Here is a 65,043-nt window from a genome sequence, read left to right as displayed (position 1 = left end):
TCCTCGCTCCGGTCTCTCCTGTACAGTGAGGCCTCATTATACTCCTGTATAAGGATCTAGTGACGCAGTGTAGACTGTTACTCAGCATTGCTGTTTCCTCAGATTGTCAGCTCTTGTGATCAGACCCCTTCTCCTCGCTCCGGTCTCTACTGTACAGTAAGGCCTCATTCTCCACTTGTATAAGGATCTAGTGACGCAGTGTAGACTGTTATTCAGCACTGCTGTTTCCTCAGATTGTCAGCTCTTGTGATCAGGCCACTGCTCCTCGCTCCGGTCTCTCCTGTACAGTGAAGCCTCATTATACCCCTGTATAAGGACCTAGTGACGCAGTGTAGACTGTTATTCAGCATTGCTGTTTCCTCAGATTGTCAGCTCTTGTGATCAGGCCCCGGCTCCTCGATCCGGTCTCTCCTGTACAGTGAGGCCTCATTATACCCCTGTATAAGGATCTAGTGACGCAGTGTAGACTGTTATTCAGCTTTGCTGTCTCCTCGGATTGTCAGCTCTTGTGATCAGGCCTCTGCTCCTCGCTCCGGTCTCTCCTGTACAGTGAGGCCTCATTATACTCCTATATAAGGATCTAGTGACGCAGTGTAGACTGTTATTCAGCATTGCTGTTTCCTCAGATTGTCAGCTCTTGTGATCAGGCCCCGGCTCCTCGCTCCGGTCTCTCCTGTACAATGAGGCCTCATTATACCCCTGTATAAGGATCTAGTGATGAAGTGTAGACTGTTATTCAGCATTGCTGTCTCCTCAGATTGTCAGCTCTTGTGATCAGGCCCCTGCTCCTCGCTCCGGTCTCTCCTGTACAGTGAGGCCTCATTATACCCCTGTATAAGGATCTAGTGACGCAGTGTAGACTGTTATTCAGCATTGCTGTTTCCTCAGATTGTCAGCTCTTGTGATCAGGCCCCCGGCTCCTCGCTCCGGTCTCTTCTGTACAGTGAGGCCTCATTATACTCCTGTATAAGGATCTAGTGGCGCAGTGTAGACTGTTATTCAGCATTGCTGTTTCCTCAGATTGTCAGCTCTTGTGATCAGGCCTCTGCTCCTCGCTCCGGTCTCTCCTGTACAGTGAGGCCTCATTATACCCCTGTATAAGGATCTAGTGACACAGTGTAGACTGTTATTCAACATTGCTGTTTCCTCAGATTGTCAGCTCTTGTGATCAGGCCCCCGGCTCCTCGCTCCGGTCTCTTCTGTACAGTGAGGCCTCATTATACTCCTGTATAAGGATCTAGTGGCGCAGTGTAGACTGTTATTCAGCATTGCTGTTTCCTCAGATTGTCAGCTCTTGTGATCAGGCCCCTGCTCCTCGCTCCGGTCTCTCCTGTACAGTGAGGCCTCATTATACCCCTGTATAAGGATCTAGTGACGCAGTGTAGACTGTTATTCAGCATTGCTGTTTCCTCAGATTGTCAGCTCTTGTGATCAGGCCCCCGGCTCCTCGCTCCGGTCTCTTCTGTACAGTGAGGCCTCATTATACTCCTGTATAAGGATCTAGTGGCGCAGTGTAGACTGTTATTCAGCATTGCTGTTTCCTCAGATTGTCAGCTCTTGTGATCAGGCCTCTGCTCCTCGCTCCGGTCTCTCCTGTACAGTGAGGCCTCATTATACCCCTGTATAAGGATCTAGTGACGCAGTGTAGACTGTTATTCAGCATTGCTGTTTCCTCAGATTGTCAGCTCTTGTGATCAGGCCCCCGGCTCCTCGCTCCGGTCTCTCCTGTACAGTGAGGCCTCATTATACCCCTGTATAAGGATCTAGTGACGCAGTGTAGACTGTTATTCAGCATTGCTGTTTCCTCAGATTGTCAGCTCTTGTGATCAGGCCCCGGCTCCTCGCTCCGGTCTCTCCTGTACAGTGTGGCCTCATTATATTCCTGTATAAGGATCTAGTGACGCAGTGTAGACTGTTATTCAGCATTGCTGTTTCCTCAGATTGTCAGCTCTTGTGATCAGGCCCCTGCTCCTCGCTCCGGTCTCTCCTGTACAGTGAGGCCTCATTATACCCCTGTATAAGGATCTAGTGACGCAGTGTAGACTGTTATTCAGCATTGCTGTCTCCTCAGATTGTCAACTCTTGTGATCAGGCCTCTGTTCCTCGCTCCGGTCTCTCCTGTACAGTGAGGCCTCATTATACACCTGTATAAGGATATAGTGACGCAGTGTAGACTGTTATTCAGCATTGCTGTTTCCTCAGATTGTCAGCTCTTGTGATCAGGCCCCGGCTCCTCGCTCCGGTCTCTCCTGTACAGTGAGGCCTCATTATACCCCTGTATAACGATCTAGTGACGCAGCGTAGACTATTATTCAGCATTGCTGTCTCCTCAGATTGTCAGCTCTTGTGTTCAGGCCCCTGCTCCTCGCTCCGGTCTCTCCTGTACAGTGAGGCCTCATTATACCCCTGTATAACGATCTAGTGACGCAGTGTAGACTGTTATTCAGCATTGCTGTTTCCTCAGATTGTCAGCTCTTGTGATCAGGCCCCTGCTCCTCGCTCCGGTCTCTCCTGTACAGTGAGGTCTCATTATACCCCTGTATAAGGATCTAGTGACGCAGTGTAGACTGTTATTCAGCATTGCTGTTTCCTCAGATTGTCAGCTCTTGTGATCAGGCCCCTGCTCCTCGCTCCGGTCTCTCCTGTACAGTGAGGTCTCATTATACCCCTGTATAAGGATCTAGTGACGCAGTGTAGACTGTTATTCAGCATTGCTGTTTCCTCAGATTGTCAGCTCTTGTGTTCAGGCCTCTGATCCTCGCTCCGGTCTCTCCTGTACAGTGAGGCCTCATTATACACCTGTATAAGGATCTAGTGACGCAGTGTAGACTGTTATTCAGCATTGCTGTTTTCTCAGATTGTCAGCTCTTGTGATCAGGCCTCTGCTCCTCGCTCCGGTCTCTCCTGTACAGTGAGGCCTCATTATACCCCTGTATAAGGATCTAGTGACGCAGTGTAGACTGTTATTCAGCATTGCTGTCTCCTCAGATTGTCAGCTCTTGTGATCAGGCCCCTGCTCCTCGCTCCGGTCTCTCCTGTACAGTGAGGCCTCATTATACCCCTGTATAAGGATCTAGTGATGCAGTGTAGACTGTTATTCAGCATTGCTATTTCCTCAGATTGTCAGCTCTTGTGATCAGGCCCCGGCTCCTCGCTCCACTCTCTCCTGTACAGTGAGGCCTCATACTCCACCTGTATAAGGATCTAGTGACGCAGTGTAGACTGTTATTCAGCATTGCTATTTCCTCAGATTGTCAGCTCTTGTGATCAGGCCCCGGCTCCTCGCTCCACTCTCTCCTGTACAGTGAGGCCTCATTATACCCCCGTATAAGGATCTAGTGACGCAGTGTAGACTGTTATTCAGCATTGCTGTTTCCTCAGATTGTCAGCTCTTGTGATCAGGCCCCGGCTCCTCGCTCCGGTCTCTCCTGTACAGTGAGGCCTCATTATACCCCTGTATAAGGATCTAGTGACGCAGTGTAGACTGTTATTCAGCATTGCTATTTCCTCAGATTGTCAGCTCTTGTGATCAGGCCCCGACTCCTCGCTCCGGTCTCTCCTGTACACAGTGAGGTCTCATTATACTAATGTATAAGGATCTAGTAACGCAGTGTAGACTGTTATTCAGCATTGCTGTTTCCTCAGATTGTCAGCTCTTGTGATCAGGCCCCCTGCTCCTCGCTCCGGTCTCTCCTGTACACAGTGAGGCCTCATTATACCCCTGTATAAGGATCTAGTGACGCAGTGTAGACTGTTATTCAGCATTGCTGTTTCCTCAGATTGTCAGCTCTTGTGATCAGGCCCCTGCTCCTTGCTCCGGTCTCTCCTGTACAGTGAGGCCTCATTATACCCCTGTATAAGGATCTAGTGACGCAGTGTAGACTGTTATTCAGCATTGCTGTTTCCTCAGATTGTCAGCTCTTGTGATCAGGCCCCTGCTCCTCGCTCCGGTCTCTCCTGTACAGTGAGGCCTCATTATACACCTGTATAAGGATCTAGTGACACAGTGTAGACTGTTATTCAGCATTGCTGTTTCCTCAGATTGTCAGCTCTTGTGATCAGGCTTCTGCTCCTCGCTCCGGTCTCTCCTGTACAGTGAGGCCTCATTATACCCCTGTATAAGGATCTAGTGACGCAGTGTAGACTGTTATTCAGCATTGCTGTTTCCTCAGATTGTCAGCTCTTGTGATCAGGCCCCTGCTCCTCGCTCCGGTCTCTCCTGTACAGTGAGGCCTCATTATACCCCTGTATAAGGATCTAGTGACTCAGTGTAGACTGTTATTCAGCATTGCTGTTTCCTCAGATTGTCAGCTCTTGTGATCAGGCCTCTGCTCATTGCTCCGGTCTCTCCTGTACAGTGAGGCCTCATTATGCCCCTGTATAAGGATCTAGTGACGCAGTGTAGACTGTTATTCAGCATTGCTGTTTCCTCAGATTGTCAGCTCTTGTGATCAGGCCCCGGCTCCTCGCTCCGCTCTCTCCTGTACAGTGAGGCATCATTATACCCCTGTATAAGGATCTAGTGACGCAGTGTAGACTGTTATTCAGCATTGCTGTTTCCTCAGATTGTCAGCTCTTGTGATCAGGCCTCTGCTCCTCGCTCTGGTCTCTCCTGTACAGTGAGGCCTCATTATACCCCTGTATAAGGATCTAGTGACACAGTGTAGACTGTTATTCAGCATTGCTGTTTCCTCAGATTGTCAGCTCTTGTGATCAGGCCCCGGCTCCTTGCTCCGCTCTCTCCTGTACAGTGAGGCCTCATTATACCCCTGTATAATGATTTAGTGACGCAGTGTAGACTGTTATTCAGCATTGCTGTTTCCTCAGATTGTCAGCTCTTGTGATCAGGCCCCTGCTCCTCGCTCCGGTCTCTCCTGTACAGTGAGGCCTCATTATACCCCTGTATAAGGATCTAGTGACGCAGTGTAGACTGTTATTCAGCATTGCTGTTTCCTCAGATTGTCAGCTCTTGTGATCAGGCCCCCGCTCCTCGCTCCGGTCTCTCCTGTACAGTGAGGCCTCATTATACCCCTGTATAAGGATCTAGTGACGCAGTGTAGACTGTTATTCAGCATTGCTGTTTCCTCAGATTGTCAGCTCTTGTGATCAGGCCCCTGCTCCTCGCTCCGGTCTCTCCTGTACAGTGAGGCCTCATTATACCCCTGTATAAGGATCTAGTGACGCAGTGTAGACTGTTATTCAGCATTGCTCTTTCCTCAGATTGTCAGCTCTTGTGATCTGGCCCCTGCTCCTTGCTCCGGTCTCTCCTGTACAGTGAGGCCTCATTCTCCACCTGTATAAGGATCTAGTGACGCAGTGTAGACTATTATTCAGCATTGCTATTTCCTCAGATTGTCAGCTCTTGTGATCAGGCCCCGGCTCCTCACTCCACTCTCTCCTGTACAGTGAGGCCTCATTATACCTCTGTATAAGGATCTAGTGACATAGTGTAGACTGTTATTCAGCATTGCTGTTTCCTCAGATTGTCAGCTCTTGTGATCAGGCCCCGGCTCCTTGCTCCGGTCTCTCCTGTACAGTGAGGCCTCATTCTCCACCTGTATAAGGATCTAGTGACGCAGTGTAAACTGTTATTCAGCATTGCTGTTTCCTCAGATTGTCTGCTCTTGTGATCAGGCCCCTGCTCCTCGCTCCGGTCTCTCCTGTACAGTGAGGCCTCAGTATACCCCTGTATAAGGATCTAGTGATGCAGTGTAGACTGTTATTCAGCATTGCTGTTTCCTCAGATTGTCAGCTCTTGTGATCAGGCCCCGGCTCCTCGCTCCGGTCTCTCCTGTACAGTGAGGCCTCATTATACCCCTGTATAAGGATCTAGTGACGCAGTGTAGACTGTTATTCAGCATTGCTGTTTCCTCAGATTGTCAGCTCTCGTGATCAGGCCCCTGCTCCTCGCTCCGGTCTCTCCTGTACAGTGAGGCCTCATTATACCCCTGTATAAGGATCTAGTGACGCAGTGTAGACTGTTATTCAGCATTGCTGTTTCCTCAGATTGTCAGCTCTTGTGATCAGGCCCCCTGCTCCTCGCTCCGGTCTCTCCTGTACAGTGAGGCCTCATTATACCTTTGTATAAGGATCTAGTGACGCAGTGTAGACTTTTATTCAGCATTGCTGTTTCCTCAGATTGTCAGCTCTTGTGATCAGGCCCCTGCTCCTCGCTCCGGTCTCTCCTGTACAGTGAGGCCTCATTATACCCCTGTATAAGGATCTAGTGACGCAGTGTAGACTGTTATTCAGCATTGCTGTTTCCTCAGATTGTCAGCTCTTGTGATCAGGCCCCCGCTCCTCGCTCCGGTCTCTCCTGTACAGTGAGGCCTCATTATACCCCTGTATAAGGATCTAGTGACGCAGTGTAGACTGTTATTCAGCATTGCTGTTTCCTCAGATTGTCAGCTCTTGTGATCAGGCCCCTGCTCCTCGCTCCGGTCTCTCCTGTACAGTGAGGCCTCATTATACCCCTGTATAAGGATCTAGTGACGCAGTGTAGACTGTTATTCAGCATTGCTCTTTCCTCAGATTGTCAGCTCTTGTGATCTGGCCCCTGCTCCTTGCTCCGGTCTCTCCTGTACAGTGAGGCCTCATTCTCCACCTGTATAAGGATCTAGTGACGCAGTGTAGACTATTATTCAGCATTGCTATTTCCTCAGATTGTCAGCTCTTGTGATCAGGCCCCGGCTCCTCACTCCACTCTCTCCTGTACAGTGAGGCCTCATTATACCTCTGTATAAGGATCTAGTGACATAGTGTAGACTGTTATTCAGCATTGCTGTTTCCTCAGATTGTCAGCTCTTGTGATCAGGCCCCGGCTCCTTGCTCCGGTCTCTCCTGTACAGTGAGGCCTCATTCTCCACCTGTATAAGGATCTAGTGACGCAGTGTAAACTGTTATTCAGCATTGCTGTTTCCTCAGATTGTCTGCTCTTGTGATCAGGCCCCTGCTCCTCGCTCCGGTCTCTCCTGTACAGTGAGGCCTCAGTATACCCCTGTATAAGGATCTAGTGATGCAGTGTAGACTGTTATTCAGCATTGCTGTTTCCTCAGATTGTCAGCTCTTGTGATCAGGCCCCGGCTCCTCGCTCCGGTCTCTCCTGTACAGTGAGGCCTCATTATACCCCTGTATAAGGATCTAGTGACGCAGTGTAGACTGTTATTCAGCATTGCTGTTTCCTCAGATTGTCAGCTCTCGTGATCAGGCCCCTGCTCCTCGCTCCGGTCTCTCCTGTACAGTGAGGCCTCATTATACCCCTGTATAAGGATCTAGTGACGCAGTGTAGACTGTTATTCAGCATTGCTGTTTCCTCAGATTGTCAGCTCTTGTGATCAGGCCCCCTGCTCCTCGCTCCGGTCTCTCCTGTACAGTGAGGCCTCATTATACCTTTGTATAAGGATCTAGTGACGCAGTGTAGACTTTTATTCAGCATTGCTGTTTCCTCAGATTGTCAGCTCTTGTGATCAGGCCCCTGCTCCTCGCTCCGGTCTCTCCTGTACAGTGAGGCCTCATTATACCCCTGTATAAGGATCTAGTGACGCAGTGTAGACTGTTATTCAGCATTGCTGTTTCCTCAGATTGTCAGCTCTTGTGATCAGGCCCCTGCTCCTCGCTCCGGTCTCTCCTGTACAGTGAGGCATCATTATACACCTGTATAAGGATCTAGTGACACAGTGTAGACTGTTATTCAGCATTGCTGTTTCCTCAGATTGTCAGCTCTTGTGATCAGGCTTCTGCTCCTCGCTCCAGTCTCTCCTGTACAGTGAGGCCTCATTATACCCCTGTATAAGGATCTAGTGACGCAGTGTAGACTGTTATTCAGCATTGCTGTTTCCTCAGATTGTCAGCTCTTGTGATCAGGCCCCGGCTCCTCGCTCCGCTCTCTCCTGTACAGTGAGGCATCATTATACCCCTGTATAAGGATCTAGTGACGCAGTGTAGACTGTTATTCAGCATTGCTGTTTCCTCAGATTGTCAGCTCTTGTGATCAGGCCCCTGCTCCTCGCTCCGATCTCTCCTGTACAGTGAGGCCTCATTATACCCCTGTATAAGGATCTAGTGACACAGTGTAGACTGTTATTCAGCATTGCTGTTTCCTCAGATTGTCAGCTCTTGTGATCAGGCCTCTGCTCCTTGCTCCGGTCTCTCCTGTACAGTGAGGCCTCATTATACCCCTGTATAAGGATCTAGTGACGCAGTGTAGACTGTTATTCAGCATTGCTGTTTCCTCAGACTGTCAGCTCTTGTGATCAGGCCCCGGCTCCTCGCTCCGCTCTCTCCTGTACAGTGAGGCATCATTATACCCCTGTATAAGGATCTAGTGACGCAGTGTAGACTGTTATTCAGCATTGCTGTTTCCTCAGATTGTCAGCTCTTGTGATCAGGCCCCTGCTCCTCGCTCCGGTCTCTCCTGTACAGTGAGGCCTCATTCTACCCCTGTATAAGGATCTAGTGACGCAGTGTAGACTGTTATTCAGCATTGCTGTTTCCTCAGATTGTCAGCTCTTGTGATCAGGCCCCTGCTCCTCGCTCCGGTCTCTCCTGTTCAGTGAGGCCTCATTATACCCCTGTATAAGGTTCTAGTGACACAGTGTAGACTGTTATTCAGCATTGCTATTTCCTCAGATTGTCAGCTCTTGTGATAAGGCCCCGGCTCCTCGCTCCGGTCTCTCCTGTACACAGTGTCGGGATCCCTCAGATATCTCTTTCATCTGAAGGACCGATGTTCTTAGGTGTGAGGCACCATATGTCTCTAATCTATTGCTCCGTCGAGAAGAATAACACAGACATAAGCTGTATGATACGACTCGGGATGCCTGCCAAGATGCCTCTGGCTTTTCAGTTAGGCTTCCGTCTTTTATAGTAAAGAATTTAAACATTTACAGACATGCGCAGTACAAATGATTTCACAACTTGTTTTCTACAAAGAAAGTCACTTAGGCGAAAAAGCAGAGGTATTTGACCTTGGTTCACAAGGGAGATGTCTGAGACATCTCCTCGAAGAACAGATAAGGTTTTAAACAAGAGAATGCAACATAGACAGAACTCAATTTAACTCCTTCAGTTCCTATCATTCCCCCCTTTGACATCTTCATTTTCCACAATCTGGAACACTGGATCCTGCAACAACAGCGAATAGTGGCTCGTTCACCAGGTACTATCCCAGGCCGACGGGTTGCCCAAGGGAGACAGGTCTTCTACCTTCTCCATCCCCCAGATACTGAAGCCACGTCCATCATTGCAAGAGTACGCTCCTTCATGCCAGAAATGAGATGTCAATCTAGGACTCAAAGGAATAATAGTTAAATTCTTGTTGTTTACAGTCAAACTTCCTTATCTATTTCTACATCTTTTCTTGCATACAGAGATACACCAAAAAACAAGTTTCAATAGCACATATATTACGAAGATACAAACAACAATACGTAATAGACTTAGTATAATCCCAGTTATCCAGCCTCCAATACCCTTAAACCAATTAGCTGGATTAAGAAAGGAGAATGTATCTGACCACCAACTATCCTTAGTATGATCATTGTCTTTATCGTACTGATCTCTAAGTTTTTGAACATCCTCTATTTTCAATTTTAACTTTATAATGCTGTTGGGATCTATATAATGACAGCAAGCTGGTCCGATGACTTGACACATACCTCCTTGCGCTGCAGTTAAATAATCTAATACTATGGTATGCTGATTAGTGGCTATGATGAGCTGATTTTGGACAGCAACGGTGGTGTTCAATATATCCAATATATCCCATATTTGGTCATCTAAGTAATCTGTAGCCCTGACTAATTTATCCCACATTTGAGTAATCATAGGATAAATAAAAATAGAACTGACAATTTTATTAGCCACACTCATCTGCACTATATGTGGTCTCCCAGAGAGGCGAGGTGTATTGTCAGCAGCTCTTTTGTACAACGTGTGTTTAGGTATGCTCAGAGTATTCAACTGGTCATTCGGAATAACAAAGGTAGCTGGAGTCAAACGACCCAGAGTACAAGCACCTTTTACCCCCTACTGGCAACCATTTATATGCATTGTCTCCACATATCCAGTACATGTCACTAGGTAGGTCCCATAGGGCTGAATGTTGTAATACCAGTCTATGGACTAAATCTATGAACGCAGATACATTCTGAAGCATACACCAATTTGGAAGTTGTCCTAAAGGGCTACAATACCCTACATCGGGATTTCCACAGGTGGGAGTTCCTTTCTCATATCCAGATGACTCGTTGCAAGGTATATTACCTGAAATATTAAAACAAGTTTCATTATTGCCCTGGGGAAATAAATTGGAATACTCCCAGGACGTGTTATGCAACCTTCTTTCTAGCAGTATTGGTTTGAAGGCATCAGTAGAGTGGGAAGTTACATTAAAACTAACTTGTAGGCCATACATTGGAATTTGCCCCAGGTAGGTTAATCGAGTTCTATTCCTGGGTACCCAAGCTTTATATGCCAGATATTGAAGGTATGTATTACTTCCTGAAAGATTACCCTGCCACCAAGGGTATCCTACCCATCCCACAATAGGTATTCCAACAGTTGTGTTCCATAACTTCACATTATTTGTGGCATTATTAGCAAGTGTATCAGAACAACTGGTCCTGGCAAATAATTCCTCGGGTGGCACAGGAATAACAAGGAACGGAATACTAGTGGCTGATACTGCTGAATGTGTGCAGATCCAGCAAATGATTTGACCAATCATTCAGTAATTTTTCATGATGTTGTATAAACTTATTATTCAAGGACATTGGAGAATTTAGATTGTCCCACGCAGCTACCATTATTACAGAAAATGCAACAAAACCAAACCAAAACATTATGCACTCTTATGCTTTGTTAATTCCTGTGGCTAGTTTGCAATGCGATGCGTGGATCCAGGTTGGTCGTCCTTCCAACTTAACAGAAGTAGGCGTTGTTAGGAGTACTTGGTAAGGTCCTTGATATCGGGGTTCAAGGGTCTTTCTGGAGTGTTTCTTGACATATATGTAATCACCAGGTTGTAGACAGTGAGTTCCTTCCACACTATCTGGATCTGGAATGGAAGAGAAAACTAGAGAATGCATTTGAGTTAAATGCTTTTGCAACTGGATTACATAACTTGTCAAATTATCCACATTGAGTGTTAAGACCTGTGGGTAGTACAACCCTGTGTTCGGTGGTCTTCCAAACAGTATCTCGAAGGGTGACAGTTTAGTTTTCCCCGTGGGTGTGTACCTTACTGAGAATAATGCTAATGGGAGACACTCTGGCCATGGTTTATGGGTTTGTTCCATGGTTTTCTGTATTTTCAATTTTAGTGTCCCGTTCATTCTCTCTACCTTCCCTGAACTCTGTGGGTGGTAGGGTGTATGAAATGCTTGTTCTACACCTATCATTTGCATTACATTTTGCATTACCTCAGCAGTAAAGTGTGTACCTCTGTCTGATTCAATTGTTTCAGGGACACCGAATCGTGGTACTAGTTCCATCACCAGTTTCTTTGCAGTGGCTCGAGCTGTAGCCGTTTTCACCGGGTAGGCCTCTGGCCATCCAGAGAAGAGATCTACACATACTAGGATATTTGCATACACTCCTACCTTGGTAGCTGTATGTCGTCAATCTGCCGTCTCTGAAACGGGTAGAGAGGCCTAGGTGTCGCTTTCTTAGGGACTTTTACTGTTTTACCTGGGTTGTGCTGTGCACAGATGAGGCATGATTGTACAAGTTTCGCGGCTGCGCAACTGAAGCCAGGAGCGATCCAGAAGGCATCTACCATGGCACACATGTGACTTTTTGAGGTGTGATTGGGGCCATGTGCTGCTTGCGCCATGATTGGGAACAGGGACTTTGGTGGGCACATTTTATCCTTATTCTCCCATACTCCATTTGAGTTCAGCTCAGCTCCCAGTCTCCCCCGGTGTACCTTCTCTGTTTGGGCAGCCTTTTGCTGGAGGGATTTCAGGACATCTAGACCCAATGTGGCTGGAATACGCTGACTCCCCGCCACCGTCCACTGCTCTCTCTAGGCCGCCTTGTGCTATTTTACTGCCCTTGAGAAAGCGTGCTTGTAGTCACGCGAAACGCGCGTCGGGCGTTTGTCCTACCTGGTCCTGGGCTCACTCAGCCTTCATGCATATCTGGTAAGATATCTCCTTAAACTGGCCACTTTAAATTTACCTATGCACACTAGGTGGTCACAATGGACTGATAATGTGGCGCAGTGACCCCCAATTCGGGGGATGGGGAACTAGCAGATATTTGTTATCTATATAGATGTGGTTACTCTCTATATACATTGTTATACTACTTGACATCCTGTGGCTGGGTGTTTTTCCCGGGGTACTCTGTTCTTTCATCTTGTGGTGTCATTTTAATCTTTGTATCTTTGTACTGGATGATATATATGTTAACCAATAAAGACGTATTTTTACTATATTCACCTAGTTACTCAATCTTTCTCTTTGCATGCATACTTGTGCTATTTTAGCAGCCTCGTTCGCCCTTCTATTGCCCTCTACCTCCACGGAGTCACCTTTGTGTGTGCTTTTACCTTGACAATGCCAACCTGGACTGGTAACATCAATGCCTCCATCAATTGTTTCACCAGCTCTGCATTTTTAATGGGCTTCGAATCTGTGAAAATATTAGCGACTTTACCTGCAGCGGCTCTACACGCCTCAGTGAGTGCCTTCAACTCTGCCTCCTGCGCCGACATGTGAGGAGAGAGTGGTTCCGCTCGGATTACCTCATGTGAGGATACTACTGCATATCCAGTGTAGAATCGTCCATCCTGGTGGTATCTGGGGCCATCTACAAAAAAGAAACTCAAAGTCTGCATTAGGAACAGGTTTTTCATGAATGTGTGCAAACCCAACTGTCTCCTGACTCATCAGTTCTATGCAGACATGTTCATGCGTCATGTCAAAGTATCCTTCCTCACTTGCCAATACGGTCACCAATTCCCCCTTTTCTGAATCCACAGGCAGGAGGGTGGCTGGATTCAGAACGTTACATCTTTTGAGGAGTGACATACTCAGGAATTAGTAGAGCACACTCAAGTCGGAGCTGTCTGGCCATAGACAGATGTTTTGGTTGAACTTGTAGGAGTATGGCATGGATGTCATGTGGGGAATAGATTGTCAAAAGAAACGTCAGTGTCATCTCACATGCCTTCCCTATTACGTCTCCATTTTTTTCCTTGTGCTCCAGCATACATAACAGGTCGTTTTATTGTCCTTGTTTGCTCAATTTCTTTAGCTACCTTAAGGAGGTCTTTCGGATCTACATGTCTCCATTCAGGTCTGGCTGTCTGTACTGCGTCTCGTAAGTCTTTGTTCATACCGTCAATGAATGCATTCACCAGTATTCTAACATCAAGTGGGTTTATGCAAATGTACCCCATGTCTGCCCATTTCAGCTGTAACCGTCCAAGGTATATCTCTACTCTCTCTCCTCTTTGCTGTGTCACATTAGTCAGGAGTACAGACTGCTCTGATTGTTCCACTGCAGCCCATTGTCTTAGTGACTCACAGTACGTCTCCCCAGATCGTGCAGATTTATCATCCATGCCCCAAGCCTGATTCTTTGTCACATCTGTGTGTCTTAATTATATGATCTAGTGCGTCACCTGCCTTTAAACTCACCAACCTCTCTAGGTCTGCCCAGGTACACTTATATGTCTGCTGTACTTCCTTTATGTGTCTGTAAAACGGGAATGGTTGGTCTTCAGGGGCAGGCAGCTGCTTCAGCAAAGCTAGCTGGTCATAGGGGCTCCAGGGATAATACACCTGTATCTTTCTTATTCTAGTCACCCTTCTAGGTCCTGATGGGGTTGGCCGTCTGATGTCTACTGTCAGCTTACTCCTCAAGGGCCAATGTCCCCACTACCCACTATCCACACTATTATGTCAGCTTCTTATGATCTTGTCTGGATAGGATTTAGTGCAATTCTCTTAGGTCAGTAGCACAGGTCACACAAGTAGCTATTCAGTCTGGATTTGTCTGAGTCTGACCACAGTGTTTACAAGTCCATCTGTTTTGTCTGGGTCTCTGGTTACACTTTGTCAATCAAACATTCATAATACACCTTCCACACTGCTGCACATTCTCAAGCATCATTTATTCACTTGCTATTTTCTTCCCTTGTCTGTGCCTTTTTGTACATCCAAACATTCACACTCTGGTATTTTTGCCTTTTTCAATATTTGTCCCACTTGTTTTACTGCTTCCTTCCTTCTCTGTCTCTTGTAATTTGACACAATTTGCTATACAAATCAATCACACAACTAGAAGCAGGTTCAAACACATTAATGACCAAGCAATCACTTACAATGACCAAACAATCACTTACAATTCCCTTCTAAATTAGGCACCATATCTTACTTTTAACTTCCAATCTTCAATTAAGTACTGTTGCTTTAAAATGCACAAATCTTTCAGCGCGTACCTTACGGATAGAATTACAGAGAATTTTGAGCACAGCTCACACTCAGCAGAGATAAGAGCGAAGGGAGAAGAAACTGCGCAGCTCCATCCTTCCCCCCTCCCATCAGAATGCAGCGTCGTCCTTCACAGAATTCTGTAGTTCTTTAGACTTATCAAAATCAATTTCTACAAAGAAACTCAAAATCACGGGATTTCACTGTAAGGGCAGATAACTGTATAATGAGATTAACCATGCCTTGCCCTTTTTCTGGCCAAATGCATTCAGGAAACTTTACAATGTAATGCCACATATAACACGAACTATATCATTACTCAATTCATTCAGTCTCAGATGTAGATTTGAAATATCTATAACGCATCTGTCCGGGATTCCACCACAACTAGAAAGGTCACAAATCTCTTGACACAAAAATGATGTGTGATGATTCATTCATACGTGCTCATTCACTGATTTTTTTTTTTTTTTTATACTCAATTACTCATCTCTCATCTTATTCAGAGGTTCTCATAGACATATATACAAGGATTCACACAGCCTGCCTATCTTGCACTTTGGATTTGATTAATACTTTTTCCAGGTTCTTTGCTGCACTACTTCCATATCTATCCTCAATTATATCACATAACCGATTTCCTTCTTCAGGTGTCTTTCCCTGACTGTTCCCCATTTTATCTTTTATTCTTATCCTGTTTCTCTTGTTGTCTTCCTGTTAGTCCCCTGCCTTAGGTGGTGTATTGGGTAAGCTCAAGACTAGGCTCTACTATACCTCGTTACCTTCTTCCTAAGGTGCTAACAGGCTAAATGGAGTGTCTGTTCCTCGGTGTACTACGTGTTTCGTGTACTTATATGCTATGTAGCATCCGAACAGAAATACTCCCACAACACACAGGATTGTAAACAAAGTGTCCATCTATCGGGGTTCTTCAGTCATATCCTGTCACAGGCTCATTTCACGGTCCTGTGCTCATTCGGTCACACTCTTATCTGTCACAAGGTTTATTCGTAAAGGGTGTTGATTTAAGCTTAGGCGGTGACCTCCCCGAAAGGACGCTGTCACATGACCCAGTTAGGCAATATCACCACTCTTTGAACGAATACCTACTGTGCAGCTTATTTGTCTACTTTCCACAATCCTTCAAATCAAGGCAGTCACTCAACAACCTCCTCTATTTCTAGTGCGGAATCGTCTATTGTGAAAAACTTGTCCGTCCGGGCTGCGCAGTATGAACTGTTCACCCAGCCTTATATTCCGTAATGTCAGACCTCTCCCATTTTGATTTGCATCAGCTCTTTTTCTAAAAATAGCTGTGCACAGACAGAACCTACAGTAACCTCTCATTCGAGCAGAAATTACATATGCGTGTCACACCCGATTTCCTCAGAGTTCTTATATGGACCTGATTTTACGGCCCCCTCCTCTACTAGATTCCCCTTTATACGGACCTTAGTTATAATGATAGATTATGAAGAGCAGAGAAGAGAAAAATTGATCTTTTACCTGGCCAGGTGTTTAGGTCTGCTGTTCACAATTTCATCAGTAACTGGAGTGGTCTGTAGATCGGGTAGTCTTGGAGAGGTGCCTATATCAGGTCCCTGTTTCGGGCGCCAGGAAACTGTCGGGATCCCTCAGATATCTCTTTCATCTGAAGGACCGATGTTCTTAGGTGTGAGGCACCATATGTCTCTAATCGATTGCTCCGTCGAGAAGAATAACACAGACATAAGCTGTATGATACGACTCGGGATGCCTGCCAAGACGCCTCTGGCTTATCAGTTAGGCTTCCGTCTTTTATAGTAAAGAATTTAAACATTTACAGACATGCGCAGTACAAATGATTTCACAACTTGTTTTCTACAAAGAAAGTCACTTAGGCGAAAAAGCAGAGGTATTTGACCTTGGTTCACAAGGGAGATGTCTGAGACATCTCCTCGAAGAACAGATAAGGTTTTAAACAAGAGAATGCAACATAGACAGAACTCAATTTAACTCCTTCAGTTCCTATCAACAGTGAGGCCTCATTATACTAATGTATAAGGATCTAGTGACGCAGTGTAGACTGTTATTCAGCATTGCTGTGTCCTCAGATTGTCAGCTCTTGTGATCAGGCCCCCAGCTCCTCGCTCTGGTCTCTACTGTACACAGTGAGGCCTCATTATACTCCTGTATAAGGATGTAGTGACGCAGTGTAGACTGTTATTCAGCATAGCTGCTTCCTCAGATTGTCAGCTCTTGTGATCAGGCCCCTGCTCCTCGCTCCGGTCTCTCCTGTACAGTGAGGCCTCATTATACCCCTGTATAAGGATCTAGTGACGCAGTGTAGACTGTTATTCAGCATTGCTGTTTCCTCAGATTGTCAGCTCTTGTGATCAGGCCCCCGCTCCTCGCTCCGGTCTCTCCTGTACAGTGAGGCCTCATTATACCCCTGTATAAGGATCTAGTGACGCAGTGTAGACTGTTATTCAGCATTGCTGTTTCCTCAGATTGTCAGCTCTTGTGATCAGGCCCCTGCTCCTCGCTCCGGTCTCTCCTGTACAGTGAGGCCTCATTATACCCCTGTATAAGGATCTAGTGACGCAGTGTAGACTGTTATTCAGCATTGCTGTTTCCTCAGATTGTCAGCTCTTGTGATCAGGCCCCTGCTCCTCGCTCCGGTCTCTCCTGTACAGTGAGGCCTCATTATACCCCTGTATAAGGATCTAGTGACGCAGTGTAGACTGTTATTCAGCATTGCTGTTTCCTCAGATTGTCAGCTCTTCTGATCAGGCCCCTGCTCCTCGCTCCGGTCTCTCCTGTATAGTGAGGCCTCATTATACCCCTGTATAAGGATCTAGTGACGCAGTGTAGACTGTTATTCAGCATTGCTCTTTCCTCAGATTGTCAGCTCTTGTGATCAGGCCCCTGCTCCTCTCTCTGGTCTCTCCTGTACAGTGAGGCCTCATTATACCCCTGTATAAGGATCTAGTGACGCAGTGTAGACTGTTATTCAGCATTGCTGTTTCCTCTGATTGTCAGCTCTTGTGATCAGGCCCCCGCTCCTCGCTCCGGTCTCTCCTGTATAGTGAGGCTTCATTATACCCCTGTATAAGGATCTAGTGACGCAGTGTAGACTGTTATTCAGCATTGTTGTTTCCTCAGATTGTCAGCTCCTGTGATCAGGCCCCTGCTCCTCGCTCCGGTCTCTCCGGTACAGTGAGGCCTCATTATACCCCTGTATAAGGATCTAGTGACACAGTGTAGACTGTTATTCAGCATTGCTATTTCCTCAGATTGTCAGCTCTTGTGATCAGGCCCCGGCTCCTCGCTCCGGTCTCTCCTGTACACAGTGAGGCCTCATTATACTCCTGTATAAGGATCTAGTAACGCAGTGTAGACTGTTATTCAGCATTGCTGTGTCCTCAGATTGTCAGCTCTTGTGATCAGGCCCCGGCTCCTTGCTCGGGTCTCTCCTGTACTGTGAGGCCTCATTATACTCCTGTATAAGGATCTAGTGACGCAGTGTAGACTGTTATTCAGCATTGCTGTTTCCTCAGATTGTCAGCTCTTGTGATCAGGCCCCTGCTCCTTGCTCCGGTCTCTCCTGTACAGTGAGGCCTCATTATACCCCTGTATAAGGATCTAGTGATGCAGTGTAGACTGTTATTCAGCATTGCTATTTCCTCAGATTGTCAGCTCTTGTGATCAGGCCTTGGCTCCTCGCTCCGGTCTCTCCTGTACAGTGAGGCCTCATTATACCCCTGTATAAGGATCTAGTGACGCAGTGTAGACTTTTATTCAGCATTGCTGTTTCCTCAGATTGTCAGCTCTTGTGATCAGGCCCCTGCTCCTCGCTCCGGTCTCTCCTGTACAGTGAGGCCTCATTATACCCCTGTATAAGGATCTAGTGATGCAGTGCAGACTGTTATTCAGCATTGCTGTTTCCTCAGATTGTCAGCTCTTGTGATCAGGCCCCGGCTCCTCGCTCCGCTCTCTCCTGTAGAGTGAGGCATCATTATACCCCTGTATAAGGATCTAGTGACGCAGTGAAGACTGGTATTCAGCATTGCTGTTTCCTCAGATTGTCAGCTCTTGTGATCAGGCCCCTGCTCCTCGCTCCGGTCTCTCCTGTACAGTGAGGCCTCATTATACCCCTGTATAAGGATCTAGTGACGCAGTGTAGACTGTTATTCAGCATTGCTGTTTCCTCAGATTGTCAGCTCTTGTGATCAGGCCCCCGCTCCTCGCTCCGGTCTCTCCTGTACAGTGAGGCCTCATTATACCCCTGTATAAGGATCTAGTGACGCAGTGTAGACTTTTATTCAGCATTGCTGTTTCCTCAGATTGTCAGCTCTTGTGATCAGGCCCCTGCTCCTCGCTCCGGTCTCTCCTGTACAGTGAGGCCTCAGTATACCCCTGTATAAGGATCTAGTGACGCAGTGTAGACTGTTATTCAGCATTGCTGTTTCCTCAGATTGTCAGGTCTTGTGATCAGGCCCCGGCTCCTCGCTCCGGTCTCTCCTGTACAGTGAGGCCTCATTATACCCCTGTATAAGGATCTAGTGACGCAGTGTAGACTGTTATTCAGCATTGCCGTGTCCTCAGATTGTCAGCTCTTGTGATCAGGCCTCTGCTCCTCGCTCCGGTCTCTCCTGTACAGTGAGGCCTCATTATACCCCTGTATAAGGATCTAGTGACACAGTGTAGACTGTTATTCAGCATTGCTATTTCCTCAGATTGTCAGCTCTTGTGATCAGGCCCTGACTCCTCGCTCCGGTCTCTCCTGTACACAGTGAGGCCTCATTATACTAATGTATAAGGATCTAGTAACGCAGTGTAGACTGTTATTCAGCATTGCTGTGTCCTCAGATTGTCAGCTCTTGTGATCAGGCCCCTGCTCCTCGCTCCGGTCTCTCCTGTACACAGTGAGGCCTCATTATACTCCTGTATAAGGATCTAGTGACGCAGTGTAGACTGTTATTCAGCATAGCTGCTTCCTCAGATTGTCAGCTCTTGTGATCAGGCCCCGGCTCCTCGCTCCAGTCTCTCCTGTACAGTGAGGCCTCATTATACTCCTGTATAAGGATCTAGTGACGCAGTGTAGACTGTTATTCAGCATTGCTGTTTCCTCAGATTGTTAGCTCTTGTGATCAGGCCCCCGCTCCTCGCTCCGGTCTCTCCTGTACAGTGAGGCCTCATTATACCCCTGTATAAGGATCTAGTGACGCAGTGTAGACTGTTATTCAGCATTGCTGTTTCCTCTGATTGTCAGCTCTTGTGATCAGGCCCCGGCTCCTCGCTCCACTCTCTCCTGTACAGTGAGGCCTCATTATACCCCTGTATAAGGATCTAGTGACGCAGTGTAGACTGTTATTCAGCATTGCTGTTTCCTCTGATTGTCAGCTCTTGTGATCAGGCCCCCGCTCCTCGCTCCGGTCTCTCCTGTACAGTGAGGCCTCATTATACCCCTGTATAAGGATCTAGTGACGCAGTGTAGACTGTTATTCAGCATTGATGTGTCCTCAGATTGTCAGCTCTTGTGATCAGGCCCCTGCTCCTCGCTCCGCTCTCTCCTGTACAGTGAGGCCTCATTATACCCCTGTATAAGGATCTAGTGACGAAGTGTAGACTGTTATTCAGCATTGCTGTTTCCTCAGATTGTCAGCTCTTGTGATCAGGCCCCTGCTCCTTGCTCCGGTCTCTCCTGTACAGTGAGGCCTCATTATACCCCTGTATAAGGATCTAGTGACGCAGTGTAGACTGTTATTCAGCATTGCTGTTTCCTCAGATTGTCAGCTCTTGTGATCAGGCCCCTGCTCCTCGCTCCGGTCTCTCCTGTACAGTGAGGCCTCATTATACCCCTGTATAAGGATCTAGTGACACAGTGTAGACTGTTATTCAGCATTGCTATTTCCTCAGATTGTCAGCTCTTGTGATCAGGCCCTGACTCCTCGCTCCGGTCTCTCCTGTACACAGTGAGGCCTCATTATACTAATGTATAAGGATCTAGTAACGCAGTGTAGACTGTTATTCAGCATTGCTGTGTCCTCAGATTGTCAGCTCTTGTGATCAGGCCCCTGCTCCTCGCTCCGGTCTCTCCTGTACACAGTGAGGCCTCATTATACTCCTGTATAAGGATCTAGTGACGCAGTGTAGACTGTTATTCAGCATTGCCGTGTCCTCAGATTGTCAGCTCTTGTGATCAGGCCTCTGCTCCTCGCTCCGGTCTCTCCTGTACAGTGAGGCCTCATTATACCCCTGTATAAGGATCTAGTGACACAGTGTAGACTGTTATTCAGCATTGCTATTTCCTCAGATTGTCAGCTCTTGTGATCAGGCCCTGACTCCTCGCTCCGGTCTCTCCTGTACACAGTGAGGCCTCATTATACTAATGTATAAGGATCTAGTAACGCAGTGTAGACTGTTATTCAGCATTGCTGTGTCCTCAGATTGTCAGCTCTTGTGATCAGGCCCCTGCTCCTCGCTCCGGTCTCTCCTGTACACAGTGAGGCCTCATTATACTCCTGTATAAGGATCTAGTGACGCAGTGTAGACTGTTATTCAGCATAGCTGCTTCCTCAGATTGTCAGCTCTTGTGATCAGGCCCCGGCTCCTCGCTCCAGTCTCTCCTGTACAGTGAGGCCTCATTATACTCCTGTATAAGGATCTAGTGACGCAGTGTAGACTGTTATTCAGCATTGCTGTTTCCTCAGATTGTCAGCTCTTGTGATCAGGCCCCTGCTCCTTGCTCCGGTCTCTCCTGTACAGTGAGGCCTCATTATACCCCTGTATAAGGATCTAGTGACGCAGTGTAGACTGTTATTCAGCATTGCTGTCTCCTCAGATTGTCAGCTCTTGTGATCAGGCCCCTGCTCCTCGCTCCGCTCTCTCCTGTACAGTGAGGCCTCATTATACCCCTGTATAAGGATCTAGTGACGCAGTGTAGACTGTTTTTCAGCATTGCTGTTTCCTCTGATTGTCAGCTCTTGTGATCAGGCCCCCGCTCCTCGCTCCGGTCTCTCCTGTACAGTGAGGCCTCATTATACCCCTGTATAAGGATTTAGTGACGCAGTGTAGACTGTTATTCAGCATTGATGTGTCCTCAGATTGTCAGCTCTTGTGATCAGGCCCCTGCTCCTCGCTCCGCTCTCTCCTGTACAGTGAGGCCTCATTATACCCCTGTATAAGGATCTAGTGACGAAGTGTAGACTGTTATTCAGCATTGCTGTTTCCTCAGATTGTCAGCTCTTGTGATCAGGCCCCCGCTCCTCGCTCCGGTCTCTCCTGTACAGTGAGGCCTCATTATACCCCTGTATAAGGATCTAGTGATGCAGTGTAGACTGTTATTCAGCATTGCTCTTTCCTCAGATTGTCAGCTCTTGTGATCAGGCCCCGGCTCCTCGCTCCACTCTCTCCTGTACAGTGAGGCCTCATTATACCCCTGTATAAGGATCTAGTGACGCAGTGTAGACTGTTATTCAGCATTGCTGTTTCCTCTGATTGTCAGCTCTTGTGATCAGGCCCCCGCTCCTCGCTCCGGTCTCTCCTGTACAGTGAGGCCTCATTATACCCCTGTATAAGGATCTAGTGACGCAGTGTAGACTGTTATTCAGCATTGATGTGTCCTCAGATTGTCAGCTCTTGTGATCAGGCCCCTGCTCCTCGCTCCGGTCTCTCCTGTACAGTGAGGCCTCATTATACCCCTGTATAAGGATCTAGTGTCGCAGTGTAGACTGTTATTCAGCATTGCTGTTTCCTCAGATTGTCAGCTCTTGTGATCAGGCCCCTGCTCCTTGCTCCGGTCTCTCCTGTACAGTGAGGCCTCATTATACCCCTGTATAAGGATCTAGTGACGCAGTGTAGACTGTTATTCAGCATTGCTGTCTCCTCAGATTGTCAGCTCTTGTGATCAGGCCCCTTCTCCTCGCTCCGCTCTCTCCTGTACAGTGAGGCCTCATTATACCCCTGTATAAGGATCTAGTGACGCAGTGTAGACTGTTATTCAGCATTGCTGTTCCCTCTGATTGTCAGCTCTTGTGATCAGGCCCCCGCTCCTCGCTCCGGTCTCTCCTGTACAGTGAGGCCTCATTATACCCCTGTATAAGGATCTAGTGACGCAGTGTAGACTGTTATTCAGCATTGATGTGTCCTCAGATTGTCAGCTCTTGTGATCAGGCCCCTGCTCCTCGCTCCGCTCTCTCCTGTACAGTGAGGCCTCATTATACCCCTGTATAAGGATCTAGTGACGAAGTGTAGACTGTTATTCAGCATTGCTGTTTCCTCAGATTGTCAGCTCTTGTGATCAGGCCCCTGCTCCTTGCCTTGGTCTCTCCTGTACAGTGAGGCCTCATTATACTCCTGTATAAGGATCTAATGACGCAGTGTAGACTGTTATTCAGCATTGCTGTTTCCTCAGATTGTCAGCTCTTGTGATCAGGTCCCTGCTCCTCGCTCCGGTCTCTCCTGTACAGTGAGGCCTCATTATACTCCTGTATAAGAATCTAATGACGCAGTGTAGACTGTTATTCAGCATTGCTGTTTCCTCTGATTGTCAGCTCTTGTGATCAGGCCCCCGCTCCTCGCTCCGGTCTCTCCTGTACAGTGAGGCCTCATTATACCCCTGTATAAGGATCTAGTGACGCAGTGTAGACTGTTATTCAGCATTGATGTGTCCTCAGATTGTCAGCTCTTGTGATCAGGCCCCTGCTCCTCGCTCCGCTCTCTCCTGTACAGTGAGGCCTCATTATACCCCTGTATAAGGATCTAGTGACGAAGTGTAGACTGTTATTCAGCATTGCTGTTTCCTCAGATTGTCAGCTCTTGTGATCAGGCCCCTGCTCCTTGCCTTGGTCTCTCCTGTACAGTGAGGCCTCATTATACTCCTGTATAAGGATCTAATGACGCAGTGTAGACTGTTATTCAGCATTGCTGTTTCCTCAGATTGTCAGCTCTTGTGATCAGGTCCCTGCTCCTCGCTCCGGTCTCTCCTGTACAGTGAGGCCTCATTATACTCCTGTATAAGGATCTAGTGACGCAGTGTAGACTGTTATTCAGCATTGCCGTGTCCTCAGATTGTCAGCTCTTGTGATCAGGCCCCTTCTCCTCGCTCCGCTCTCTCCTGTACAGTGAGGCCTCATTATACCCCTGTATAAGGATCTAGTGACGCAGTGTAGACTGTTATTCAGCATTGCTGTTCCCTCTGATTGTCAGCTCTTGTGATCAGGCCCCCGCTCCTCGCTCCGGTCTCTCCTGTACAGTGAGGCCTCATTATACCCCTGTATAAGGATCTAGTGACGCAGTGTAGACTGTTATTCAGCATTGATGTGTCCTCAGATTGTCAGCTCTTGTGATCAGGCCCCTGCTCCTCGCTCCGCTCTCTCCTGTACAGTGAGGCCTCATTATACCCCTGTATAAGGATCTAGTGACGAAGTGTAGACTGTTATTCAGCATTGCTGTTTCCTCAGATTGTCAGCTCTTGTGATCAGGCCCCTGCTCCTTGCCTTGGTCTCTCCTGTACAGTGAGGCCTCATTATACTCCTGTATAAGGATCTAATGACGCAGTGTAGACTGTTATTCAGCATTGCTGTTTCCTCAGATTGTCAGCTCTTGTGATCAGGTCCCTGCTCCTCGCTCCGGTCTCTCCTGTACAGTGAGGCCTCATTATACTCCTGTATAAGAATCTAATGACGCAGTGTAGACTGTTATTCAGCATTGCTGTTTCCTCTGATTGTCAGCTCTTGTGATCAGGCCCCCGCTCCTCGCTCCGGTCTCTCCTGTACAGTGAGGCCTCATTATACCCCTGTATAAGGATCTAGTGACGCAGTGTAGACTGTTATTCAGCATTGATGTGTCCTCAGATTGTCAGCTCTTGTGATCAGGCCCCTGCTCCTCGCTCCGCTCTCTCCTGTACAGTGAGGCCTCATTATACCCCTGTATAAGGATCTAGTGACGAAGTGTAGACTGTTATTCAGCATTGCTGTTTCCTCAGATTGTCAGCTCTTGTGATCAGGCCCCTGCTCCTTGCCTTGGTCTCTCCTGTACAGTGAGGCCTCATTATACTCCTGTATAAGGATCTAATGACGCAGTGTAGACTGTTATTCAGCATTGCTGTTTCCTCAGATTGTCAGCTCTTGTGATCAGGTCCCTGCTCCTCGCTCCGGTCTCTCCTGTACAGTGAGGCCTCATTATACTCCTGTATAAGGATCTAGTGACGCAGTGTAGACTGTTATTCAGTAGAGTTGAGCGAAACAGGTCGGTCAGATTAAAAAATCACCGACTTTCGCCAAACTTGGGTTTCGCCGATCGAAACTCGACCCTAGCGTGAGGTCGGCCATGAGGTCGCCGATCAGCGCGCCAAAGTCACGTTTCAAATGATGCTTTCAGCGCCTTTTCTCACCCAATGATGGAGGACGCACACTGTGGGCAACGTGATGACATGCGCAGCGGCCAGCACCATCTTTGAGAAGGGCATTGAAGTGATTGGCTGGCTTTGTGTGGCGTCACGGTGTGCATAAAAGGCGGTGAATGCCGATCGCAATCTTACTTCTGCCGATCTTACAATAGGGAGAGGTGCTGCTGCTGATTCTGAGCAGGGAGAGCGTTAAGAAGGGAAGAAGAAAAAAAAACTGCTTCTGCTGATAGCGCTTTTCACTGTACAGTTAGTGTGCAGTGAAAGGGGAGGATTTTTGTTGTGTGCAGCAGCGCTGGTGGTGATTAGGCTGCCTTTTAAGGCTACCTGCTAGCTGCATTGCTGTATGCACACTGCTGTTCAAACTGCTTTTTTCAAAACACTCCAAATTTTATTATTTTGTCCTGGTGAGTTACTGAGCGTTCATTTTTTCACACACCGTCTAGCGGTGTACGCTCCTCACACACTACCGTGTACCGGCTGGTATCATGGACAAAGAGAAGCTATCTGGGTGTGACTCTGGAAGAAAAAGCCGAGGAGTTTATCCGTTTTTCCAGACCTACACCTTAGACTCGTGTCCATTTTTCAAACAGTTTCGTATATCTGCTGTTTGATAACGGTCAAAACTCGACAGAGACAGCTTTTGTCAGTCCGTATACAAATACACGGAGCTTGACAATTTTACATACACACACCGTACAGCATTGTACGCTCATCACACACTACCGTGTACCGCCTTCTAGCACGGACAAATAGAAGCTACCTGTGTGTGACTCTGGAAAAATAAGCCGAGGAGTTTTTCCGTTTTTCCAGACCTACACCTTAGAGTCCTGTCCGGTTTTTCAAACAGTTTCGTATATCTGCTGTTTGATCTCAGTCAAAACTAGACAGAGACAGCGAATGTCAGTCTGTATACAAATACACGGAGCTTGACAATTTTACATACACACATCGTATAGAGCTATCTGATTCTCCAACTGTATTGTATATCTGCCATTCGCATTACAGTCACTTTTCTACCTAGTCAGCGTTGTGTCTGTGACACTCCGTAAATACATATACGGAGATTGTTAGTTGCACAAAAATCGTATACAGCTGCACACTTCTGATACAGTTCCGTATATCTCGTTGTTGGATTACGGTCCAATACATACAGTGAGAGCGTCTGTGACTATCATAATATTTACGTTGATTTAATTTGTTTAATACACCTTACACAGCTGGACGCTCCTCATACAGTACCATCTCTCTGCTGGAATTTTTGGTACATTTTCCCAAACATGAAGAAGTATGGTGGAATAGGCTGCGGACGTGGGCAGGGGGGCGCAGCTGGTACTGATGGTGGTAGTGCATCGGCTGGTTCTGGCAAAAGCACAATAGCAGCTAAGGCAGTGTCATGATCCAGTGTTGGATCTGGCGGTATTAAAAGCACAAAGTGAACTTTTTTTACTTTGGAAAGTTCCAAGGTGTCTTGACTGTCCCCGGTGGTGGTGAGTGGTATTGCACTTTAGGGTTTTTTGCACTTAATTATGGATCAGGTGTGACACCCTATAAAGGTGTGCTCAGGGGGTTCACTCACTGCCTGTGATATTGTGAGTTTGTGTTCACTCTGTTTTTGGAGAGCCTGGATGAAGAATGGAGCTGGTGAGGAGTCCTGCGCAGCTTAGCCAGGGGGGAAGAGTGTCAGCTATGGTGTCTGGACGAAGGGCTGGCATGGCGTGGTGGAGTCGCAGTGATGGTGTCAGCGGGAAGTGTCTGCATGGGCTGGTGGAGTGGCGACTATGGAGAGTGGCACTCACCATGTGGGACTTGGCCGCTGAGCTGGACTCAAGCATGCTCGACTTCGTGTCAGCAGCTGAACTCATCCTTGGGACTCTGGTTCTAAGCAGCTGCAACTGGTGTTGGACTCTGCTCCAAGGTTGCACTAAGGTGAAGGATCCTGTTATGGTGATGGATCCGGGTGGAGGAGAAGATGCACTCAGGTGGAGGGCTCTGTTGCTAGGAGCGCACGCAACAGAGCAAAGCTAAGTGGTGTTTCCCCTGTATTGTCTCTTTCCTCATGTGTGTTATTAGTGCAGTGGTGGGATTAGTCTCCGCACCGACCCATTCCCTAGTGAGGGTTTAGGGTCAGGGTGAGCAAGGGCGTTAAGGTACGCGTGCGGCGCCCGGTGCGAAACCAGCATAGGGAATGCTAGGAGTGCAGGGACACTGGCTCAGGGGAGCTCAGGAGGTCTCCAATTCCCTTTTCCCTATAGCAGGGCCCACCATTGTTAATGTTTCCCAGGTTCCCCCTTTATTATTTGATTATTGTATGTATAACGTGTAATTCCCAAATTCGCCAGGTGGAGGCGGCGTATCCACCTGCACGCATTATTATTGAAATGCGCCCCACTGGAGGCGGTGTATCCAGGGTCATGTGTGTCACATGGGTTCGCCTTGCGGAAACATCTGCGTCCTGACACACGTGATCATGACAGGCAGGAGGTGTTGAGCCTGCGTCATCCTCTGGCCCAAGAAGGCCTGTAAGGTTGCCTTTTCTTGGAGTAGGAAAACTGCTTTTAAAGCCGGAGCATCAGGAACAGGTTTTGGCGTACATTGCCGAAACAGCCACCAGCTCTATTGCCTCCTATTCTGAACCGTCGAAACCTGCAAGTACGGAGTCATCAGTGCAGGGTTCTGGTCATAAAAAACCCCTTTCCTTGTGTCCTTCACCCCCACCAAAAGTTAAGGATGCTGCATCCCACACTTCAGATTACTCTATGGAGCTCTTTTCACATACCATGCCTGGGTTATCCAGTCAAATCCTGAATTCCCCAGTCCAAGATGAATCTTACATGGAGTGCACTGATGCACAGCCACTGCTAGATGATTCTGCTGGTACATTGATCCACAGCACTACATTGCCCTCGCCGTCTATTGAGCCAGAATCTGACCCTGATGAAACCCAGGAGCCCCTTCCCTCATGCTATACCACCTTACACGGTGACACAGAGGAGGGTAAAGAGGAAGACGCAGATAACTTTGAAGAGGAGGTGATGGATGACCCAGTTCTGGACCCGGATTGGCATCCATTGGGGGAGGAGGGTGGCGGTTTCAATAGTTCAGATAAGGAGAAGGATCCACAGCAGACATTGACATCACAGCAGCGGTTATCTAGCAGGCCCGTAGCTGTCCTAAAACGTGGAACAAAAACTAAAAGAGTTGCAGGACAGCTTGACCAGACGGTCAACTTAGCACAGTGTGCAAGGCCAGAAAATGTTTAACATAGTAGGAAGAGTGTAGTGTGGCATTTCTTTGTCCAAAATCCTACTGATGAGGCAAAGGTTACCTTTAAGAAGTGCGGAAGGACCTTTAGCCGAGGTAAACAACTCAGAAATTTGAATACCAGTTGCATGCTTAGACATTTAATCAACATGCACTTGCAAGTGTGGACGGACTACAAAACCTCAGTTAGCACATGTGCACCTGCTCCGACTGAAGGTAGCCAACAACACTCCATCGCTAGCCCCACTATAAGACCACCGCCACCATTAAGCACACCACCAGCACTAAATGTGGAGGTGTTGTCGCAAGGCCAAAACACTCAGGGAATCACAATGGTTTTGCAACACAACACTGAATCTAGGCCATCACCACCAATACCATCACCAACCCCCTCTCACTCCATCCGGTCCACCGCTACTTCCCCCATATGCAGCTCTCCAGTCCAGCTCCCCCTATCAGACACTCTGAGTAGGACAGGAAAGTACTCATCCTCTCATCCGCGTACACTGTGTTTGAACGCCTACATTGCTAAACTAATCTATTTAGAGATGATGCCCTACCGTTTGGTTGAAAGCGAAGCACACGAGGTGTCCCATTATCGAACAGCTAGTGGTAAGCATCAGCAGGCTGTGTTAAAGATGATGTCTTTGGGCGACAACAGACACACCGCAGAGGTACTGGCTGACTACTTGCAGCGACAAACAGAGTCATGGCTGGGCAGTCTACTTCTTGAGGCAGGCAAGGTAGTCAGTGATAACGGCCGATATTTTGTGGCAGCCATAGCCCGTGCAAAACTCACACACATACCTTGCCTGGCTCACACTTTGAACCTGGTGGTGCAGTGCTTCCTTAATAATTATCCAGAGTTAACATCCCTGCTCCATAAGGTGCGAAAACTGTGCTCGCACATCCGTCGCTCGGCCGTACACTCCAGTCGTATGCAGAAGCTGCAGCGATTGCTCCACCTCCCCAAGCACCGCCTAATCATAGACGTTGCAACAAGGTGGAACTCCACCCTGCACATGGTTGAGAGGCTGTGCGAACAGAGGCAGGCTGTAATGCATTTGTGGGAGGATACACAGGCAGGCAGTTTGAGGGAAGACATGGAATTGTCAGGTGTGCAGTGGTCAAAGCTGAAAGACCTCTGTAAAGTCCTTCAGTGTTTTGAGGAATGCACACGGCTGGTAAGCGCAGATGACGCCATCATAAGCATGAGCATCCCACTGATGCGTCTGCTCATGCAAAGTTTGACGCACATTAAAGATCAGGCGTCTGCAGCGGAGGAGGAGGGAAGCCTTGATGACATTCAGCCATTGTCTGGTCAGGGAACTGTCCTAGACGAGGTGGAGGAAGAAGAGGAAGAGGAGGAGGAAGAGGATGAGGGGGATAATTATTTATGCAGGAGGATGTTTCTCAGGGGGCAAGAGAAAATGTTGGCATTCCAAGGTCAGGTACAGTGTTTGTGCGTGACTGTAGGGATGTGGATTTGCCAGAAACTGCTCCTCCACCCAGCAGTGGCAGTGCATCATTGACACCTGGAACATTGGCCCACATGTGTGATTATGCCTTGTGGATCCTAAAAAGGGACCCTGCATTGCCAAAATGATGAGGGATGATTGCTACTGGTTGGCCAGCATCCTCGATCCACGCTACAAAGGCAAATTACACAACATTATGCCACAGGAGAACCTAGAGATAATATTGGCAAACAAACAAGCAACTCTGGTAAACCGTTTGTTTGAGGCTTTCCCAGCACACAGCAGCGGTGCTGGTTCTCCCACGAGCCGTAGTAGGCACAATGGAAGAGGTGTTCGTGGTGCACACAGCAGAAGTGACGTTGGAGACAAGGGTTTAATGACCATGTTGTGGAATGATTTCTCAAGTACCGCTCACACGACTGCTAATACTGCATTGATTAAAAGTGACAGGAGACAGCAGTTGTCAACTATGGTTACAAACTACTTTTCCTCCCATATCGATGTTCTCCCTCACAGGTCATTCCCCTTTGACTATTGGGCCTCTAAACTGGACACCTGGCATGAATTGGCACAATATGCCTTACAGGAGCTCACTTGCCCTGCTGCTAGTGTGTTATCTGATAGAGTCTTCAGTGCTGCTGGATCATTCCTGACAGATGTCAACCCAAAATGTTGATGATCTAACCTTCATTAAAATGAACCATGTCTGATGACACATAGGTTACCAGAAAAGTGCCTCGGTTTTTTTGAGGGATCCTGTGCCAGTACTGTCGACCACGATTGTGCCCCCCTGCTTGGTCATGGTCACAGCACTTGCAAGTTGCAATACTTATCTCTCCCTGCTCCACCGCTATGTAGACTGGGCAGTTATATCCTTCACAGGGATAGCCACTAGAAATTTGGTGTATAGATCAATGATGGTTAAGATGTAGCTAAGCCCTGTCCTGCTGGCCTCTACCTTCAGATGATCAATGGCTACCATTTGAAATGGACATCAACTTACAAGCGGATGCAGTGGTGGTTTATGATCACCTTTCACAGTTGTGATAGTCACAGACGTGTGATATTCCTGCCACTATTTTTCAATGTCCCCTCTCATGCCAATCCAATAGAATCGCCTATGGCCTGTGGCTTCTGTCTTTTGCACTCCAAAATGACCAGACACATCATGATAGGCAGTGAGGTCTATGTGTACATCTCTCCTGTGATCACAATTTGATGGAGACGAGTAACGGTGATGTGATCCACGCTACTGCGATAAAGCAATCCTTTCTTCACAAAGAACCTTTTTCTATTTCTCCACAGACACAGTAATTGAGGGTCTGCATCGCCTCTGCAACATCTACCGGGAGGTTTTCCCGCGATGAGTAATTCCAAAATTTCTGCTAACACTCGACTTTGCGTCTATACTTGTATCCATGTAGTTTCCAGTAGCGGAGAGTCTGGACTGGCTTACTGAGATTGAAATATATACGAAGATTTAAAAGTAACACAACACTGTATACTGATGTACGCTATGAATACCTTTGCCTTTTTCTACTTTTTTAATTCTGGTGTAATACATAGTGAGCCTGTGAGTGTCTGTGTCTGACTCCGGAAGTATAGACGGAAATTTAACCCTAGACTGGACACACCTGGTATGTGCTGATACAGTACCTTGTTTAAAAAATTTGTATTAAGTAGTGTTGAGCGATACCGTCCGATGCTTAAAAGTATCGGATCGGAATGGATCGGCCGATCTAAAAAAAATATCGGGTATCGCCGATTCCGATACCGGAACTCCCATTCAAGTCTATGGGACTTCCGGTATCGGAATAAGAAAAACCCTATTTTTGCCTTGTACAGCCTCTCTGGGGTCTGTACGGGCCTTTCGGGGGTCTGTGCCGGCCTGCCCGGGGGTCTGTGCCGACTGCCCGGGGGTCTGTGCAGGCTCCGGGGGTCTGTGCCGACTGCCCGGGGGTCTGTGCGGCCTGCCCGGGGGGCTGTGCCGGCCTGCCGGGGGGTCTGTGCCGACTGCCCGGGAGTCTGTGCAGGCTCCGGGGGTCTGTGCCGACTGCCCGGGGGTCTGTGCGGCCTGCCAGGGGGCTGTGCTGGTCTGCCGGTGGTCTGTGCAGGCTCCGGGGGTCTGTGCAGGCATCGTCCGATGGGACTACAAGTCCCATCGGGCGATGCCTGCTACCATGACAGTGATTGACACATTAGCCAATGATGGGACAGTAGTAGTCCCATCATCCGGCTAATGTGTTGAATGTAAAAAAAAAAAAAAAAAATGGCATAAAGTGAGACTAGGGACAATGGCATAAAGTGAGACTAGGGACTTTTTTTTTTTTTTACAGTGGTGGAGGAATACAGTGCGGAAGGATACCTACCTTCCGTCATTGTATTCCTGGAGCTGGTAGAGAACGGTAGCATCAGCTGATGCTGCTGTTCTCCACGCAAGATCAACGTGGGACCCTCATGGACTTCTGCGGATCGGGGTAAGTATATTGGTGGTTTTTTATTTTGATATTTATTCCTCAGGTGACAATGGCTTCGGGGATCAAAGTGACAAGTGACGGTGAGTATGTACTCTGTTATATGTACTGTATGTCTATATGTATGTATTGTATGTAGTATATATGTATGTTGCATGCATGTAGTATATATGCAGTATATATGTAGTATGTATGTTGCATGCATGTAGTATGTATGTAGCATGTATGTAGTATGCATGTAGTATGTATGTTGCATGTATGTAGCATGTAGTGTGTATGTTGCATGTATGTAGTATGTAGCATGTATGTAGTATGTATGTTGCATGTAGTATATATGTAGTATGTATGTTACATGTAGTATATATGTAGTATGCATGTTACATGTAGTATGCATGTAGCATGTATGTAGTATTTATTCCTCAGGCGACAATGGCTTCGGGGATCAAAGTGACAAGTGACGGTGAGTATGTACTCTATGTTATATGTACTGTATGTATTGTATGTAGTATATATGTATGTTGCATGCATGTAGTATATATGCAGTATATATGTAGTATGTATGTTGCATGCATGTAGTGTATGTATGTAGTATGTATGTAGTATGTATTTAGCATGTATGTAGTATGCATGTAGCATGTATGTAGTATGTATGTTGCATGTATGTAGCATGTAGTGTGTATGTTGCATGTATGTAGCATGTAGTATATATGTAGTATGTATGTTACATGTAGTATATATAGTATATATGTAGTATGCATGTTGCATGCATGTAGCATATATGTTGTATGTATGTAGTATGTATGTAGCATGTATGTAGTATGTATGTAGCAAGTATGTAGTATGTATGTTGCATGTATGTAGCATGTAGTATATATGTAGTATGTATGTTACATGTAGTATATATAGTATATATGTAGTATGCATGTTGCATGCATGTAGTATATATGTTGTATGTATGTTGCATGCATGTAGTATATATGTATTATGTATGTAGCATGTAGTATGTATGCAGCATGTATGTAGTATGTAGCATGTATGTAGTATGCATGTAGTATGTAGCATGTATGTAGTATGTATGTTGCATGTAGTATATATGTAGTATGTATGGTGCATGTTGTATGTATGTAGTATGTATGGTGCATGTTGTATGTATGTAGCATGTATGTAGCATGTAATTTTTTTTTTAATTTTTTTTTTACATTCAACACATTAGCCGGATGATGGGACTACTACTGTCCCATCATTGGCTAATGTGTCAATCACTGTCATGGTAGCAGGCATCGCCCTATGGGACTTGTAGTCCCATCGGACGATGCCTGCACAGACCCCCGGAGCCTGCACAGACCCCTGGCAGGCCGGTACAGACCCCTGGCAGGCCGCACAGACCCCCGGGCAGTCGGCACAGACCCCCGGAGCCTGCACAGACCCCCGGACAGTCGGCACAGACCACCGACAGGCCGGCACAGCCCCCCGGCAAGCCGGTACAGACCCCCGGACAGTCGGCACAGCCCCCCGGCAGGCCGGTACAGACCCCCGGACAGTCGGCACAGACCCCCCGAAGGCCCGAACTGACGGCGCATCATGATGCGCACAGACAGCGCATCATGATGACGTCATTTTGGCAACCAATCAGAGCCACAAAAGTGGCTCATTGCATTTTGGACTTCCGATTCCGGTATCCGATACGAAAAAAGTATCGGTACTCGGTATCGGAATTCCGATACGGCAAATATCGGCCGATACCCGATACTTGCGGTATCGGAAAGCTCAACACTAGTATTAAGGTATCATCTGTAGGATAACCAACTGTGGGGGGGACCCTCTTCTTGCCGCAGACAAACACGAGACTGAGACAGTTTGTATTGAACAGGTCCGTTTTTAGTGCTCATTCTTCTGTTGACAACAGCAATTCACCACAGCCGTTTCACATTTCTCTGTACACAGGCCCCGATACCTTCACTTCCTTTGTAACTATAATCGTGGCGTCCTCTGTGGCTCTTCCACTGTGGCTGGCCTAGGCCCAACCACCACAGCGCTGCACCAGTCTGAGCACACCGTCTGTATGATAGCCCCAGGCTATCTTCGTCTGCGGCTACCGTCCTCTGGGCCACCCCCCCGTGACCGCCTCAACTGTCAGTCCTCTATGGAGCCTTTCCACTGTCTCTATTTCCTCAGCAGAACTTCCTCTTTACTGTGCTCCCTTCGCTGACTGACTCTTCCAGAACCTTCCCTCAGCCTTTTATACTTCCAGTTCTGGTAACTCTGCCCACCATCACCTAAGGGTATGTGCACACGTAGTTTTTAGTCTCTGCGGATTTTGTAGAGAAAACCGCAGGAAATCCGCAGGACAAAGTGCTGCGGTTTTTCTGCGGTTTATCTGCGGATTATCTGCGGTTTTTCTGCGGTTTTGCCCTGCGGTTTTACACCTCATAATGGATGAGGTGTAAAACTGCAGCGTTTCTGCACCAAACAATTGACATGCTGCGGATTGTAAACCGCAGCAAAACCGCGCGGAAAAATCCGCAGCATGTGCACAGCTTTTTTTTATTTCCATAGGAAATAAAGGTACTGTACAACGCAGCAAAATCTGCAGCGTTTCTGCAGAGCCAAAAACGCTGCGGAAACGCAGCAGAATCCGCATCGTGTGCACATACCCTAACAGTTTCTCTGACCAATGGCAGTTATTCAGTCCCACTCCTACACTCTCCACTGCCCTCCAATGGGCAAGCTAACACACTGCACCCTTTCTCTTTATCTTAGCGGTTTCACACCTACACTGCGCTACACCTCTGCTTCTCACTACAGGATGGTTTGTCTGTCAGTCCACCTTCCCTACATCATCCATAGTGAGTGAGTGTGTGTGGGTTACGCCTTCTATATATACGGTGAATCGGAGAAACAAATTTTTACACTATACTCGATACAGCTTGCTTCTTGTTATACAGTACCTTTGTTCGACATTTAGCATTACGGTCAAATCCATACTGTGTAAGCATCTGAGAGTGACTACGGGACTATTTATACGGAGATTTCAATTGTACCCTAAAAAATATATACTTGCTATCTAGTTATCCAGGAACTTTTTTACAACATTTTTTATTATGGTCAAAACCAAACTGAGTGAGCGTCTGAGGGTGACTACGGATATATATACACCGATATTTTCAATTTGACCAACACTGTATACAGCAGAACGCTTCTGATACAGTAACCTTTTTAGCTATTTAGATTCTGGTGTAATCCATGATGAGCCTGTAAACGTCTGTCTGTTACTCCGGCAATATATTTGGAACTTTAAGATTACCCCAACACTGTATACAGCTGTACGCTTGTGTTACATAACCCATTTACAGCTTTTTATATTCTTGTGTAATCCATACTGGGCCTGAGAGCGTTTGTGTCTGCCTCCTGAAATGTATACGGAGAATCAGAATGTTTACACTATACTATATATATCTTGCATCTTGTGATACTGTACCCTTTTTAAACTTGTTATTTTATTGGGTAATCCATACTGAGCCTGTCAGCGTCTGTGTATGCCTCATGAAATATATACGGAGATTTACTGTTATCCATAGACTGTATAGAGCTGTACGCTTCTGATACAGTACCATATATCTGCTGGTATTTTGGGTCCATTTTCCAAAACATGAGGAAGTATGGTGGAAGAGGACACGGATGTGGGCATGGAGGGCCACCTGGTACTGATGGTGGTGGTGGTGCATTTGCTGGTAGTGCAAAAACACAATAGCAGCTAAGGCAGGAGGTGTTGAGCCAGCATCGTGCTGTAGCTCTGAAAGGCTTGGAAGGCTCCCTTTTCTGGTTTCTGGGAGTAGGTAGACTGCTTGTAAAGCCGGAGTATCAGGAACTGTTTGTGGCTTACATTGCTGAAACAGCCTCCAGCTCTATCGCCTCCTCTTCTGAAGTTGTAAAAAATGCAAGCACTGAGTCGTAACTGCAGGCTTCTGGTCAGGAGCAACCCCTTTCCTTGTGTCCTTCACCCACGCCAAAAGTGAAGGATGTGGAAGCACACACCTCAGATTACTCATGGAGCTCTTTTCACATACCATGCCTGGGTTAATTAAAAATAGGGCCCATCATGTACTGGAGCAATGTAAATGGGGCAGATCAGACACTGGAGCAGCACCTAAGGGGCCCATTATACACTGGAGCATTACAAATGGGGCCCATTATATATGGAGCATTATTAGGGCCCATGAGACGGCCCATGAGACACTGGAGCATCATCCATGAGGCCCATCATGTACTGGAGCATTGTAAATGGGGAAGATCAGACACTGTAGCAGCATCTAAGGGGCCCATTATACACTGGAGCATTACAAATGGGGCCCATTATATATGGAGCATTATTGGAGCCCATCATACACTGGAGCATCATGCATGAGGCCCATCATGTACTGGAGCAATGTAAATGGGGCAGATCAGACACTGGAGCAGCATCTAAGGAGCACATTATACACTGGAGCATTACAAATGGGGCCCATTATATATGGAGCATTTTTAGGGCCCATCATACACTGGAGCATCATCCATGAGGCCCATCATGTACTGGCGCATTGTAAGTTACGGCAGATCAGACATTGGAGCAGCATCTAAGGGGCCCATTATACACTGGAGCATTACAAATGGGGCCCATTATATATGGAGCATTATGTGGAGCTCATCATATACTGTATGGAACATTATATGTGACTAATTATTTGGTATGGAGAAATATATGGGGCTCATTATTCTGTATGGTGCACAATGTGGTGGCCATAACACTGTATGGAGTAATATACTGTCCTGTTTTTGAGCTATTGTACAATTTAAAATAGATCAGTCATGTCATGTAAGCAGTGAAGTATTTGTCATTGTACTATACCTATATTTCTATGGCATATCGGAGCATCATGAGTTGTGGTATGTGTTAAAGGGGCGCACTGACACTCTTTGGCCCGGGGCACATGAAAACCTGGAGCCAGCCCAACCCCCCACAACTTTAGCCAAATAACCCCCAGTTTTCAATGCGTAACTATTATTAGGAAGTAAATTAAGGTTGACAAGCTTCAGTCATAGGAATTGATGATTTTGGCATTGAAATGGGCACTGTAGGTGTGTTTACTGTCTTCCACTCCCTGCCGACTTTTCTTCCCCATTGACTTGCATTGGGTTTCGTGTTTCAGTCAGCCTCCGACTTTTCCCTATAGTCGGCCGATTTAGTTCGACCCGACTTTTGCGAAAGTCGGGTTTCATGAAACCCGACTCGACCCGAAAAAGGCAAAGTCGCTCATCTCTATTATTCAGCATTGCTGTTTCCTCAGATTGCTAGCTCCTGTGATCAGGCCCCGGCTCCTCGCTCCGGTCTCTCCTGTACAGTGAGGCCTCATTATACCCCTGTATAAGGATCTAGTGACGCAGTGTAGACTGTTATTCAGCATTGCTGTCTCCTCAGATTGTCAGCTCTTGTGATCAGGCCCCGGCTCCTTGCTCCGGTCTCTCCTGTACAGTGAGGCCTCATTATACCCCTGTATAAGGATCTAGTGACGCAGTGTAGACTGTTATTCAGCATTGCTGTTTCCTCAGATTGTCAGCTCTTGTGATCAGGCCCCGGCTCCTCGCTCCGGTCTCTCCTGTACAGAGAGGCATCATTATACCCCTGTATAAGGATCTAGTGACGCAGTGTAGACTGTTATTCAGCATTGCTGTTTCCTCAGATTGTCAGCTCTTGTGATCAGGCCCCTGCTCCTCGCTCCGGTCTCTCCTGTACAGTGAGGCCTCATTATACTCCTGTATAAGGATCTAGTTATGCAGTGTAGACTGTTATTCAGCATTGCTGTTTCCTCAGATTGTCAGCTCTTGTGATCAGGCCCCGGCTCCTCGCTCCGGTCTCTCCTGTACAGTGAGGCCACATTATACCCCTGTATAAGGATCTAGTGACGCAGTGTAGACTGTTATTCAGCATTGCTGTTTCCTCAGATTGTCAGCTCTTGTGATCAGGCCCCTGCTCCTCGCTCCGGTCTCTCCTGTACAGTGAGGCCTCACTATACCCCTGTATAAGGATCTAGTGACGCAGTGTAGACTGTTATTCAGCATTGCTGTTTCCTCAGATTGTCAGCTCTTGTGATCAGGCCCCTGCTCCTCGCTCCGGTCTCTCCTGTACAGTGAGGCCTCATTATACCCCTGTATAAGGATCTAGTGACGCAGTGTAGACTGTTATTCAGCATTGCTGTTTCCTCAGATTGTCAGCTCTTGTGATCAGGCCCCGGCTCCTCGCTCCGGTCTCTCCTGTACAGAGAGGCATCATTATACCCCTGTATAAGGATCTAGTGACACAGTGTAGACTGTTATTCAGCATTGCTGTTTCCTCAGATTGTCAGCTCTTGTGATCAGGCCCCGGCTCCTCGCTCCGGTCTCTCCTGTACAGTGAGGCCACATTATACCCCTGTATAAGGATCTAGTGACGCAGTGTAGACTGTTATTCAGCATTGCTGTTTCCTCAGATTGTCAGCTCTTGTGATCAGGCCCCTGCTCCTCGCTCCGGTCTCTCCTGTACAGTGAGGCCTCACTATACCCCTGTATAAGGATCTAGTGACGCAGTGTAGACTGTTATTCAGCATTGCTGTTTCCTCAGATTGTCAGCTCTTGTGATCAGGCCCCTGCTCCTCGCTCCGGTCTCTCCTGTACAGTGAGGCCTCACTATACCCCTGTATAAGGATCTAGTGACGCAGTGTAGACTGTTATTCAGCATTGCTGTTTCCTCAGATTGTCAGCTCTTGTGATCAGGCCCCTGCTCCTCGCTCCGGTCTCTCCTGTACAGTGAGGCCTCATTATACCCCTGTATAAGGATCTAGTGACGCAGTGTAGACTGTTATTCAGCATTGCTGTTTCCTCAGATTGTCAGCTCTTGTGATCAGGCCCCTGCTCCTTGCTCCGGTCTGTCATGATGCGTTACTTCATGATGCACCCTCGAACGCGGTCTGCAGCATTTGGGGGTGCGTCATGAAGTAACGTATCATGCGTTTGGATGCGTATGATTGCGGCCAATGGGTGCGTTAGTGCCGCTATGTAACGGATCCCGTGGAACGCAGGGCCATTAACGCAATGTGAACCTGGCTGAAATACTATGAGAAAATGATATACCAAACAATGTGCGGAGTCTCTCCTCCTACACAGACTATATACTGTATGTATACGCCATGGATGAGGGGCCAGTAAAGTAGATCTTTATTTGGGACTAAAGGTAACACACAGGTCATTGCAGATGATGATGATGACAAACACATCATCCTACACATAGCCACATGCCATGTATGCCATGGAGGAATTGGCAGGATATATTTGGGACTGAATGTTAACTCAGGTGCATTTCTTTACAGTCCACAATTCCACATCTCCCTCTCTCCTGACTGCTCCTCTCCCCTGACTTCACTAAGCTGCCAGGTGCCAGAAAAAAAAAAACTCGTCTTGTTCTCCCTGCAGAGCCGGCTCATTTCGTTCACAGCGGTGAGCCGGCTCTTTGTATCGGATCGTTCAGGAACAACACAGCACTACATTGGAGACTTCTCCTCAGTCAGTGACATTTCCACCATTTTTTGCCCCTCACTCAGAGGCGTAGCTAGGGTTTTGGTTCAGGGGAGGCAAAACTTCTGAGTGGGCCCCTAAACAGAGAACCTCAGCAGATGACTGCGCTGTTGCCAAAAATAATAATAATCTTTATTTTTATATAGCGCTAACATATTCTGCAGCACTTTACAGTTTGCACACATTATCATAACTGTCCCTGACGGGGCTCACAATCTAAATTCCCTATCAGTATGTCTTTGGGAGGAAACCAGAGTGCCCAGAGGAATCCCACGCAAACACGGGGAGAACATACAAACTCCTTGCAGATGTTGTCCTTGGTGGGATTCAAACCCAGGACTCCAGAGCTGCAGTGCTATCCACTGAGCCACCGTGCTGCCCGTATATAATCGCCGCAATAATGGAAGAGATAGTGTCACATGATGCCCCCTCTCCTATCATTACCCTGTTCCTCTGACACACAGCGGGTGCGCGATGATGTCACTTCATCACGTCCCCGCTGTGTGCCGGTCTGACTGCAGCACAGCTCCTGACATCAGAGCAGAGCCGCTGCCGAAATCAGCGTGGGAGCGAGGAGGAGAGGCAAGTATAGTTTTTTTTATTTATATAGTGAGTCCTGGTTGCATGATTGTGATACCCCATATGGGGGGGCAGCAGCATGATACCCGTATGAGGGGGCAGCATGATATACCCCGCATGAGGAGGGAGCAGCATGATACCTCGTATGATGGGGGATAGTATGATACCCCGTATGAGGGGGGGCAGCATGATACCCCGTATGATGGGGGTAGTATGATACCCCTCATGAGGGGGGGCAGCAGGATACCCCGTATAAGGGGGGCAGCATGATACCCTATGAGGGGGGCTGCATTATATTCTGAAGGGGCTACATTATATTCTTTGAGGGGGGCTGTATTATACCTTATGAAGGGGGCTACATTATAGAGAAAGAAAGAAGAGAGAGAAAACAGAGAGAAAGAAATAACAGAGAGAGAGAAAGAGAGGAAAGAAAGAACAGAAAGAGATAGAGAGAGAAAAATCAGAGAAAGAAAGAACAGACAGAGAGAAAGAAATAGAGAGAGAAAGAAAGAGGGGAAAGAAAGAACAGAGAGAGAGAAAGGAAGAGGGGAAAGAAAGAACAGAGAGAAAGAAAGAAGAGAGAAAGAAATAACAGAGACAGAGAGAAAGAAAAATAGATTAGAGAGAGGAAGAAAGAACAGAGAAAGAAAGAAAGAACAGAGAGAGAAACAGAGAGAAAGAAATATTCTATAAAGATACTATAGCAGCCCGGCCCCCATTGTAGTGCCCACCTGAGTCTCCCGGTGCAGGACATATCATGATCCGCTCACATGGCCGACATCCCCGAGTCCAAGGCGATCCCGCTGTCTGTGCTGTCGGAGACAGTGATGGATCTGAAGCATTCCTTGAAGTGCCTCCATGATTTCGTCACAATCTCATACCAAAATTACCTCATTTCCGGTCAGCTTCCAGCACGTCACTTCCGGTGGAAAGTCATGTGCAAATTTTAAAGTGCTCCTCTGGGCTCTGCCGTGTACTCCTGTGTCCGCGGGAAAAGTAAGCTCCCGACCGGGGCAAACTCTCTCTCAAAATTGAGACGGTTGGGAGGTATGAATGCTCCCCACCATACACCTTGTACACACATAGCTCCGCACACCTCATACACACACGATTGCGCTTTCTATGCCGCATACACACACGGCTCCACTCCGTACACCTCACACACTTCACGTCGTAGACCTCGTACACATGCGGCTTTGCTCCGTACACCTTGTACACATGCAGCCACGCTCTGTACACCTTATACATACATGGCTCCACTCCGTAAACCTTGTACACATGCGGCTTTGTACACACGCAGGTCCGCTCTGTATACCTCGTAAACACAGGGCTCCGATCCGCACACCTCGTACACATGTGGCTCTGCTCCGTACACCTCTTATACACGCGACTCCGCTCCGTACACCTCGTACACACGCAGCTCTGCTCCGTACACCTCGTACACGCGGCTCCGCTCCGTACACCTCATACACACTCAGCACCATACACCTCGTACACACACGACTCCTCTCCGTACACCTCGTACACACGCAGCTCGTACACACACAGCTCCACTCCGTACACACGTGGCTTTGCTCTGCATATCTCGTACACACGCAGCTCCGCTTCGTACACCTCGTACACAGGCTGCTCCGCTCCGTACACCTCGTACACACTCGGCTCCGTACACCTCGTACACACACGGCTCCGCTCCGTACACCTCGTACACATGCGGCTCGTACACACACGGCTCCGCTCCGTACACCTCATACACACGCGGCTCTGCTCCGTATACCTCATACACACGCGGCTGTTATGAGCGGTGTAACGCACTAAATAAAATTAAAATAAAGTGCGTTCACCGCTCGGGGTCCACCGTGCGGTAGATGACAAAACCGCTGCTGAGAGAGGCAGATCACTTAAGGCGGTAAGTGCACAGGTTTTAGCTGCACCTAGTGCACAAAAAGCAAACTCTTTTGCACTCACAGAGCTGCAAGCATGACCATATGCAGAAGCAGACTGTTTTACCCACAGAGCTGCAAGTATAAATGCATAAACAAAACCCTGAGTCTGTTTTAACCTCACAGAACTCAGAGGCACAGACGCGGTATGCGGTCACAGGAGTCGCCCAGACAGGCGGGACAGGCTCCGTCTAGACCTACCGTTTAGACGTCTGGTACAGTGACACTGCAACAGCAAATGCACACTGTGCTGCAAATGCCGTGTGGCAAGAATAGAGCCGGTGGCAAGGCGCTGCAAAAAACGCTGGCACAATGCAGGATGCTTAGCTGCTGAAGTGGCTGAAGCTTGAGTGCGCTGGCGCTAGCACTGCTCCTGGCTGACCCAAACACTCACACATGTGTAATAACAAAGGAAGGGGGATATTTAATGAGTCAGTCACCAGTCCAAGCATCCATCACCATACACACAGCAGCAGTATGAAATACTAGCACATGGTGGAATGGCCATGCGCACTTTTTATAGCATACGGGACCTGTTGGAAATCTCCAGAGCCCTGAGCATAACCAATGGAATCAGGAGCAGGACCTGAGCACCTGACTCCTGAAGTCCAATGGGAGCTCATCCCATGAGCATGCTCAGAAGGGACGAAGGACTTAGCCTCTGGAGACAAATGTGAGGATCTGTGTTCCTACATAGGTATTGTAGAAACCAGATTCCTAACAGCGGCTCCGCTTCGTACACCTCATACACAGGCTGCTTCGCTCCGTAAACCTCGTACACACTCGGCTCCGCACTGTACACCTCGTACACACTCGGCTCCGTACACCTCGTACACACGCGGCTCCGCTCCGTACACCTCATACACACATGGCTCCCTACAACTCGTACACATGCGGCTCCGCTCTGTACAACTCGTACACACACGGCTCCGCTCCGTACACCTCGTTCACACACGGCTCCGCTCTGTACACCTCGTACACACGCGGCTCCGCTCCATACACCCTCCGTAAACCCCTCCTTACCCCACACATAAACTTCTCCTCATCCAGCGCACCATGACAACAGCACAGCAGAGTCCTGCATAGTGCATACAGTCAGTGAGGCCCCTAATCATGTGACCTCGACTCCCCCCCCCCCTCCTGTGACCTCATCACAGGTCCTGTAGCCGAGAAGAGAACATAGCGGCAGAGAGCAGGGAGATGATCGATTCTCCCTGCTCTGCCGCAGATAGTTTACAGTAGCGTAAATCCAGGTGGGCCCCCTCAGAGCTCGGGGCCACCGCCCCCTCTGCCCCCCCCGGTAGTTACGCCACTGCCCTCACTACTGGCATAATTACCCCGCATATGACGTATAACCCTTTGTCTGTCTACAGCTCTAAACTTGAAACCATTCTTAATAGGGCCATTGAGTTGTGTCATTATGAAGGATCTCGCTTCAGCACAAATCGTTTCAGAACCCACTATCTTGATGCTACATCATCTCCTGAAAATACATAAAAACATCAAGACACAACCTGGATGCCCCATCATTTCGGGAAGGGGTAAATATTTGGAGAACATCAATCGATGGATTGATTCTAACTTACAACAATTAGTTGTTGGCTTACCATTCTTTCTGAAGGACACGGGCAAACTTCTTCAGAAAGTGGATGGTCTGTTTTTAGAACTTAATGTCCTTATGGTGATGGTGGAGGTTGAGTCCCTGTACACCAATATTAGGTACACCAACATCAGGGCAGTAAAATATTTTCCGGATATGTGAAGTTCTCTTCCGGTACGAGGGATCTCATATTGGAACTCTTAAACTTCACATTGACACACAATTTTTTTTTTAAGAGGTCCTTCTTCCTGTAGCTCCAGGGAACAGCCATGTCAGCTGCTTTTCACTGTCCTATGCTAATCTGTTCCTGGGGTTGTGGGAAAGGGACCTCCTCAAGATGGCGGCGCCCACCGGAGGATGCCGGCGGGACGCGGGACCACGGGAGGGGACCCTGGACAACGGAGAGGTACCAGGGGGGATCGGGGACCCTAGTTCTCTCTCCTCTGATGTGCAATCACATCAGAGGAAAGAGAAATTTAATGCACAATCGCGGCTTTTTTTGCAGTCACCGTTATAGGGTTAATAATGGCGATCGCAAAAGCGGGGTTGGTAAAAACCGACCGATTCATGTTCTCTGGGGTCTCGGCTACCCCCGGCAGCCGAGACCCCGGAGAAAATCCGACACTGTGGGGCGCTATTCACTTTCTCCACAGCGCCGTGAATTAGCGGCGCTGTGGTTTATGTACACTTAAATACCACTGTTACAAGGCGTATCGGCGGTCGCTAAGGGGTTAAAAAGGAATGTGCAGTGGATGTGATGTTGCCACGGACCGGAAGTCACACATCCGTCACCTTGATAACCGCAAAGCCGGCCGGCGCCCACGTCATGCAGAAGGAGGCATTAGGAACATGCATTCCTCACATGACCCAATGCCTGAAGCTGCATAGAGACCCGAAGAGCCGGCGGGGATGGCAGTGACAAGGTGCGCATGTATGCTGTCCGCGACAAGTAGTCAAAATATATGGGAGTGATGTGATGGCAGCTGACAAGAATACCTGGGCTAGAGCAAAACATATCATACAAAGTATAACAATAAATCATACATTATTGCCCATCCAGTATATACTGTATATTTTACTAATACATAGATTAGAAAGTCAAAACTAAGGTGTGAGTACAATACATATCACATGTTCAAAACAGTATTAGAAGTACAACCGGCCATATACCAGAGGTATCAATTATACTTATAATTAAAAAAAATTCAAACATTTCAATAACAGTCACATTGTAATAGAATATATCCAAGGTATAATAGTGTCTAGATGGCAAAAGGATTAGACCACTCATATTAAGTCTTTATAAACATATATATGTATATACACACCCTGACAGGTATAAATGTTTCTTGTCAAAAATGACATGCATGCGTATTGAATCTTGGAATACACATGAAATATATACATAGAAAATGGACAAATCCACAGCGGAGTTTCATAAACCAATATTGGTATATCCATATAGGGTCCCAGATGGCGTTGAAGGATCTATCAAGCAGCATGCAACACTCACATAGAGCAAACAGTACAAAAAAGACAGGGTCCTAAAGATAAAAAATACCATAATTAGTAAAAAAAAAAAGCAAAATAATTAAAAACACTATGAATGGAAAACGTGTCATGTACAGCAAAATAGTCATCAAAAGAATGGGGCAAAACTAAGATTCTCATTTAGATCCCGTGGATGTAATGTTTGCAGGGTTCATATCCATCTCAGCTCCAGTTGGGCAAGGCGTTGTGACATTTTCCCTCCGTGGATGTCAATATCCATCGGATCAATACCTCTAACACGTAAGAGGTTACTGTTGCACTGTTGGAATAATTTAAAGTGGCGTGGTATTGTTTTTAGCGTGGATGTGTCCGTGTGGTCAACTGCAGCCTGTATGCCAAGTACATGTTCCCTCACACGAACTTTCAGTCGGTGTAAGGTGAGTCCAACATACATTAAGTTACATAGACATGTGGAATAATATATATCTCGAGGTGCAACTAATTGACTTTTTTATCTTGTAGGTCTTTGATCCACTAGGGTCAGTAAAGGAAACAACGGACAATATTACAGCATGCCACACAGTCCATTAAGGATACAACGGGCAATATTACAGCATGCCACACAATGACCACACGGAACACATCCACACCTAAGACTAAAATTGTCCAAAAAAGTGGCCCTGGATTCACCCACATAATGACTGCGAGTAAGATGATCACAGAGATTTCTGACTCAACTAAAGGTTAAACAAGGTCTAGAAAGTTTAGAAAAAGTGGGGTCAATTTGGAGAATGGGCCATGATTTTTGAAGCGCCGCTCTTATATGTGCAGACTGAGAATTAAAGTTTGTGATACATCTCATTTGGTTGTCTGTTTTATCGCTCCCCCTGGTTTTGATACCATATAGAAGCGTATTACAGGGGGATGTCTTGCCCTATTGTGAGCTTTTTTTTATCACCCATGGCTATAACCCCGTTCATAAAAATGTATCTTCAATTCATCCGCATGCCTTTCAAAATCTAGATCTGTAGAACAGATTCGGCGGAGACGAAGAAATTGACCAATGGGGACCGAGTGTATCATATTCCTTGGGTGACAGGAAGAGGCATGCAGCAGCATGTTGGTAGATGAAGGTTTCCTATATAGATTAGTCTGGATTTCTTTGGTCGGATACCTCTTTATTGTGACATCCAAAAATTCAATTTTGTTGGAGTCACATGTGTAAGTGAGATAGATGTTGAGATCATTGCTGTTCAGACCGATCATAAATGCATGCAAAGGTGTGGTGGAACCCTGACAGATCAAGAGAATGTCATCGATGTACAGAGTCCAGGAGAAGACATGGTCCATCAATGTCTGTTGATCTTACAGGCCATTCACTCATTTTGATCACTATGATAAACTATCATCGTGATCAAAATAGTACATAATCCCCCCGTTTATCACCCCCTTAGTTAGGCCAACATAATGAAATAAAGAAAATATTTTTTTTTCAGTTTTCCATTAGGGTTAGGGCTAGGGTTGGGGTGAGGGTTGGGCTAGGGTTAGGGCTAGGGTTAGAATTAGGGCGAACTAGGATTAGGGTTAGAATTAGGATTAGGGTTAGGGGTGTGTTGGGGTTAGGGTTGGAGCAAGAATTGAGGGTTTTCCACTATTTACCAACTTTGGGGGGTCTAAAAATTGGGTCTAAAAAAATCATTTTTGTGGAAATAAAGACTTTTTATTTTCACGGCTCTGCGTTTATAAACTTCTGTGAAGCACTTGGGGGGGTCAAAGTGCTCACCACACATCTAGATAAGTTCCTTAGGGGGGTCTAATTTCCAAAATGGGGTCACTTGAGGGGGGTTTCCACTGTTTAGGCCCATCAGGGGCTCTGCAAACGCAACATGACGTCCACAGACCATTCCATCAAAGTCTGCATTCCAAAATGGCACTCCTTCCCTTAAAAGCTCTCCCATGTACCGAATAGTGGTTCCCCCCCCACATAAGGGGTATCAACGTACTCAGGACAAATCGCACAATAACTGTGGGGGTACGATTTCTCCTGTTACCCTTGTAAAAATAAAAATTCGGGGGCAAAAAGATCATTTTTGTGGAAAAAAATTGGATTTCTTATTTTCACGGCTCTACGTTATAAACTTCTGTGAAGCACTTGAAGGTTCAAAGTGCTCACCACACATCTAGATAAGTTCCTTAATGGGTCTAGTTTCCAAAATGGGCTCACTTGTTGGAGGTTTCCACTGTTTAGGCACATTAAGGGCTCTCCGAACGCAACATGGCATCCGATCTCAATTCCAGCCAATTCTGCGTTGAAAAAGTCATATGGCACTCCATCCCTTGCGAGCTCTGCCGTGTGCTGAAAAAGTGGTTTACCCCCACATATGGTGTATCGGCGTATTCAGGAGAAATTGTACAACAAATTTTGTGGTTGACTTTCTCTTTTAACACTTGTGAAAATAAAAAAAAATTGGTTCTGAATTAAATTTTTTTGCAAAAAAAGTTGAATGTTAATTTTTTCCTTCCACATTGCTTTAGTTCCTGTGAAGCACTTAAAGGGTTAATAAACTTCTTGAATGTGGTTTTGAGCACCTTGAGGGGTCTAGTTTTTAGAATGGTGCCACTTTTGGGCATTTTCTGTCATGTACACCCCTCAAAATGACTTTAAATATGGTGTGGTCCCTAAAAAAAAAATGGTTTTGTAAATTTTGTTGCAAAAATGAGAAATCGCTGGTCAACTTTTAACCCTTATAACTTCCTAACAAAAAAAAAATTTTTGAATCCAAAATTGTGGTGATGTAAAGTAGACATGTGGGAAATGTAATTTATTAAGAAATTTGTGTGACACATCTCTCTGATTTAAGGGCATAAAAATTTAAAGTTTTAAAATTGCAAAATTTTCAAAATTTTCGCCATATTTACATTTTTTTCATAAATAAACACAAGACTTATCGAAGAAATTTTACTACTAACATGAAGTACAATATGTCACGAAAAATCTTTCTCAGAATCAGCGGGATCCCTTAAAGCGTTCCAGAGTTATAACCTCATAAAGGGACAGTGGTCAGAATTGTAAAAATTGGCCTGGTCATTAAGCTGCAAACTGGCTCTGTCGCTAAGGGGTTAAACTCCGGTCCCTTGCTGTGTTTCATGCTCCCTGATGAAGTTGCTATCCGAAACGCTCCTTGGGGCGGAGAAACGGATCCAGTGAGCTCCTGCTATTGCTATTCCCCAGGTATTACACCTCAATAGCCCTTTCTATCTGCAACATTGTGCTGCACTGATTCCTGTGTAGATGACTATGCAACGGGTTGGACTGGCCCACCTGAGAATCCTTGGGTGGGCCCTGGCTTCTCCTTCAGGAAAGTTCATAGTGCAAACCTTGCAGTTGCTATGGGGCTCTTGAGTGGGGGCAAAAAGTGGGCCCTCAGAATCAAAATCCTCCAGGGGATCCAATGTTCTTCAGTCTGATACTGTCTACGGACCCTACTATCTGACCATGTGGGATTCAGTCTATGTTGGTACTTGTTACAATTACTCTTGTAGTTATGAGGTTTTTACCTACACCATATTGCAGGTTTAATACAGTTCCCTATTCAGCTATCCTTCTGTCCCACTGATTCAGTACATACTTTGATATAGCTAAACACTATGGGATATATGCATTATTTTGTATTTACATACTATAAATTAGGACTGTTGATTATGTTTGCTCATCTGGTTTTGTGAGTCCCTTGCAGACTTCTGTGCATGATCACAGAACCTGGTCCTCCTTCCTCCCAACATTAAGAGTCCCAGGAGACATATGACCCCAACGCTGGCCACTCTGAAGAACGGTTTCTGTTCCCTTGTAGTTTGCCAGGGCTCTTAATGTGCACCATTAAAGAGGGTCATGAGGAAGTGGAGTGCAGTGATGCCCAAACATTTGAGCACCCACGGCCAAGAGAAAGCCACGTTGGGGGAAGGTCAATTCATGTCTAAATTGGTGGAGGATAATCATGACGCACAGTTGCCATCAGTTCAGCCTAAAATTGCAACTCAGAAGGAGGATCAGAGAGAGGAATTGGAAGATAATGTGGTCAATGACAAAGCCACTGATCCAACCTGGCACGGTGGCACGCCTAGCGAGAACGGCAGTGCAGACAGGGATTGGTCTGTAGCACAAAAACAGGCAAGAAGAGGCAGTGGTTTGACTAGAAGGAGAACTCAGTCAACTGTTATTATTTATTTATGTAGCACCATTGATTCCATGGCGTTGTACATGAGAAGGGGTTACATACAATTTACAGATATCACTTACAGTAAGCAAACTAACAATGACAGACTGATACAGAGTGGAGAGAGGACCCTGCCCTTGTGGACTAACATTTCACAGAGCCCACTGCACTCAGCTAGATAACAGGCCAAGGGTGCGTTGTTCCCCTGCATGGCAGTTTTTTTCTGAATTTCCTTCAGACAAAACAACTGTAATTTGCTTCATCTGCTAAACCAAGCTAAGAAGAGGCAAGAACACTGCCAATCTGAGCACCACCAACATGCAAAAGCACATGGCAGCCAAGCACCCCAGTAGGTGGGTGGAAAGCCTGGGTACAAAATCTTTGTCTGATGGTGAAACCACTGCCCTCTTCCCTGTGTTACAGCCTTCCCAATCTGCTGTCCATGAAGCAGGTGTTGATGCCTCCTGCCTAAAACCTGTAGTTGCACAGACACAACAGTCAGCACCCACATCCATTTCGTTGTCCCAGCGCAGCCTTCACTTGTCACTGCCCCAGACATTTAACTAAAAGCAGAAATATCGACCCACCCACAGGCCAAAACGCTAAACACCCACATAGCCAGACTGGTAACTCTGGAAATATTGCAGTTTCAACTTGTGGGAACTGAGTCTTTCCATGACCTCTTCGTGGTGGCAGCCCCATGGTACTCAATTACCATCCAACACTATTTTTCCCGGCATACCATTAATGCTTTACATAACAGTCATGCTACACAATATCAGCTGTGTTCTGGCCAATGCAGTCAAAGGGAAGGTCTTCTTTACCACAGACATGTGGACAAGTTCTTGTGGACAGGGATGCTACACTTCCCTTAAGGAACACTGGCTGACCAGGTGGCGTCTGAGACAAAGTCAGAGGCTGGGATATCACACATCTTACCCACACTAAGAATAGCGGTCCCAACTCCCATCAGGGTTAAGGTCTCCTCATATTACAGTTCCTGTCTCTCCAAAAGTAGCCTCCCTATCACTCCCAAGCTGAGAAGTCTGCAGCACTGTCTTGAAAAGCAGCACCATGCTCTACTGAAGCTCATCTGTTTAGTTGATAAAACTTACAATGCAGCCGAGCTGCTGAAGGTGATAAAAGATCAAACAAATCAGTGGCTCTTCCTGCTCAACCTCCAACCAGGACTAGTTGTGTGCGATAATGGGTGTAACTTGGTGGTGGCTTTAAATCTCAGCTAGTTGGTACACATTTCATGCATGGACCATGTGCTGAACTTGGTGTTACAGCGGTATTAAAAAACATACTCTGACTTGCTGGACCTACTTGCCAAGATATGCCGTGTCAGAGCACATTTCCGAAAGTCATCTCAGGCTTTAGTTGATCTAGCTTTGCTGCAGTAGCACTTTAATTTGCCTCGTCACCGACTGATTGTGACCTGCCCAGTCACAGGAATTCAACCTTTCACATGTTGGCAAGGCTTAGTGAGCTGCAGAGGGCAGTGTCTGAATTCCAGCTTCTCAACGCCCGTCAGAGTAACACTCAGGCCCCACACATAACAACTGTCAAGTAGGTGTGGATCGCTGACCTACGTGAGGTTCTTCAAAACTTTGAATACTGCGCCAAGATTGTGGGCGCTGATGACGCTATTAACAGCGTAACCATGCTGCTGTTCTGTCTATTAAAATGTTCGCTGCAGAATGTCAAAGGGGAAGCTTTGAATGCCGAGCAGGTGGGTATAGAGCAAGATTTTACAGTGGTTGATAGCACACAGCCCAGCCTCACACAGTATTCTCAGGCCACATTGGATAATGACGAGAAACAGGAAGAGAAGGAGGAAGAACAGGAGTATTTGGTCTGAACTACAGAGGGAAATCCCATCCCAGCTTCATGCTTGTCCAGCAAGGATGGCCTGAAGAGGAGGAGAAGGCGATGTGTTGTTAACAGGAGTGGATGGTTAGTGTTCTTCCTTGTGAGGACATTGAACGTTTGACTCTTTGTAGTCACACATGGCACAGTTCATGTTCAGATGCCTTTCCCAAGACCCTCGCGTGAAACATATTTTGTCCACCATGTATAATACTGGCTGTGCACCTTTCTTGACCCACAGTTCAAGGAGAAATTTCCTTCTCTCTTGTTGGAGGCAGATGTGCCATTTTCAGTGCATGCAGGCCAGAGGGCAATTGTGGAAGACTTGCTCAAAAGATTACCCTCAGACAACGAAACTGCCAGAGGTACAGGGCCGTGTTTGCCACTAGGAACTTGAGGGCACGTGCCTAGAGCGCCACGATGCCGGGGGGGGATCTGAGCAAGGTTTTTTTTTACTTTTAAGTCAGAGGTCACTCCACCCACTGCCCACCTACCTCAGTCTTCCGGCTGCTGCGGGGAGTCTCGGATCCCACGCTGTCACCGCTAGGAGGAGTCAGGACATCCAGCAGAAAGTCTGGAGGAATCTCTGGGCAGCGCTCAGAGTCAGGTACCTGTGTCAAAGGCTTTGATAGTTCAGACCATTAATTTCAATGGGAATCATGTACTGCTTAATTTAACCCATGGTGGCGCTACAGGGAAACCAAACACTTGCTGGAGGGTTTCGGCACAGACTACATCTGATCACAGAGCGTTCTCTGAACTCCTAGCTGTGCTGCAGTCACATTGCAGAACCTTCTGTTATGTCTTCTCCATTACAGCATCTTCTACATGGCAGAGTCCCTTTAGATTTCCCCTTTAAATGTCACCGGTCAGGCGGCATTACTGCTTAATCTTCACATCTTTCTCAGAGTGGTTAAAAATACATTACTAGTGTAAAGTCGCCTGGTGCGTGAATGCTGGGCTTGTGCACATTCAGGACAGGAAAGGGTTAACGAGTTGTTCCCAAAACTGATCCTCCCTCTTTTGCTGTGTAATGGGATACTAATAGGATGAGGGAAGTATGTGTCGAGAGAGTACCCCTTTGCGGCAGCCCCCACCTCCCTCCTGTCGCCCTGTGCTGCAGCCCCCACCTCCCTCCTGTTGCCCTGTGCTGCAGCCCCCACCTCCCTCCTGTTGCCCTGTGCTGCAGCCCCACACCTCCCTCCTGTCACGCTGTGCTGCACCCACAGTTCTTGCTGTTCAAACCATGGACAGCTTGGATCACAGAGCCTGACTGCATAGTTGAAGTACAGTTTGAAAAGCTAGCCAGGGACCATAGGGAGAGATGTGACTAGTCCAGCGCTGCCCCCAGAGGACTTCTTCCCACACTTTTCTTTAGTGGATAGACAGGTCTCTTTCTATAAACACACTGTAGAGATACCTGGTAATCATCTAGAGCAGGGGTGGGCAATTAATTTTCCTGAGGGGCCACATGAAACATCAGGACTGTTGTGGATGGCCGAATCAATAGGCCAAAATTAATTCTGCTCAATATTAATATTGATATTTATAATTATTATACTATTGATAATTTTAATATTAATTGTATCAGAATTGTATATTGAGCAGAATTAAGTATGCTGACATCCCCCTATACAGTGGGGAAAAAAAGTATTTAGTCAGTCAGCAATAGTGCAAGTTCCACCACTTAAAAAGATGAGAGGTGTCTGTAATTTACATCATAGGTAGACCTCAACTATGGGAGACAAACTGAGAAAAAAAAATCCAGAAAATCACATTGTCTGTTTTTTTTTCATTTTATTTGCATATTATGGTGGAAAATAAGTATTTGGTCAGAAACAAAATTTCATCTCAATACTTTGTGATATATCCTTTGTTGGCAATGACAGAGGTCAAACGTTTTCTGTAAGTCTTCACAAGGTTGCCACACACTGTTGTTGGTATGTTGGCCCATTTCTCCATGCAGATCTCCTCTAGAGCAGTGATGTTTTTGGCTTTTCGCTTGGCAACACGGACTTTCAACTCCCTCCAAAGGTTTTCTATAGGGTTGAGATCTGGAGACTGGCTAGGCCACTCCAGGACCTTGAAATACTTCTTACGAAGCCACTCCTTCGTTGCCCTGGTGGTGTGCTTTGGATCATTGTCATGTTGAAAGACCCAGCCACGTTTCATCTTCAATGCCCTTGCTGATGGAAGGAGGTTTGCACTCAAAATCTCACGATACATGGCCCCATTCATTCTTTCATGTACCCGGATCAGTCGTCCTGGCCCCTTTGCAGAGAAACAGCCCCAAAGCATGATGTTTCCACCACCATGCTTTACAGTAGGTATGGTGTTTGATGGATGCAACTCAGTATTCTTTTTCCTCCAAACACGACAAGTTGTGTTTCTACCAAACAGTTCCAGTTTGGTTTCATCAGACCATAGGACATTCTCCCAAAACTCCTCTGGATCATCCAAATGCTCTCTAGCAAACTTCAGACGGGCCCGGACATGTACAAGCTTAAGCAGTGGGACACGTCTGGCACTGCAGGATCTGAGTCCATGGTGGCGTAGTGTGTTACTTATGGTAGGCCTTGTTACATTGGTCCCAGCTCTCTGCAGTTCATTCACTAGGTCCCCCCGCGTGGTTCTGGGATTTTTGCTCACCGTTCTTGTGATCATTCTGACCCCACGGGGTGGGATTTTGCGTGGAGCACCAGATCGAGGGAGATTATCAGTGGTCTTGTATGTCTTCCATTTTCTAATTATTGCTCCCACAGATGATTTCTTCACTCCAAGCTGGTTGGCTATTGCAGATTCAGTCTTCCCAGCCTGGTGCAGGGCTACAATTTTGTTTCTGGTGTCCTTTGACAGCTCTTTGGTCTTCACCATAGTGGAGTTTGGAGTCAGACTGTTTGAGGGTGTGCACAGGTGTCTTTTTATACTGATAACAAGTTTAAACAGGTGCCATTACTACAGGTAATGAGTGGAGGAAAGAGGAGACTCTTAAAGAAGAATTTACAGGTCTGTGAGAGCCAGAAATCTTGATTGCTTGTTTGTGACCAAATACTTATTTTCCACCATAATATGCAAATAAAATGAAAAAAAAACAGACAATGTGATTTTCTGGATTTTTTTTTCTCAGTTTGTCTCCCATAGTTGAGGTCTACCTATGATGTAAATTACAGACGCCTCTCATCTTTTTAAGTGGTGGAACTTGCACTATTGCTGACTGACTAAATACTTTTTCCCCACTGTATATCGCTTGAACTGGAGCAGAGCCCCTTCTGTATATCGTATGAGTCCCCAACAGCCCCTTATATGCGTCATGAGCCCCACACAACCTCCTCCATATGCGGCATGAGCCCCACACAGCCTCCCTATACACTGCATGAGCCCCACACAGCCTCCCTATACACTGCATGAGCCCCACACAGCTTCCCTATATACTGCATGAACTCCACACAGCCTCCCTATATGCACTGCATGGTGCCACCCATAGCCTCCCCATGTTCAGCATGTCACCCCCATATGCAACACCATGTGCAGCATGTCACCCCATGTGCGCAACACCATGTCACCCTTCCATGTGCGCAGCACTATGCCATACCCCCATGTGCGCAGCACCATGTCACCCCGTGTGCAGTACAATGTCACCCCCCAATGTCCTGCACCACGTTGCCACCCCATGTGTGCAGCACCATGTTGTCACCCCCCATAGCTTCCCCCTGCTCACCCAATTAGCCCATACACATAAGGAAAAAAAAACACCACATACTCTCCTCGTCCCGTTCCCTGGCACTGTAGACTCTCCGGAGTAAACATAATCAAAATTGAAAAGTCTAGGCAAAAGAAAGCTTCAATACTAGATCATCCAAATAGAAAAAGGAAGCCATATTCAAAATATAAAAATATACATGTTTTATTGAGATATAATTAAAATCACAAGCAAAAAACAAATGAGAATGTAAAAAGTGGGTACTGTAAAAATCACCACAACAAGAGGTAAAATAAAATGGAGTCGAGAAAATATATGTCCTTCTTTTTCAAAAATTACTAATCCAAATATAGATAAGTATGTACTCATTCAAATGCATGCCAAAGTTTTCAATGTAGATAATAGATGCACAAGTGCAAATGTACAAGACATAGCATGAAAAGGCATGGTAAAGGAGTGAAAAAGTACCTATACAAAAATATGGCAAAAAGAAATGAAGTGGACGGTATGTTACCTCAAGTGGTGGGCAGGAGGGTCCCCGACGCGCGTTTCGCGGCTGCTTTCTCAAGGTACTTTTTCACTCCTTTACCATGCCTTTTCATGCTATGTCTTGTACATTTGCACTTGTGCATCTATTATCTACATTGAAAACTTTGGCATGCATTTGAATGAGTACATACTTATCTATATTTGGATTAGTAATTTTTGAAAAAGAAGGACATATATTTTCTCGACTCCATTTTATTTTACCTCTTGTGGTGATTTTTACAGTACCCACTTTTTACATTCTCATTTGTTTTTTGCTTGTGATTTTAATTATATCTCAATAAAACATGTATATTTTTATATTTTGAATATGGCTTCCTTTTTCTATTTGGATGATCTCCGGAATAAACAGCTGACACGATGACGTCATTTCATCGCGTCAGCTGTTTCACAGGCTAATTGGCGGAAGAAGTGGCCGGAGGCCCCTCCTCCATCAAAGGAGTCAGCAGCGCCGCACAGAGCCGCGGCGCACATGGAAACAGCGAGTGGCCAGGCGGGTATTGCGTGGCCCATGGACCTCTGATTTCCAGTCCCACAGCTGTCTCGTCTGCGGGCCAGACTGAGATAGCCAGAGGGCCAGATGTGGCCCGCAAGACGCACTTTGCCCAGGTCTGATCTAGAGACATGCAGTGAGAAGCCCACAGAAGAAAGCACCAGATTAGCCAGTTCTCTCACTAAATTACCCATCTAGATCTTCAAACTATTCTCTCTGAAATGTCAGAGTATTCCAGAGATAATCTTACGTGTCTGCAGTCTGAGTGATGCTGCCCGTGGTCTTGAGCGCAGTGTTGCCGTAAGTGATCCGTTACGCGGCAGATGCGGAAAAACTGCCGGATCTGCCGCGAATGGAGAAAATCGCTGATGTGAAAGCAACCTAAGTCAATACCAACAGTGTCTGCATTAGTCATATTAACCAATGAGGGAGGCAGCACGAAAAGTGCCTAGGGCAGCATAAACTCTAAATACGGCCCTGCAGAGGTACCAGCTCTTTTCTCCCACAAGGATTACAAGGGAGGGCCACACACCAGGTGCAACTCAGATGAGGGGGGGGGAATGTCTACCAAATGGGCCATTTGCATGAAACCATCACATCAGCAAAGGCTATCTGTGGGTGTAACTATTGTAGGTAGGGGTAACCGACAGGGGGGTGGTCCGTTACTGGCCGCAGACAGACTCGATTGTGTCCAACAGGTCTTCTTTATTGATCGTAATCTTCCACAACCCACAGCTCTACACAGCAGCTGTACAATACGCTCCACAACAGTTGCTCGACAGGCCCCGCAGCTTCACACAACAGCTGCTCGATTAGCGGCTTCACACAGCAGCTGCTCGACTACGTGGTGAGCGCCGCTGATCGCGGCCGGGTGTCAGCTGATTATCACAGCTGACACCCGGCACAAAGTGTCAGGGGCGGTCACGGACCGCCCCGACACCTTAACCCCTTGCACACCGCGATCAATCACGATCATGGTGTACCGGGGGTTAAAGGGAAGCATCGGCAGGGAGAGGGCTCCCTCCGCGCTTCCCTGAGCCCCCCACAGCAGCGCAATGTGCAGCGCTGCTGCAGGGGGCTCCTTCCCTGTAGGTCCCCGGATCCAAGATGGCGACGGGGACCTTCGGTGGCCTGCAGGGAGCTGGCTTCCTCAGTGCCTGCAAAGCGCAGGCAAGAGGAAGTCTGCTTCAATGCCTGTGACAGATGACAGATCAGCGATCTGTCACAGGACAGTGATGTCCCCCCTGGGACAACCTAATAAAGTAAAAAAATAAAGTGTAAAAATAATTTAGAAAAAAAAAAAAATAAAAAAAAAAAATCGCTAAATAAATTAAAAAAAAAAAATATATTCCCTAATAAATTCATTTTTTGGGAATAAAAAAAACCAATAAAAGTACACATATTTGGTATCACTGCGTCCGTAACGACCCGCCCTATAAAACTGTCCCATTAGTCAACCCCTTTAGCGAACCCCTTAAAAAATAAAAATAAAAAATGAAGCAAAAAATAATGCTTTATTATCATACCGCCAAACAAAAAGTGCAATAACGCGCAATCAAAAAACACATATAAATATCCATGGTACCGCTGAAAACGTCATCTTGTCCCTCAAAAAATGAGCCACCACACAGCATCATCAGAGAAAACATAAAGTTATAGCTCGCAGAATAAAGCGATGCAAAAATAATTATTTTTTATATAAAATTGTTTTCATTGCATAAAAGTGCCAAAACATAAAAAAAGACCTAAATGAGGTATCACTGTAACCGTACTGACCCGAAGAATAAAACCGCTTTATCAATTTTACCGAACGCAGAACGGTGTAAACGCACCACCCACAAGAAATCCATGAAACGCTGTTTTTTGTTCATTCTGCGTCCCAAAAATCGGAATAAAAAGCGATCAGAAACTGTCACGTGCCCGAACATGGTACCAATAAAAACGTCAACTTGTCCCGCAAAAAATAAGACCTCACATGACTTGGTGGGTCAAAATATGGAAAAATTATAGCTCTCAATATGTGGTGATGCAAAAAACTATTTTTACAATAAAAAGCGTCTTTTAGCGTGTGACAGCTGCCAAACATAAAAACCCGCTATAAATAGTAAATCAAACCCCCCGTTATCACCCCCTTAGTTAGGGAAAAATACTAAAATAAATAAAAAAAATGGATTACTTACCGGTAATACTCTTTTGTAGAGCCACGACAGCACCCACTGAGAGAGGGGATCCGCCCCTAGGTACAGAAAACCTACAGAGATAAAAGGGGCGGTCCCCCTCGCTCCATCAGTTGGATTACAGAGAACAAGAGGAACCACCACACATGCTTTAGTCAATTTGCTCAGTAAGCGATTCTAGCATTATATATATATATATACTTATATTTTTTGCTACAATTCACATATTTATATACAGCTTCTATCCTTCACTCACCAGAGTGAACCACGTGTAGATATATCAAGGGAGGGAAGTGAGCGGGTGATGTCGTGGCTCTACAAAATAGTATTACCGGTAAGTAATCCGTTTTTTTTTCTTCGCCACGACAGCACCCACTGAGAGATTTTCAGAGATAATCACCTGGGAGGGCCCACCGTGTTAAGGACAGATCTACCAAAGGCCAAGTCATCGGAAGACAAATCTAGCCTGTAGTGACTATAAAAGGCAGAAGGAGAAGACCAGGTTGCGGCCTTACATATCAGCTCAATTGGGACATCCATCCTTTCGGCCCAGGATGAAGATATGGCTCATGCAGAATGTGCCCTCATGCCCTGTGGTGGGCCTTCTCCTTTTTGCCGAATATGCCAATGCATTTCTGATCCACACTTCTTGTTACCCTGGAAAGAGACAAAAAAGAGCCCTGCTCTGCCTCCAGGGCCTAGAGTTATCTATATAGACTAAGATGGCCCCCCCTTTACGTCTAGGCCATGCTATCTTTCCTTCTCTGGTGTTGCCGGGCTATCATAAAAAAGAGGGAAAGTAGATCTTTTGGATCTATGGAATTTAGCAGCCTTTCTAGGGAGGTAGGACGGGTCCGTCTTTGACACTATTCTGCCATGAAATATTGTCAGGAAGGAGGATCTATTGACAGGGCCTGGAGATCATGCCTCCTCCTTGCCGATACTAGAGCTACCAATAAGGCGGCTTTCAATGAAACCCACTTTATTGAGGTCAAGTGTATGGGCCCGAATGGTCCCTGTGTGAAAGCATCTAGGACTAAGCTAAGGTCCCAAGGCGGTTTTTGAAGAATGTGAACCGGGTTTGCTTGCTGGCAAGCAGAGAAAGATCGAGCTACCCCTTCGTTGCCCGCACATTATAATTATACTTGGCCTCCAGAGCCGAACTTGGAATTTTAGGGTGTTACCTGCAAGTCCGAACTCACGCCCTTCCTGCCGGAACTCTATTATGGCAAGGATAAAGACCCTCCCCGGAAAGGTCTGCTGAAAGGAAAGTTAAAGTTTTTCCTGCAAGAGGGTGCCAATTAAGTCATCGGAGAATCCCCTTAGCTTCAGTAACTGCATCTCAGATTACATGCCGTGAGGTGTAGACCTTTGACCTGAGGGTGGTAACAGGGTCTTTGTGAGCGCAGGTCCCGATCCACATGGAGAACCCATGACATGGCTCTCAGCCATGAAACCCACGGCTTTTTGGCCCAACAGGCTATTAAGATGACTCTCGCTCCTTATTACCTCATCATCCTGGTAACAGCTAGCGACCATAACATCGGAGGGTCTGGTGAACCGTCCAAGGGTTTAGAAGGGTGTCGAGTACATCCGAACTGTCTTGTTCTGTACAGTGGAGCGAACCTTTCGACCTGCCTATTATAGCGAACAGATCTATCTCCGGCATGCCCCATATAGCCGCTATCATCCTGAAGATTCACCGGCTGAGCACCCATTCCCCTTGATGCCTGGTAGGGTGGCTGAGGAGATGAGCTCCGGAGTTGTCCACTCCTCTGACATGGAGAGCAACCACGAACAGGCTCTGAAGTTGTTTATTACCCTGACAAAACGGGTCAATAGGGACAACAGGTGTGTTTTGGCTCTCTGCAGGATTCTCTCTGCGGTAGAGTTCTTGACCGTATTCCTCCTCATACTATGAAGGTACCATATCATACCATGAAGCATCCTGAAGTGATATGAGGCCCTATGAAGTACTATGAAGCACTAAGTACCATGAGGTACCATGAAGCACCATGAAGTACTCTGAAGCAATGTGAAGTACCATGAAGTACTCTGAAGCAATGTGAAGTACCAGGAAGCCATATGAAGCACTATGAAGTACCATGAAGTACCATGAAGCACTATGAAGTACCATGAAGCACCCTGAAGTACTATGAAGCACCATGAAGTACTATGAAGCACTATGAAGTACCGTGATGCAATATGAAGCACTATGAAGTACTGTTAAGGTACTATAAAGTACCATGAAGCACTATGAAGCACTATGAAGTATTATGAAACAAAAAAGATGCACGATGCAGCACTATTCAGTACTATTATGCCATCTGAAGTACTATGATGCAATACTAAATATGATGAAGTACTATGAAGTACCCTGAAGCAATATGAGGTACTAGGACTTACTATGATGCAGCAAGAAGCACAATGAAGTCCTATGACATACGATGGCGTACTAAGACATATCATGAAGTACTATGGAGTACCATGCAGCAATATTATGCGCTATGACAGACTATGATGTACTATAGCGCAACAAGCAGTACCACAAGGTACTATGACATACAATGATGTACTATGACATATCATGAAGTACCGTGAAGCAATATGATGAGCTATGGCACACTATGATGCATTATGATGCAACCAGAAGTACTATGAAGTACTATGAGAGATCACAAAGTACCATGAAGTACCATGAAGCAATATGATGCGCTATGGCACATTCTGATGTACTATGATGCAACCAGAAGTACTATGACATTATGAAGTACCACAAAGCAAATATGACGTACAGTGAATTATATCATTGGCTGCGTGTGCATCACTATTTGCGCTTTTTCTCCCTTTTTTTTTTTAATTCATCTTTGGCGCATGTTTGCACCAGGCCGTAGTATTTGGTAATTTATACAGTGGTGTCCACCTTTCACTGCATATCTTTCGCACTATGAAGCACCATGAAGTATTCTATGATGCAGTACGATTCATAGAGGCGCTATGATGTAATACGATACATCCAGACTCTATTATACCATATGATATACATAGGCCCCATGGGGTACAGATAGACTTACGGCCTTGCTTGAAGGTGCCAAACAAGAGACCAGGCCCACAGTTACATTCAAGGGGGCACCTCTCAGAGTTCCAGATAACCTCCACTCTGAATGGTACATCTCAATTGTCAGAGTGACCTCACCCGATGGAGCCAATTAATGAGCCGCAGCTGGCAATCTTCACGGAGACAAACACTGCTGAAGTTCCCCATAAGGCTCTCAGCACATGAAATTGTGTGTGCCCCTAGGACTGCTACCAGTATGCTGCTGTTTACCAGGATCTATGACTGGTATTCCATTCTGGTACTTGCCTGGTTTCCAGCTACTTAGCTGCTGCCATCTAACGAGAGTAGTCACACTCGGACTGGAATGGCTGCTGACCCTCGGAGAGCAGGAGAAAGAGTGAGTGAACTCCTGCACACTGCTTCGCTGACCCCTGCCGGGTGCTGTAGCCACCAATTGCAAGCCGAGGGTTTAGCTATACTGAGCTTCCCCTCCAGGGAGCAGGGTGAGGTTAGTGCACATTTTTTTTTTTTTCACACATCAACCAGACTAGGGATCTTCAGCTGGTCTCCCACTCTGTTAATTGCCCGACCTTCATATCTGCTCAGCAACCACCTAAAGAGAGAAGTCCTGTGTCTCCTTGATGATTAACACATGGTACCGGCTGTGGAAACTCAGCCTAAGATGTGGTCTGCTTCACCGTGGAACCATTCTGTCTAGAGCGTCCACTCTTTCTCCTGCTCTATGGTAGCACCTCCACCACTTCATGTGGGTGTACCTTGCACCGCCATACGAGTCATTCTGAGATGTGGTTCGCTTTCCCGTCTACCACTTTTATCCATGGCTATACAAGGCCTTCAACTGCAGACCCTCTGCGCAAACGCGTGCCAGTTACATTCCAGCCATATCGTGCTGCATCCGTGAGTGAGGATGGCCCCACCCGGCCCCTGCCACATGCAGTCATTATCAGTCGAGGGGGGAGTCAATCTGCCTCAGCTCTCCTCGTCCCTCTGGGACTCAGGCCCACCATGACAAGCCCCCGGCTGCTGGCCTTCTGCGCCAGGACGGCCTCTCCCGGTCTACGCTGTCGGACCGGAGCCAGTTCCACTCCAGCCATATGCTGCATCACCATGCCAAGCCTCCGGCTGCTGGCCTTCTGCACCTCTCATACGTGCCAGGTCGGCCTCCCCGGTCTACGCTGTCGGAACAGAACCAGTTCCACTCCAGCCATATGCTGCATCACCATGCCAAGCCCCCGGCTGCTGGCCTACCAGGCCAGGTATCCTCTTGCGAGCTTCCCTTTTCATTTTTTTTTTGTGCCGTGCTCCGTAATGCGTAATCCCCTACCGGGGAATCTCCCAGGTGCTACTCCCATGCACCTCCTGGTGAGCCAGGCGCTCCTCGCCAAGGCCTCACCCGCACTACCAGCAGAGGGGGATTCCTATGCTGGATCCGCCTGTCGCTGCTTCCAGCTCTGGGGCCCCCGTTGCTCATATAATGCCGTGGGTGGCTACCAGGCCAGGAATCCTCTTCTCTGTGGGTTCCTTCTTAGGAACAGGAAACCAACTGAGGGAGCGAGGGGGACTGCCCCTTTTATCTCTCTGTAGGTTTCCTGTACCTAGGGGCGGATCCCCTCTCTCAGTGGGTGCTTTGAGAGCAAAATGTATTTATTTCCATTTTCCCATTAGGGTTAGGGCTAGGGTTAGGGCTGAGATTAGGGTTAGGGGTGTGTTGGGGTTAGAGTTAGAATTGGGGGTTTCCACTGTTTGGGCACATCAGGGGCTCTCCAAATGCAACATGGCGTCTGATCTCAATTCCAGCCAATTCTGCGTTGAAAAAGTCAAATGGTGCTCCTTCCCTTCCAAGCTCTGCCATGCGCCCAAACAGTGTTTTACCCCCACATATGGGGTATCAGCCTACTCAGGACAAATTGCAAAACAACTTTTGGGGTCCTATTTCTCCTGTTGCCCTTAGGAAAATAAAAAATTGGGGGCAAAAATATTTTAATATTTTTTGTGAAAAAAAAATATTTTTTTATTTTCACGCCTGGGCGTTATAAACTTCTGTGAAGCACTTGGGGGTTCAAAGTGCTCACCACACATCTAGATAAGTTCCGTGGGGGGGTCTAGTTTCCAAAATGGGGTCACTTGTGGGGAGTTTCAATAGTTTAGGCACATCAGAGGCTCTCCAAACGCACATGACACCCGCAGACCATTCCATCAAAGTCTGCATTCCAAAACGTCACTACTTCCCTTCCGAGCCCCGACGTGTGCCCATAGAGTAGTTTTCTCTCACATATGGGGTATCAGTGTACTTAGGACAAATTGGACAACAACTTTTGGGGTCCATTTTCTCCTGGTACCCTTGGGAAAATAAAAAAATTGGGGACTAAATGATCATGTTTGTGAAAAAAATAAGATTTTTTTATTTTCATACCTGGGCGTTATATACTTCTGTGAAGCACTGGGGGGGTTAAAAGTGCTCACCACACATCTAGGTAAGTTCCTTGGGGGTCTAGTTTCCAAAATGGTGTCATTTGTGGGAGGTTTCCACTGTTTTGGTACATCAGGGGCTTTCCAAACGCGACATGGTGTCCGATCTCAATTCCAGCCAAAAAAGTCAAATGGCGCTGCTTTCCTTCTGAGCTCTGCCATTAGCCCAAATAGTCGTTTACACCCACCTATGGGATTTCAGTGTACTCAAGACAAATTGCACAATAACTTTTAGGGTCCTGTTATCCTTGGGAAAATATTGGGGGTGAAAAGATCATTTTTGTGGAAAAAATGATTTTTTAATTGTACCGCTGTACGTTATAAACTTCTGTGAAGCCCTTGTGGGTTCAAAGCTCTCACCACATATCTAGATAAGTTCCATGGGGGGTCTAGTTTCCAAAATGGGGTCACTTGTGGGGGGTTTCCACTGTTTAGGTACATCAGGGGCTCTCCAAACGTGACATGGCGTCCGATCTGAATTCCAGCCAATTTTGCATTGAAAAAGTCGAGCGGCACTCCTTCCCTTCTGAGCTCTGCCATGCGCCGAAACAGTGGTTCCCCCCCACATATCAGGTATCAGCGTACTGAGGACAAATTGCACAATAACTTTTCCAGTCCAATTTCTCCCGTTACCCTTGGTAAAAATAAAAAAAAAAATTGAACCTGAAGTATTTTTTTTGTGAAAAAAAGTTTAATGTTCATTATTTTTTTAAATATTCAAAAAATTCCTGTGAGGCACCTGAAGGGTTAATAAACTTCTTTGGATGTGGTTTTGAGCACCTTAAGGGGTGCAGTTTTAGAATGGTGTCACTTTTGAGTATTTTTCTATCATATAGACCCCTCAAAGTGGCTTCAAATGTGATGTGGTCCGTAAAAATAAAATGGTGTTGCAAAAATGAGAAATCGCTGGTCAACTTTTAACCCTTATACTGTAACTTCCTAACAAAAAAATTTTGGTTCCAAAATTGTGCTGATGTAAAGTAAACATGTGGGAAATGTTACTTAAGTTTTTTGTGTGCCGTATCTCTGTGATTTAAGGGCATAAAAATTCAAAGTTGGAAAATTGCAAAATTTTCCAAATTTTCACCAAATTTTAGTTTTTTTCACAAATAAACGCCATATCAAAGAAAAGTCATATCAAAGAAATTTTACAACTATCATGAAGTACAATATGTCATGAGAAAACAATATCAGAATCAGTGGGATACATGGAAGTGTTCCAGAGTTATTACCTCAAAGGGACAGTGGTCAG

General features: G+C 46.7%; 1 long non-coding RNA gene across 1 annotated transcript; it reads right to left on the bottom strand.

Moving 5' to 3' along the window:
• Nucleotides 1-8,809: 8,809 nt before the first annotated feature.
• LOC141047351 (uncharacterized) lies at nt 8,810-43,245 on the bottom strand. Its single transcript, XR_012219776.1, has 3 exons — nt 41,101-43,245; nt 40,942-41,022; nt 8,810-11,056 (listed from the first exon to the last, which is right to left on the bottom strand). It is a non-coding gene; the product is annotated as an uncharacterized lncRNA (long non-coding RNA).
• Nucleotides 43,246-65,043: the final 21,798 nt, after the last annotated feature.

This window comes from Dendrobates tinctorius, unplaced genomic scaffold (genome assembly GCF_039654945.1).
Source record: "Dendrobates tinctorius isolate UK_male_01 unplaced genomic scaffold, ASM3965494v1 ptg000126l, whole genome shotgun sequence".
NCBI classification, from domain to species: domain Eukaryota; kingdom Metazoa; phylum Chordata; class Amphibia; order Anura; family Dendrobatidae; genus Dendrobates; species Dendrobates tinctorius.
Note: the sequence above shows the minus strand (reverse complement) of the source record. Positions and strands in the feature narration are given on the sequence as shown.